Source organism: Palaemon carinicauda, chromosome 9 (assembly GCF_036898095.1).
Source record: "Palaemon carinicauda isolate YSFRI2023 chromosome 9, ASM3689809v2, whole genome shotgun sequence".
Classification (NCBI taxonomy): domain Eukaryota; kingdom Metazoa; phylum Arthropoda; class Malacostraca; order Decapoda; family Palaemonidae; genus Palaemon; species Palaemon carinicauda.
Genome location: NC_090733.1, coordinates 28,283,002 through 28,355,090, shown reverse-complemented (window position 1 = coordinate 28,355,090; position 72,089 = coordinate 28,283,002). Strand labels below are relative to the sequence as shown.

Genomic DNA, 72,089 nt, shown 5'->3' with positions numbered 1-72,089 from the left:
TAGTCTTGGATGCTGCCCATACCAGCCAATCGTCCATTTATGCTACTACTTGTACTCCTTCGGAGCGTAGTTGCTGGATGATTGTGTCCGCTAGCTTTGTGAATACCCTTGGGGCTATGTTTAGTCCAAAGGGTATGGCTGTGAAGACATCTTTTGTCTTCTGTAGCCTGAATCCTAGGTAAGAGGAGAGGGGGCGACAGACTGGTAGGTGCCAGTAAGCATCTGCCAGGTCTATTGAGACTGTGTATGCCCTTTTTTTGGTAGAAGGGTCCTTATGTGTTGCAATTTAAGCATCCGGAACTTGTTGTTCTCGAACTTGCTGAGTGGAGACAAGTCTAGAATGACTCTGGGTTTGTCCGAGTCTTTCTTGGGAACACAAAACAGCCTTCCCTGGAATTTGATGGACTTTGCTTTTCTTATTACCTTTTTGTTCAAGAGTTCTGAGGTATACTCTTCCAACAAGGGGGTGGAGTGTTGGACGAATTCTGGAAAAGGGGGTGGACTTTTGTTCAATTTCCAACCAAATCCATTCGTGATTAGGCTGTGGGCCCAAGGATCGAAGGTCCAACGATCCCGAAAATGGAAGAGTCTGCCTCCTACCTGGAACCTCTCATTGTTTAGAGGTTCCTGAGGACTATTTTCCGTGACCGCGTCCTCCTCTACCCTTGGGGGGTTTCCAGAGGATCCTCTTTTTGGGCCCTTACTTTTGTAGGGACGAAAGGTGGTCGTGTGCCTCACAAAACCTGGGTTAAAGACAAGTGACTGAGCCACCTGCTGCTGAGGGACCATCTAGAAGGTGGTTTGCAGCTGGGCTACCATTTGAGGCACTGTGGCCATGGTCACGGCCAGAAGTTGTGCAGGTCTACGTGGTCTCTTTGCCTGTCTGAGGAAGATTTCCTTTTTGAAGACGTGCCCCACTTTTGAAGAAGGTTCCTATTCTCCGTGGCGGCTTTGGCAATGACTTCTTGGACCAAATCTTGTGGGGAAAAGGTCTCTGCCCCAGATGCATGCTGAGATCAGGTTTCTGGGTTCGTGTTTTACCGTTGCTGTGGCAAACAAATGCTCTCTACAGGTCCTCCTTGACCTGACAAATGCATATAAGTCCTTCACATGGGTATCCATGTGGGACTTAGCTAAGACCATGTACATGTCTGGGTCATTAGTTAGGCCTGCACACATTTCCAGGCAGTTCTGATGATGCAAGGAAGCGGCAAGTCTTTCTTTCGTCTCCTGTTCCCTTCTCAACAGATGGTCTGGCAACTTTGGAAGGTTCTTATTAAACTGCTGGCCTGCTATCTCCGGATCCAACTTTAGACGGAGAAGGTTAAATGTACCTCTTTTCACTTCTCCTCGCAGGTGGGCATAGCTAGAGATAATGGTTTACATTCCTCTAGAACTGGGCAGGGTTTGCCCTCTTCGACTGCTTTCAGGACACAGTCAAGGGCTTTCACCGAAAAGGGGAAAGCTCTGGAGGAAGGAGCAATGAAGGTTGGGTGCTTCTTGCTCAATGCAGAGACTTTGGAGTTGGTATATCCAGCTCCTTTCAGGGTCTTGGTAGGGATGGCTTGTGACAATGACTTCCTTGGGTACCGTCTCCTCGCGGGATGCAGGTTCATCTCGCAGTCTCACGTAGCAGTCTGGGTACGCTGAAAAGCTGGGCCAGAATTGAAGATCTTCAAGGGGTTTGGCCCCCAACTTCTCTGAGATATAAAGCTCCCCATTCATCATGGGCATGTGCTCCGTATACCACCAGGGGTTGGTTTCGGAGCAGTGAGGGAGGTCAGATACTTTAAAGGGCTTAGCAGAGCCCCTGGAAGCGCCAGGCCGTTTCCTTTCTTGTACCTCCCTCTCTCTTCGTCTCTTTGAGATCTTGCTTCATCTCTTCTTGTTCCTTCCGGAACACTGCCAACATCTGCTGGACTGACTCTAAGAGCGCCTCGCTCCTGTCGACCTGTGTAGTCGGTTGGGAAGTCGGGGCTGAAGAGGTTGACGGCATAGGTTGATATGCCGTCACAGTGAACTGAGGGTCCTCAGTCACCGTCAAAACGGATCCTTCTTCCTCTGTTGGTGGTTGAACCACTTCTTCTCCAGGGCCTTCTTGCAGTAGGTCCTGTTCCGTGTCAGTGGACACCTCTGACATCCGTTCTTGATGGATGTCCATGCCTTCAAGCGCCTTATTGATGTCCACGTCCATTTTCATTTGAATGAAGGGAGGCTGGACCTGTTCCTGGGGCACTACCGCACTGGATTGCGCCTTAGGGAACAGAAGGCACCTAAGAGATTCGTTAGGTAGGTAAGGTCCCAGAGAGTTCTTTTGGAACCCTCTTACCCACCTACGAAGGGTTTCCCTTGCTGTATCCCTTGCCTCCGTGGTGGCAGGGATAACTTCTCCAAAGCCGTTGGTCAGCAAGGTCGAGCAGTTGGAGCAACCCTTCGGGTCCCAGTATCTCAGGGATCCAGATACGATGCAGCAGGGGGCATGAGACCTGCACATCGTATGCCAACAAAAGTCCTTACTCTTGTGGTTGCAGGACACAACTGCACACGTCACCATTGGCTCCTCCTGTAAAGGAAAAAAGGTGAAATAAGTATACAGTTGTTTATATCATTGATATAAATGCATACTTTTAATAGTAATACTTGCTATTATATTTAATAGCTTAGGATAGTAAGCTAGAAAGGAAATAGGAAAGAAGCATATCTGTGTTTCCTCTCCAGGCAATCGTTGAGACCTCCGTCAATATTAATATTTAAATTCCCTATAAGGGAGAATACATGGTGGAACGACTCCCATACGTAGAGCCGGAGTTAGTGAATATTTATACTAATTTCTCCACCTGTAGAATATTAATACTGAACAGTGTTTATAAGGGTTCCGATGATCAAAGGATTCATCAGGATGTTGAGGGATTACTTCAACCTCAACATGTTATGCAGTCCCAACAATAGACTGTGATAGGATACACAGAGTATGTTAGAAATACTTGTACTACTGTATTGTTGTATACTGTAGTTTTACCAGCTACTGTATTGTTGTATACTGTAGTTTTACCGGTATACTACCAGGGTTAGGCTAGTACCTGGTGGCACTAACTGATAGAGAGAGAGAAAGAATGGAAAGGAGGACCTCCTATTATTATGGGTTAGAACAATAATTGGAAGTGTAGGAGGACTACTGCCGCCTACTGTCTCCTTGCCAGAATGAGAGTTCTAATGGAAGGGGAGGAATGCATCTGATTCTAGCTTCCATCCATCCACAACTTTTGCCGCCGGCTGTACTGCCGGTTGCAAGGTTTGTGGATGGCAGGCCAAGAGAGGGCTGAAGAATTCTCATCAGTACATTTGGTTTTCCACCGGCAGCCGTCAGGGCCGGCTCAGTCTTTCCCCTCGGGGCAGTCACCTCCGGTGAAGGAAGGACATAAGGAGGAAGTGGCCGAGGCGGCAACCTAACCACCGCTGGTAGGGTCCCGGCCGGCAACGTAGTCAACCCGGCAAGCTGGGATGACCGTCAGAATACCGGCGAAAGAATGTTGTGATGGCTAGGCCGACACTAAAGGACAGAGGGGGGAGGGAAAAGGGTCTTATAGTTTACAGGGGAGAAAGGCGGCGGCAGGTATGCCGCCTACTTTCGGCTGTAAACTATGGAAGCAAGCCAGAGTTTACTACTCGCGGCAATGACGAAAGACAGAGGTTGCCGCTTGTAATGTCGGCGTTCAGGGAGGGAGAAAGGGTTTAGCCTCTTTTCTCTAAAAGAGAAAAATATCGAACCATATCCATAAAATCTAGGGGATATATATCCCCGTCCGAATTAATAGGGAACGATACGACGATTAGTGTCACCATGGTAACACTCATTCAAAAGCAGGTCACACTAAAAGTGATGACCCCTTCTCCCTTTAATTGACAGTACCAATCAATTAATTGTTCATCGCAGAATTAGACGACAGGTTTTAATACACTACCTGCCGCCACCACATAATGCTTCAGTTCATGGACCTGCTTAGCATAGTGTTTGTAGAACTCTCTGGATGATTTCCATCCAGTATATGAGTGAAGCCGCTCAAAGTCCATATACTGAAAAAAGTTTAGCGATGAAGCAATTTTTCTCGAATCATGACCTGCGGGAGTACTGTCAGGATCTGCTCTGCGAATAAAGTAGGTGAGCTTCGCCCTCAGTTGTTTTAGGGATAAGTTTGATCCAGAGGTTTCTCCTTTAAAGAGCTGTCCTCCCCTGAAGTCTGAAGTTCTATGAAGATAGACCTTTAGACACTCTACAGGACATAGAGAGACATCTTCCTTCAGAGGGCAGATTCTCCAGGGACCCCACCTTTTAGTGGGTAGCTCGTTCTTAGCGAGAAAGGTTGGATCAGGAAAGAGATTCCGTTCTCCCGCTTCTGTGAACTGAATGTGGCCCTCATCTCTAGATAGGGCCACTATTTCACTAACTCTAGCCCCGGAGGCTATAGCTAACAGAAAGATAACCTTTTGTGTTAGATCCTTAAGGGAACAATTTTCATTGTTCACAGATGAGGCATAATGTAGGACCTTGTCCATAGACCATGAGATGGGCTTTGGTGGTGGTGCAGGCCTAAGCCTTGCACATGCCTTCGGAATCTTATTAAAGATTTCATTCACCAGATCCACTTGAAAGGCATACAGAAGAGGTCCAGTCAAGGCTGACTTGCACGTAGTTATTGTGTTGGCCGCCAGGCCTTGATTATGAAGGTGGACAAAGAAGGACAGACAGAAGTTCATTGAAATTTCTTTCGGTCCTTTTGCTTTTACAAAAGCAACCCACTTTTTCCAAGAAGACTCATATTGTCTTCTCGTTGACTTAGACTTGTATTCTTCTAAGAATTCTATATTGCCTTCTGAGATCCGAAATCTTTTCCTAACCGCTAGGGCAAGAAAATCATGAAATGAAGGGTTCGGGTTCTCTGTGATAAATCGAAGGCAATTAACTTCTGAACCTTCTGAGATACACCTGGATTCAGAACTAGGGCCAGCCTCAGCTTCAGTTCCTTCACTAAAGGGAACAGATTGCTCTTGGGCTACTTGGGAGCCAACAGAGCCACTCCTCCCTGGAAGAATCTCAGCATATTGAGGACCTTCAGCAGGAGATCGGCTGTGATCTCCACTAGAGGATCCTTGTATGGGGCTACATATCGAGGTAGTATCTTGAAGATGCTCATGATGAAGAGGTCGATCTGCAGCTAGGGGACTTGTTCCCATCTGGGGAAGAATAGGTCTGCATCTGTGGACCACTCTAACTCTATCGGCTTGAGCCTGAGTAGAGCATCCACTGTCACATTGTGCTGCTGATAGGTGTCATCCCTTTAGGTAAGGGATGGTTAACGTCACCTAGACTGTATGAGACGTTCTCTAGCATTATCGATTCCGACGTCTCATTATCGCTTCGGTGACCCAGATCAGCCTTAGGAGGTCTGATCTGGGTGGAGAGAGTTTCCCCACTCATGACAAGACCAACATGGTCTTGGGACTTTTGGCCTTTTACCCCTGTTAGAGGAGCAATTAAGGAAGGACCAATATCGGTCTTTTTAGATCTCTTCGAGCGTTTGATGCGTATCTTCTCCAGACTCTTAACGCATCTTTCAGCTGTGCTCTTAGCACTGGGTCTGTCACTATTGCGAACTGGAGAGAGTTGAAAACTCCTTCCTATTAGCGTCTTGGAATCCTGACTGATTACCAAAGTCTCTTGACCGACCCTGCGATCTCCTTTTACATCCCCAAGTGAAAGGAGAGTTGGTGTGACCACAGGTTTCAATGGTTTTCCAACCATTGAAGCCTCTGAGCTGGAGAGAATCAAGACTTCTTGAAGCTTAGCTTGCATCCCCGATGTTCCGGGAACCGGATCACTTCCTTGGATGCTCATAGACCAGCCACTACAGGTGCTGCCCACCCCAGCCTTTCGTCCAGGTACATTGTTGCCTGAACCATATCTAGGCTTGGTTTTTGCGTGACTGTGTCTGTTAATCCCATGAAGATACTTAGGACTGTGTCTAGTCCGACAAGTATCTTTCCTAGGATCTACATTGTCCTCTGTAACTTGAATCCTAGGTAGGACGGGAGGGGGTGACTGACTGGAAGTTGCCAATAGACATCTTTCAGGTCTGACAAGACTGCGAACACCCCTTTTTGAAACAGGGTCCTTAAGTTCAGAAGGATTAACATTCTGAACTTGCTGTTTTATTTGAACTTGTTGAGTGGCAACAAGTCCAGAATGACTCTGAGTTTTCGTGAGTCCTTCTCGTGAACACCAAACAGCCTTCCCTGGAATTCGATGGACTATACTTTCCTTACCACCTGTATGCTCTAGAGCTCTAAGGTATACTCTTCCAGGAGGGTTTTGGAATGTAGGAAGAGTTGAGGAAATGATGGTGGAGGTATGTCTATCTCCCATCTTAGTCCCATCTTGATTAGGCCTTGGACCCAAGGATCGAAGGTCCAGCGATCCTGAAGGAACCTCCCTCCTACCAGAAGCGTCTCTTTGCTTCGACTGATCAGTAGGTTTACATATTCGACCACTTGCCCGTGGCACCAGGGTCACTGCAACTGTGGTAGGTTGTTGAACAGCCCGAAGGATATTTCCAGACTTTTCCGTCTTCCTTTTAGGTTGGGGACCCACAACCGTGGATGACTTTCTCTTTGAAAAGATGCCCCACTTTTGGAGAAGTCCTATGTTCTCCGTGGTGGCTTTCTTAATCACCTTTCTAACTACCTCGTTTGGAAAGAGGTCTTTACCCCAGATGTTGGAAGATATCAGCTTCCTGGTTTCGTGTTTCACTGTTGCGGCAGCAAACACAAACTCCCTACAGGCTCTCCTAGCCTTCATAAAGGCATAAAGATCTTTTACTAAGGTGGCCATATGCATTTTGGCCAAGACCATGAGCATGTCTGGGGTACTTTGGTGGGTTGAACACAACTCTATGTAGTTTTGTAGGGATAGGGAGGCTGCAAGTCTCTCCTTTATCTCTTGTTCATTATACAAAAGAAACTCGGATAGTTTAGGGAGATTCTCGCTAAACTGTCGACTGGCGACATCCGCATCTAGTCTTCCTACTGAAAAAGTTCAGTGGACTTCCTTCCAATCCTTCTCCTGTCTGGGAAAGGCTAGTGACAGAGGCTTGCACTCCTCGAGTGCAGGACATGGTCTACCTGCCTCCACTGCCTTGGCAACAGATTTAAATGCCTTCCACATAAAGGGGAATGAAATTGAAGCAGGAGCAAGAAAGGAAGGGTGTCTGTTACCTAGTGTGAATACTTTCGACACCAAGTAACCTGCCTTTTTCAGGCTCCTTGACAAGATAGCCTGTGTCTTATCATGGTTGAGAATCATGACCTCCTTCAATTCCGTTTCTTTTCTTGATGTTGGTTCATGTCTCAATCGAATGAAACAATTAGGGAAAGCATCAAAGCTTGGCCAAAACTGGATTTTGTCCAAAGGAACAGCACCCATCTTCTCCGAGATGTAGAGTTTGCCGTTTAAAATCGGCATCAGCTCCGCAAACCTCCAGGGATTGGTTTTGGAGCATGTCGGAAGGTCTTGGTCTCTGGGTCGTTTGTATAACCCTTGGGGAGCGACAAGTGGAGCTTCCAGAGCTCTATCTTGCATTTCGCTTCCTCCTTTTCATCTTATTTGCAAAAGTTTTCTATTAGATCTTTCACTTGGGCCCATAATTGGTCCATTCCATCTAATAGAGGGGTAGGAAACAATTCCGACACGACATTATCCCCCTCTTCCTGTGGGGGCTTCCTGCCCTCCATCCCAAAGGGTATCTGGCCGCCGGGAGGTGTGAATCGTGCCTGGGGCACCACTATTTCCTTACTTGCTTTCGGGAATAGTAGGTTACGCACCTTATCATAAGGTAGGTATGGTCCCGGAGAGATTTTCTGGAAGCCTTTCACCCAGTTGCGTAGTTTGTTACAAGCTGCATCCCTAGACTCTATCGACTTGGGATTCTCGAAACCCTCGGACATTAAGGTCCGACGACCTACATTGCAAACTTGAGGGTTCCAATAATGCATGGATTCGGAAATAATATTGCAGGGGGCATGAAACCTGCATGTATTATGACCGTAAAAACACTTACTCTTGATATTGCAGAAGACTGCAACACATGTCATCTGGGGTTCCTCCTGTAAAGAAAGGAAAGCAGAATGAGTATACAATTTATTATCTCACTGATAAGCAATACGTAAAAGTCATCTTTTAACTAAAATAGCTTAGGATAGTAAGCTAGAAAGGGATAGTAGGAGACACATACTTGTGTATCCCTTGCAAGCAAATGCTGTTACCTCCCCTCAGTATTAACTATAAGGAGATTCCTCTATCAAGGGAACTCCAACAAAAGGGTTCTAACCCCTAGGGGTAGAGAAGTGTACAAATCACTACCCCTTTATATTCTTAACACTGTGGGGTAAGGATGACTGATTTCTAATCAGAGTATTGAAGGAATTCTATTCTTTCAATATAGGAACGGTCCCAGCAGAAGCCCTCACAAGGGTATCCAAGAAATGAAATAGGATACACATACATGTGTTTCCTGCCCAGCCAATTGCTGTGACCTCCCTTAAAATTAAAACCATGGGTCATTCTATTTTGGAAAGCCCATCGGAAGATTTCTATTCTGTAAGGATAGGTAAGAGTAACTTAATTCTAGCTTCCAGACAGTTTAAGATTGAGGATCGCTATCACTGATCATTCATTAGTGTATAGAAAGAACTTCCTTTCTTTATATTATATGGTCTCAACAATAGGCTGCGCATGACAACACAGAGTATGTTGGAAAAATTAGGCTACTGTATAATATATACTGTAGTTTTCTGTTTGCAGTATGATCTACATTCAAATATACTGGCTACTGTATAGTCATATAATGTAGTTCTAGCCGTCATGTTGCCGGCAAGGCTAACACCAGGGTACAGTTCAGTCGACATATTGTCAGCTGTGGTAGTGGCCGGCAGCTCGCCGGGGGCCGGCAAATCGCCGGCTGTCGGCACACTAGGCCAGCCGGCGAACTAGATATATATACGGCGGTCAGCAGCTGGCAAGCTGCCGGCCTACTAGGTGTTAGAAACTAACTACTGTATAATCATACTATAGTTTTCTGTTTGCAGTATATACTATATGGCAAATTACTGGCTACTGTATAATTATATATAATGTAGTTCAGCCAGTGGGCTGCCGTTGTGGCAAGCATCTGATGGCACGGTCCAGCCGGCATGACACCGACTGGACTAAGAAATATAAAAGACATATATTCGTGTATCCTACCCAGCCCGTTTGTTGTGACCTCCCTTACAATATTAAATCACAGAGTTTCATGATCAGGGAAACTCAAGGATAAGGGTTCTACGCTTTTAGGGATAGAAGTGTAATACCACCAGCCCTTTAAAATATTTAATATTATAGGGTAAAAGGAAAAACTGATTTCTAATCAGAATATTGAAGAAATTCTATTCTTTCAATATAGGATTGGTCTCAGCAAACATCCGGGCAAGGATACCCAAAATATATTGGAAAATAACTACTAGTATAATATATACAATAGTTTTTCTATCTGCAGTATATCCTATACTGCAAATATACCGACTACCTGTATAAACATATACTGTAATTCAGCCGGCATAGCTAGTCTCTGCTGGCACAGCCAGCATTCTAGCTGAAGAGAGAGACAGCATGGAGTGAAGGCTGCCTTATTACTGTGTATGTATACAGTAATTAAGGATATAAAAGTCTAATTTACTGCCTTTCTCCAAAAAGGTTCAAATGGAAGGGGAGAATGTAATATTCAGGCTTCCATCCAGCCACAGTACTATCGCCGGCAGAGTCCAGCCGGCACCTAGCCGGCAGTCTAGTTCCCGGCAGCACTAGTAGATGGCGTGCTGCCGGCTGAATCAGCACCTATCAGTGCCGGCCTGGAGTAATACCTCGACAACAGAACTTGTGGCCAGCAGTCCAAGGGAGGACTGAAGAACCTTAGTGACAGAAGGGACTTCCTACCCACAGCCATCATGGCTGCCGCCAGCCGTCATGGCTGCCGCCAGCCGCCAGCCGCCAGCCGTCATGGCTGCCGCCAGCCGCCAGCCGCCAGCCGTCATGGCTGCCGCCAGCCACCAGCCGTCATGGCTGCCGACAGATGACATGGCTACCAGCAGCTTGCATAGCCGCCGACAGTTTGTATATCACACGGTTGCCGGCAGCCAACATGGCCGACGGCAGTTGTCATGGCTGCCAGCAGCTACCATAGCCACAGGCAGCCGGACAACAGCTGCAGAGAAGGAGTCTGGCCGGGCCCCACAACCCACCGGCAACAGTGAGGTTGCAGGACGACGGCTCAAAGAAAGACAGTGGCTCAGCCATCATAAAAGATCAGAGGGGGAGGGAAAAGGGTCCTGTATGAGGTGTGGAAGGAGCCGGCAAGGTTGCCGGTCCTACACACCCTTAAGAAACTCTGTTTCAGTATCGGCACCATCCTAGGCGGCAGGAGAATCTTTTATTCTCCAACCTAGGGTCTGCCAATACAGTTAAGGGGATGGCAGCAGTGCCGCCTCCTCTCAACAAGGGAGAAACAGAGTTCCAGTGCTGGCGCTATCCTGGGCCTCAGAAGTGTAACTACTCTTCAGCCTAGGGTCTGCGAGCACAGGACTAGTCTACTAGGCCACAGGGAGAAGGTGGTGGCATTATACAACCACTTCAGGTGCGGCCTAGGGAGGGCTAGCCTCCTATGTCGGCAGCCTAGCCGGCAGGGGAATGACTATTCACCCTGCTGGCCGACTGTCGGCACAAGACTAAAAACTCTGAGGTTCTGACCGAATCCCAAAACCTGCCATCTGCGGTTAAGGGACAAGACAGAAAACCCTAGACTAGTCATGCCTGAATGAAAACTCGAGGCACGACCCATAGGGTTGTAGCCTAAGGCTACACTCAGAGGGAAGAGAGATTACCCTTAAATCTATACTAGAGATGAGTATCGGTTATATAAAAATTCTAGGAGATATCAATCTCTGATGAATTGATAACCAATACACGAGGGTAACCGGGAAATGTCGAAAGTATACTAAGTTGCCTAGGTTAGGTTACCTAGGCAAGACGAGATCTCGGTTACCTAAATCACCGAAACTCTGACATATACGATCGAGATAGAAAAAGGAAAATTATGCATATAAATATCTTTACAAGTATAAATTGCCTAAATAGCTTCCATAATTAAATCATTAATGCTATTTAAACCGGGAATGTCGTTCTACTAACTAAATAACACATGCCTAACGAACGACAGCGCCCATGGCACCTCCGGTAACAGGCCTAGCTCCCAATCACAATAAATTACTCTAATTTCACTGTGAGACTGGAGCTAAATTACACACATTGTAAAGATTCAATACTCAACTTCCCAGAGGCGAAAGAAGCTGGAGATTACATAATAATCCTTGAAAATCGATCGAAAATGTCAGATCAACTGGGAACACCATCGTGCAAAATCGCTACAGAATTAGGAATGTCCGCCATCTTAGATATGGCGCTGTTGCGATACTCAATAGTAGTATGGGAACTAGGGTAACCTTGATACGGCTCCCCTTCTAATTCTGCCACTTTCCCCCTCGAAGCGTAAACGCTATTCGGGGTGCAGATTGCTATGTGGCGTGTCAAGAATACGTCCCTTGATATTATGCGATATCCTTGAGAGAAATTTAAGGATATTTGTGCCAGGAGTTAGAATTCTGGAGACCTAAAGGTAAATTCTTTGGGAATATCACTGTAGTCAAATATCCCTTAGGAAGCTACTCTTAGGAACCTTCCATCAGGACGAAATGGCTTGAGCCCAAAAATACAAGATATATAAGCAAATGATTGAACTTAATACTGCCATAAATGATCTAAGCAAGGGAAAGTTAGAGAGGTAACATTTCTCCCCAAAAAGTAAGACGAAAACTTGCAATAGCTAAATGCAACAAAAAGATTTGTTTAAAAATTCTTTCAAAAATAATAGCAACAACTTTATTAATTCTAGAGATGTAGACTGAACACTAAGACAATGAAGACCCCAGAAAACATGTCAAAATTCGAAAAATGGAAGCAAAAGAAATTTAAATGAGTCATGAAGTTAATAAAACCACCTACCTTTTACTTATGAGTAATCCTAGCAACAGATGAATAACCAGTGACCACCAATTAAAAATCAATTGGTCACTCAGCCAGACACAGAACATTAACACCCGAACCTAAGGAAAAAGTAGACTAAAGTATACTTGCATGTCAATGGGGTCCTAGTAATTTTCAAAAGTAATTAACAACCAATTGAAAAAACACAGCATTTAAAATCAACAGACATGCAATAACCTACACTCGCATAAGGCAAGCCATTAGTAGCAACAGCATTAAAAAGGACTAATAAAATTAACCTGAATTTGTGCTTCATGAAACACACACATCATTCATAGTTTCAACAGTAATGATCTTTGCTACTATACTGTACCTTACATGTACAATTTAGACAAACATCCTGAAAGCATTAATACATATAGATTAACAGACATTATGCAGATAAGCCATGCAGTAATTCCTTCAATTTTTATGCAGAACTAATTACAAATGCTTTGACTACAAATACACAGAAACATAAAACTAAAGAACAATTTGTATGGTACCAATCATGGCAATCATTTTAATATTGGTAAATAATTTACCTTTAATTTCATGTCTGTTTTATGCTGCCTTCACTTGAAGAATCAAATACTTTTAGGCTACTTGAACATTCTCAAGTATTTTTATTATTATTCCCGACACCCGAAGTTGTGTAAGTCACTATACTTCTGTGGCATTTAATCTTTCTCTTCAACCATAGATTCCTTTTTTTTTTCTTTATATTTTTCCTGTCTTTTTTCGCGTTCTTATCTGTCTGTTAAATTTTTTAACATACTTCTAATTTTCCTATTAGTTAGTTTAGGGGTCCAATTAATCAACATTGCAATAATATCAATACATGTAATCAAGCCTTAAATATAATGTCACAAACACAAGTTGCATGCTTGACACCTTTGGCATTGTTCACACAGGGATGTTGCCACAGCATGGTAGCAAATTCAATTATTGTTAATGCAATTGTTCAAATGTAATGTCGGCACTACGTGTGAACAATAATAACTGACTTTGTGACAGCAGGTATCAAACAGGGAAGTGTAATCCACCGTTTGAACAAGGCCTAAGAGTGAATAAGGTTAGGAGATTTTAGGCTAACAAGCCAAGAACCTAAGGATAAATAGCACAATACAATTGATATAAACCTCCATGATAAGGTAAGTTCCAGCATCTTATTCAGTATGGATAGTATTAGATTTATGGAATTTGCGCTATACGACCCAGCACCAGGGCCTGTGAAGGCATTCAGTGCCTAAGTGCAACTACATGGGAAAACCATGCAGTTACACTGAAGTAAACATTAAGTGGTTGGACAGCAAGTTGGAAGAGAGGAAGCAGGGACAGATTCAAAGCAAGTACAGCTATAGGGCTAAAGATTCTGAGGAATGTCTACAGTGCACAAGGCAACATTGACAGTACTAACACCCTAGAAGTTTTATTCAGTAGGTAACCTCATCTAAAACACCAAGCAGGAGGCACAGGAGGCCCATTACATGATCAATGCATTAAATGCCATCAGAGGTACCACTTCACATCCCCTCCCTTATAACTATGGATGGATAACTTTCATATGATTTATCATTAGTCAGATTCAGACACTGTTTACCCTCTGGCAGAGATAAAAGCTAACATAATCACCAAATAAGTAGTCTCAACTTGTCTAATGAGTTCACACAAGCTATTAAAACTGCTACAGGTAACATTATCATATATCTGGATGTGGAAGTTCTTATTTGTCAAAACGACAATGAACGAATTCTATGTAATCATTAAACATTCCTTTAAGTGCATCTTAGAGATATGCACCATAAAGACCTCTTCATCACAGTAAAGGGTTATTCATAACTCATATTAGATCATTAATTGGTTCAAAGATTCACAACTTAAATCTACCCTTTAAATAGTTAAACCTTTCAAATTTACTGCTAATGGAATTAAACATTTTAATTGTAGTGAGAAAAAAAAAAATTCATAGAATTTCTTTGAAAAAATAAAGCAATTTAAAAATTTTGAAACGAACAGTTGATATGAGATATTAATGTCCTCTCACAAAAACAACATAACCATGAGCTCTCCTCTGAAATTCTCATTTATCAACTTTTAAACAAGTATGGTAGAAAAGATTTTCTCCCGTATCCTTTGCTGGCATCTTTATAGCATATTCATACAGACAGGCATTCCAAGAAATAAGTGCTACCGGTAAAAGCCAAATAAATACCATTTGGACTAAATAGTATAGACTCAATACGCAAGTTCAGAGAATTACTAATTGTTGTTCTTCTTGACATGCACTGTGCAGATGTCAATTCATATACATCAGGATATCATGCCACACCTGATGCAATTAAGAGCTTTGTATCTGAAAATTATATCAGTCAGTGCCAAGGATAATGGCTGCCTATGCAGCTCAAGTGCTCCCTCAGCTTCACTTAAGAGACATACTGTACCTACTCCCACACCAATAAACAAAAAGCTCCATTGGAATTGACTAGACCTCTCCAAAGAAAAAAAAAATACATACATATAATACCAAGGACACCCATAACCTGCAGCCAAATCCAATATAGTTATTGCAGCTGCAACTTCCAACTGTCCTGTACATGATAGATTGTGGGAAAATGTAGTCTAACTGCTATTGTGGGAAAATAATGTCTTCCGGCTACTGTAGTGGCCTACTTTCTCGTCTGGCAACTGAAGCGGACAAGATATCAGTAAGCATTTCTATTTAATATGAACCATTATTATGGTAACCATAACCCCATAAAAAAGCAATATGAATATGGAGAAAGGTAGAAAAATGTTATTTTGATAATAAAATAAATTTTTGAATATACTTACCCGGTGATTATATAGCTGCAACTCTGTTGCCCGACAGACAACTCTACGGTAAAAACTCGCCAGCGATCGCTACACAGGTTGCGGGTGTGCCCAACAGCGCCATCTGTCGTCCAGATACCCAGTACTCAATGTAAACAAAGACTAAATTTTCTCCTCGTCCCACTGCGTCTCTATTGGGGAGGAAGGGAGGGTCATTTAATTTATAATCACCGGGTAAGTATATTCAAAAATTTATTTTATTATCAAAATAACATTTTTCAATATTTAACTTAGCCGGTGATTATATAGCTGATTCACACCCAGGGGGGTGGGTAGAGACCAGCAATATATGTTTACACTTTTATGAGCTAAGAGTTTTTATTTCATTTTAGAAGTTATCCAAATAACAAAAACAAAATAAATAGGTACCTGGTAAGGAAGTCGACTTGAACAATTACTCTGCCTTTTAAGTACGTCTTCCTTACGGAGCCTCGCGATCCTCTTAGGATGCTGATCGACCCCTAGGATCTGAAGTATCAAGGGTTGCAACCCATACAACAGGACCTCATCAAAACCTCTAATCTAGGCGCTCTCAAGAAATGACTTTGACCACCCGCCAAATCAACCAGGATGCGAAAGGCTTCTTAGCCTTCCGGACAACCCATAAAAAAACAACATTTCAAGAGACAGATTAAAAGGATAAGGAATTAGGGAATTGTAGTGGTTGAGCCCTCACCCACTACTGCACTCGCTGCTACGAATGGTCCCAGTGTGTAGCAGTTCTTGTAAAGAGACTGGACATCTTTCAAGTAAAATGACGCGAACACTGACTTGCTTCTCCAATAGGTTGCGTCCATTATACTTTGCAGAGATATATTTTGCTTAAAGGCCACGGAAGTTGTTACAGCTCTAACTTCGTGCGTCTTCACCTTAAGCAAAGTTCGGTCTTCCTCACTCAGATGTGAATGAGCTTCTCGTATTAACAATCTGATAAAGTCTGACCAAGCATTCTTTGACATAGGCAAGGATGGTTTCTTAACTGAACACCATAAAGCTTCAGATTGGCCTTGTAAAGGTTTAGTACGCTTTAAATAGAACTTAAGAGCTCTAACAGGGCATAAGACTCTTTCTAGTTCATTGCCTACGATCTCCGATAAGCTGGGGATATCGAAAGATTTAGGCCAAGGCCGAGAAGGCAGCTCATTTTTGGCTAGAAAACCAAGTTGCAGCGAACAAGTGGCTTTTTCTGACGAAAATCCGATGTTCTTGCTGAAGGCATGAATCTCACTGACTCTTTTAGCCGAGGCTAAGCATACCAGGAAAAGAGTCTTAAGAGTGAGATCTTTCAGGGAGGCTGATTGTAACGGCTCCAACCTGTCTGACATGAAGAATCTTAGGACCACGTCTAAATTCCATCCAGGGGTAGCCAAACGACGCTCCTTGGTGGTCTCAAAAGACTTAAGGAGGTCTTGCAGATCTTTATGTTTGGAAAGATCTAAGCCTCTATGCCGGAAGACCGATGCCAACATGCTTCTGTAGCCCTTGATAGTGGGAGCTGAAAGGGATCGTCCTTTTCTCAGGTATAAGAGAAAAACAGCTATTTGAGCTACAGAGGTACTGGTCGAGGATACAGAAACTGACTTGCACCAATCTCGGAAGACTTCCCACTTCGATTGGTAGACTCTAATGGAAGACGCTCTCCTTGCTCTAGCAATCGCACTGGCTGCTTCCTTCGAAAAGCCTCTAGCTCTCGAGAGTCTTTCGATAGTCTGAAGGCAGTCAGACGAAGAGCGTGGAGGCTTTGGAATACCTTCTTTACGTGTGGCTGACGTAGAAGGTCTACCCTTAGAGGAAGACTACTGGGAACAAGTATCTCGGTGAACCATTCTCTCGCGGGCCAGAGGGAAGCAACTAACGTCAACCTTGTCCCTTCGTGAGAGGCGAACTTCTGCAGTACCTTGTTGACAATCTTGAATGGTGGGAATGCGTAGAGATCCAGATGTGACCAATCTAGGAGGAAAGCATCTATATGTATTGCTGCTGGGTCCGGGACTGGAGAGCAATAGATTGGAAGCCTCTTGGTCAGCGAGGTTGCAAAGAGATCTATGGATGGTTTTACCCCAAGTGGCCCAAAGTCTCTTGCACACATCCTTGTGGAGGGTCCATTCGGTTGGAATTACTTGCCCTTTCCGACTGAGACAATCTGCTATGACGTTCAAGTCGCCTTGGATGAACCTCGTTACTAGGGAGATGTCTTGACCTTTTGACCAGATGAGCAGGTCCCTGCGATCTCGTACAACGTCAGTGAGTGGGTACCTCCTTGTTTGGAGATGTATGCAAAGGCCGTGGTGATGTCCGAGTTAACTTCCACCACTTTGCCTCGAAGGAGAGACTTGAAGCTTTTCAAGGCCAGATGTACTGCCAACAGCTCCTTGCAGTTGATATGCATGCTCCTCTGACTCGAGTTCCACAGTCCTCAGCATTCCCGACCGTCTAGTGTCGCGCCCCAGCCCACGTCCGATGCGTCCGAGAAGAGAACGTGGTTGGGAGTCTGAACAGCCAGGGGAAGACCCTCTCTTAGGTTGATATTGTCCTTCCACCAAGTCAGACAAGACTTTATCTTTTCGGAAACCGGGATCGAGACCGCTTCTAGCGTCTTGTCCTTTTTCCAGTGAAAAGCTAGATGGTATTGAAGAGGACGGAGGTGTAGTCTTCCTAGTGACACAAAATGTTCCACGGATGACAGCGTCCCTACCAGACTCATCCACAGCCTGACTGAGCAGCGTTCCTTCTTCAGCATCTTCTGGATGGATAGCAGGGCTTGATCTATTCTGGGGGCTGATCGTCTTGTTGTTCAGCAACGTCCTCATCAGAGGGTTCCTCATCCGAAAACTGATGAGGAAACGGCAACGGAGTGGGCAACGTCTGGCTCGCTGAGTCCGGTCGCACTGGTGCATGCGTGACGGAGCCGGACACAACATCATGGAACTGCTGCACAGTCTGTGAACTGTCAACAACCATGGGTGCGCGAGGAAGCACAGCGTCAACCCGAGACTGTCTAGACCGTCTGGGTTGTGCAGTCAACACCCTACCGGGTTGCTGAGGTTGACGCACTGCGTCAAAACAAGTCACCTCTGCTGGTTGTTGAACGTCCTGAACGTCAACAACCACCTCCGAGCGTCGCTTAACGTCAACGTGCGGCTGGCAACCCACACTGGGTCGCATCGGTGGAGGAACCACCTCAACTGGCAGACGCGAGTAGGTTACCTCAGCGTCAACAGGGCGCACAACCGACCGGTTGGAAGGTTGTTGGCCAGAAGGTTCGGTAGCAACCTTCTCCGCATTAAAGTCCTCTATCAAGGACGCAAGCTTGGACTGCATGTATTGCAGCAAAGCCCATTTAGGGTCTACGGGAGCAGGTGCGGCAACAGACGGGGTTAGTGACTGAGGAGGTACCGCTTACCATCCCTGAAAGCCTTGTTATGCATGACATAATTGTACAGCAAAACTTCAAAGGCTCGAAAACAGCTGTGAGGTTGACCTGTAAAAAACTTGGAGCGTCTCCTGGCCAGGCGCCAGGGAGAGGCTACGAGAATTGAGAAGTCTATCTGGACAGAGGCATGAACTCCCAAGCCGAGAACTTCTCTCGTGTCATATCAGACTCTCGCTCTATAAACCAGTTTAAAAGAAGGGAAAGCAAAGGCTGTATCCCCCAAACTCCTCCTGGTGAAAAACCAGTCGCCTAGCAAACGTAAAGCTCTCTACGAGAGCGAGAGAGCACTAGCTTAAAAACAACGGCTTCGAAGTAGCTAGGCCTAGTGTAAGCTCTGACGTTTAGGCGAACGAGGAGCAGCAGATACAAAAAGATCCGGACAAAGATCCTTAAAAAAATCATCATGATTTAATTAAAGTCCATAGGGGGCTAAGCAGCTTTAGGCTCCTCTCCATCTGACAGAGTCCTCAAGGGAATATCAGTAGGAGGGGGAACAGCAACTTCCTCATCCACAGGAACCTTGTCCGATAAAAGCTGAGTCTCAAGCAAGGGAGAGACCTACCGTGGTGGCAATGCTTTACAAGCAGAGTCCACACTCACTGGTGCATTAGTAGCGGACCAGAACGCAACGTCATGTAACTGCTTGACAGTCTGTGAACTGTCAACCACAACAGGTGCGTGAGGACGCACAGCGTCCACTCGAGACTACTTTGACTGCCTAGACTGAGCAATCAAAACAACTCTAGAATGCGGAGGTTGACGCACAACGTCAAAACAAGTCAACTCCGATTGTTAGTGAACGTCTTGAACGTCAACAGGAGCATCAGCAAGTGGCCTAACGTCCAAATGCGGCTGAAAAACCACACGAGACCGCATCGAGTGTGGTTCTCAACAACCTGACTGACGTGACTAAGCTACGCCAACGTCAACAGTAAGCACAAAGGAACGTTAGGTTGGCTGAAAGCCAGGATATCGATGAGATAAACGGCTAGACTCAACGGACTAATCGGCAGAATAGTCTTCCATAAGGGAGGCAAGCATATACTGCATGTCTTGCCATACAACCCATTAAGGATCAACGGAAATGGTTGTGGTAAGAGACGAGGGTAACGTCTGTGACCGCAACACTTTGCCAACAAAAAAAGACTCTCGGAGTCTGTGTTACGCTTTTGTTAGGCGGCGAGCAGTTATCCGATGACTGCATAGGGTCAGAGCTGTCCTAATGGTTGTAATCAGGACGCTGGACCTGTCCTGAAAGGACTGACTTTCGCTTAAGGGCTTCGAAACCTTGTGACAGGTTTCTTATGCGAAAAGCCTTCGGATGACGAGGAGAAACAACGTCTCTCTCGTCTTATGGTAGGGGAGATCTTGGTAAGATACACCCGATACCATAGAGGGAAAACGTCTGTTCGTTGATCAAGGCCTCTCGAACCCATAAGTCGTTTGACATTACTTCTCCCCTGGGCTTGGGAGCATGCAAGAGGTCCCGGACTAGGTGAACGACAGGCACGAACAGACGAACCCTCGGACGCAACACTGTAACACTTTGCGCATATCACTTTATCACTTCGATTTTCTGTTTTGCACTTATTTCACTGAAATCGAAACTTTTACTGATTTCTACCTGAAACACGCAATTCTACCCTTCATTAAAAGGTAGTAATTGCGAAATCAGTCGTATAATGCAAGCTCATTAATACCAGCAAAAAACAGAAAACATATTTTAAGATAAAAAAATCAGTGGCTGGGAAAGAGACTAAACACTAGTTCATATAACTACGTTTTCAATCTCTCACCGCACATAGCCTGGGGACGAGAATAAAAAACTAAAAACGTTTTATCCTTCCTCCCCGTACAGCGACTAGGGACGAGAGTAACTCGAGAACAACGTTACCCGCTTGAACGGAACGTTTTATCTCCTCTCTCTCCCTCCGTCTCTATCTCTCTCTCTCTTTCTCTCTTGATTTCGCACCTAAGAGAAGAGCCCAATTATATTTCGTCAAAAAAAACCTGTTATTTGACTAAAGGAAAAAACTGAAAGGTTTTTCAAATAAAAAGTTCCTTTAAAATAGAATTTAAAACATTTAAGCTAAGAAAGAATGAACAAAACGTCAGAATCGATTTACTCTTTCTGCAAAGTGAAACCGTGATACACTCTCTCTCTATCGTAACGATAGAGCGCATGTTGAACGTCCTGAACGTCAACAACTGCGTAGCATAAATAAACTAAACGTTAGTTCATCTTTGAAAACAGTACGAAGACTATCAAAGAAATTCTTTCATAAAATATTACATTTAAAAAGTTTTAAATCCTTAGCTCTTTAAAAGCTAATTACGATATAAAGGGCTCAACGTTGATTAACTTCGGTTCCAAGTTAGGACCGCCTAATCTCAGGAAAGGTCGCATATAAACAAAACATTAAAATTTATTTTTATATGTTTATAATAAATGGAAAGTTAATCGAAGAGGCCTAATAAAGGCGGAGAGATATAAAATATATAGATCTATAACGTGATAAGATAATTACTAAAAGCCTAAACACACTTCCGTCTAAGGGAAGGGTCGGCCATTTAAAAGTGAAAGAAAGTCCATACTCTCTTTGTCACCATAATTAAATCTATCCAAAACGAGTTCAAGATTTAAGATGAAGATAAAACACCTGCATAGCGAAAGCTCAAAACTAGAATATAGTACTTCACCAAATAGATGTGAAAAACTCCAGTTTAGCAACAGCGAGTAAGTATGTCTTGTCGATAGCTCGACAGAGAGAAAATTGAGTCTTTGTTTACATTGAGTACTGGGTATCTGGACGACAGATGGCGCTGTTGGGCACACCCGCAATCTGTGTAGCGATCGCTGGCGAGTTTTTACCGTAGAGTTGTCTGTCGGGCAACAGAGTTGCAGCTATATAATCACCGGCTAAGTTAAATATTGAAAAAAGTTTATTTCACACTTGATCCAGTAATAGTAATCATGATAATGAAAATCACCATTCTATGAGCAGGTAGGACACAATAATTCTAAAAAAACATCATAGTCTGAAGAATTAATACCATTTAGAGTTAAAAGTTATATAATCAAACATTACATTTCAGCTATTCAGTTAACTTACTTTACAAATTTTCTCTAAAGCTACATTTTGTATATAAAAGTAAAAACTCAATATTTCAGACATTTCCTTCAATATAAAACAATATACAATTCCATGGCAACCAAGGTATGACAGATGTATTTAACAGCAAGTTTAGAATTACAGTATAAGGGGCATTGTGTTACAAGTTGTATACGAGACTGAAGATTAAGTGCGATGTCCCTTCAATGGACAACTACATTACCTTCACTCTTTTTATCATCCATGCCATTAAATCTTGACTCTGTAGTTACAAGACTTCCTGATATTGAGTTTGGGTACTACAGCCTTGTGAGTGCCTTCTCATTTGCTTAGACCAAAATGTCCTGATTTGTCAACCTTTCATGCCTAGATGACTAAATGTCTACTGCTTTTATAATTCATAAATCTTTTACCTTTCATTATTATGTATGTTTAAACATGCGCAAGAAAACATGCAACAAAATTAAAGAAAATAAGCAATATACAGTATGGCAATAAAAAATTAGCCATAATTAATGAATGTTTCATGCTGGTTGTAATTTTGAATTCTTTTACTTATCACTTGCTCTTAGGCAAGTACTGTATCGCATTCGTCATCTGCTCTTCTTGTCATATCCCTCATACCTCAATCAAATTTCAATTTAGCAAGATTGTGATGAAGCAATGCATATTCATATCAGTTTATTTCTATACTGTACATATACTCGTAAACATCCTTTTCTAGTCCCTTTTTTCTCTTCTCTATTCTCTCATATAAATGGGTATTTTGAGGAAGCTTACCATACAAGTACGTACTGTAGTTGATTAGCTTGTGCATAAAAAATAATGCTTTACAAATAATAATAATAATGATAACAATAATATTAATAGTAATAAAATCAGTAACATTAGAAAAAGAAAACTTGGACCACTTTACACCTTTCTTCAATAACTAATGGATGGACAGATGAATGGCATTAAGGCCAAAGCAAAGGTATACACAATGAAGCTCAATTAATTTCTTAATAAAAGAATAAAAGAAAGTGGGTGAGATGGATAGTGCAAAACGTAAATTTAAGATTAAAATACAATACATGCATCGAGAATGTTGATGGTCAAAACTAATAAAAAGACGAAAGCTGAAAAAAATCTAAATCTTATATAAAAATTAATCATTTTAATAAACAAAATGGAGATATAAGTACCATATTTGTACCCAAAACCATTAACCAAATACTTACCATAAAAGTAATACTCTCTAATGAAAAACACCTTTGGCAGCGCACCATTAGGGTTCTCATTCTGCACAGCTGCAATATATATCACAAGTTTTTACATTCAAGTGCAATACTTGCTTGCACAATGAGTTTGTCAATCATTCAAGTATGTCATATCCAAAATCTTCTGAAAATCATCTTTGCTCTATGAACCTTTTAGTTTTCCAAGTTTAAACCATCACATATGTACAGTTAGAAAAAAGTAAATAAGGGTGGGGGAAAAATTTCATGGTAATCAACATAAAAAAAAAAGGCACATCAAATCTCTCTCTTGGACCATGTCCTTAAAATCCCTTCTATCAATGCAAAAACAATTACTGCATACAATGGTTATTTCTGTCCTGAAAAACCCAGTACAAGTGTCGCTCTTTCTCTAACAGTGTTATCAGATATACTGGTTCTAGAATGGCGACTAATGCTGTATTAAAGCATTCAGCTTTCAAACTCACACTATATAGGATGTATTTGAACATGATTGAGTTTGGTTTTTGTTTTACAAACATGTATCCTTTAACCTGACAGGGCTAAAATTAAGTTCTTTAAGACAAGAGTAAGTGTTACAAATGACATTAGGATTATAACATATTACAGTACCTTTAATGTTTTTATTAAAAACCTGACAATAATTCTCCAATTAACAGATACTGAAATACAATGGTCAATGCTCTACAGTGAAACCTGGCTGATGCAAAAAGCTTGAGCCAACTTATACAGTATGGTATGATACAATTTCCTGACAATGATTATCGAAAACAGCAAATGGACAATAAATAACCATAAAAAGTTCACTTCATTTAACCTAACAGAAAATCAAAAACATGAATATGTACTGTATAACACTCTGCAAGCTAAAAGGTGGCTGCGTTCACCCACGTCATTTCCTTAATATTAATCTTCATAACAATTCATCCAAACAAAATTTACAATACAAAAAATTTTTCACTCACTGGAAGGTTGGCTTGAATGAATCTATGATTAATATTCAGACATGTGAAAGAAAGGTTCATGGTGCATGACAAAAGGCATTATTCACACTAGCACATTACTGGTAATAGAGTTCCAGGTTCATCCCGTCGTGGATCTCATAATCTCCGATTGTGATATGATCTTTGAAAATCGTGTACCATTTTTTCAGCACTATCTTATCCCATCGCGTCCCTGTTTGGGCTGCAATTAACTTCTTTAGGTCACCAATGGTGTCATCTGGATTGCATTTGACACGCACCTTCTTGCCGAGGCGATCGTTGCACGTCACTTCCAACATTATGTAGGTAAAGAAAGGGGAGGAGAAGGCGGTGGTGGCGGAGAAGGTGGTGGTGGTGGTGAAGGCGGAGGTGTTGGAGGTGGTGTTGGTGGAGGCGTCGGAGGTGGAGTTGGTGGTGGAGTAGGTGGCGGCGTCGGCGGTGGTGAAGGATTGCTGAAATATCAAGGATTCTTTTTTAATACAGGAAATATCAGTAAACAATTAAAAAAGAAAACATCAAATAGTGTACTGGCACAGAATAAAAACCACACACCTTATCAAAAGAAAAATGTTTAAACTCTTAAATAATTTTCATATTTCAATGTAGATATATTCAACTACCTGTACTTCAATTTAAGTAATTTTGCTGTTTGAGAATGAACTCCCCAAAGCTATACGCTTTTAACACTAAGTAATTCTATCTTTCTTGACTACTATGACTAAGAATGAGCTAAAAAAGCCTTATCAAAGGTACCCAATTGGTACATATACCACTCTTAACCATTATAATTCCAGTCCTCATCAACATTTCTTTGGTTGAGCATGTTCATGCTTTTATTTTCAATCAATATGTTGCCAAATGCCAGGAAAACTACAGTTCGAGTTATAAAGACAATTTCATTATTCCAAACAGAGAGAATCAAGGAATAGGACACCTGGATTGGACTTGATTTATAATTGTAAACTGAACCTCTGAAAACACTGTCAGACATAACAGTATATCAGCTATGTTACATTACAGTAAAGTATGATTGTACCTAAAAGTATGATTCTTAGTAGGTCTAGGGCACTGGATCCCCACAAAGAAATTTTTACAGATTTTCTTTTTTTTTTTCTACTATATTCAACTCAACATAATTCTTAAAGTCATTCTTGATAAATTTTCTTTTCTGTCATTATTAGCTTTCTTTCCATGGTTGACTTTCAGCATCTGATTAAAATATTAAATTGTTGAAAAAAGCTCACTGTGCATGCTGTACCATAAAAATTTTACATAATTCTTATAACTTCCATTAAAATCTTTGTAAAGTACAGTATGTCATTCCCTATGTACTCCTAGATACTGTTTACAGTTTTTATTCCTGCTATAACCAAATTGTGGCATGATCTGTCTAATTGTAGCCGATGTAGTAACATCCCTGACTGGTGAACACCAGACTGGGGTTTGAGTCGGGCTCAAACTTGTTAGTTTCTTTGGCCACTGCAACCTCACCCTTCTTGTGAGCTAAGGATGAGGGGTTTGAAGGAGCCTATAGGTTTATCTGCTGAGTCTTCAGCAGCCATTGCCTGGCCCTCCTTGGACCTAGCTTGGGTGGAGAGGGGGCTTAGGCACTGACCATATGTATATATGGTCAGTATCTAGGGCATTATCCTGCTTGATAGGGCAATGTCAGTATCCCTTGCCTCTGCCATTCATGAGCAGCCTTTAAACCTTTAAACTTCAGAAGTCCAAATTACGGTAAATGATGCATTTCATATGAGCCTCGCTTCATTATCTACTGTACCGTATTTGCTATTCATCATATCTTACTTTGTAATCTTTTCTTAATGGTGAATTCGTTACCCATTCATTTCTCTTTCCATACTTGCCTGCTTTCCTTTTGCTCGAGGTATTCTGCTTTTCCAATTTATATTGTAGATTGACTAATAATAATAATAATAATAATAATAATAATAATAATAATATAAAATAATATTAATATCGTTGATCATAAAATATAATAAATAAAAGTCATAATAAAGATCATAATATATAACTACTATTAGAACCAACTGTGGCTGCGGGGGCATAAAAACAATTAGAATAGCGCCAACGTTATCCCTGCGTGTCGTAAGAGGCGACTAAAAGGGACGGGACGAGGGGGCTGGGAACCCCCCTCCTGTATCTACATCCTGTGAGACATCGACAAAGAGATGGAGCTGGGGGGAGAGTGACTGCTCCCCGCACTCTAGTTTTGGGGTGTTTGAATGTGCGTGGATGTAGTACGATAGAGAGTAAAAGATGTGAAATTGAAAGTATGTTTAGAAATAGAAGGATGGATGTATTGGCCTTGTGTGAGACGAAGATAAAAGGACAGGGTGAAGTGATGTTTGGTGAAATGTCTGGTAGAGTGTCTGGGATTGAAAGGGGAAGAGCGAGAGAGGGTGTGGCTTTATTGCAGAGTGAATGGATGACAGGTAAAGTAGTGGAATGGAAGGAGATATCATTTAGGTTAATGTGGGTAAGGGTTAGATTGGGTAGGGAATGTTGGGCGTTTGTCAGTGCGTATGGGCCAGGTAGTGAGAAAAGTGAAGAAGAGCGGAATGAGTTCTGGAATGAATTAACTAGGTGTGTAGAAGGACTGGGTAGAAGGAATTATGTAGTTGTCATGCTAGAGTGGGTGCTGGAGAGGTAGAAGGTGTCATTGGGAAGTATGGCGTACCAGGTGAAAATGAGAGTGGTGAGAGATGGTGATAAGTAATAGCTTTTTCAAAAAAAAAGATAAAAATAAGTATACATGGGTAAGAGTGGCAAATGGAAGAGTAGTAGAAAGGGCATTAATGGATTATGTGTTGATAAATAAAAGAATGTTTGGAAGATTGAAAGACCTGCACATGTTTAGGGGTATGGCTAACGGTATGTCTGATAATTTTTTGGTGGAAGGAAAATTAGTTGTTGCAAAAGAGTGGGGGAATAGAGTAGGTGGATGTAAAAGGGAGCTAGTGAGGGTTGAAGAGCTAATAAAACCGGGGGTAAAAAGTAAATATCAGGAAAGATTGAAAATGACATATGACGAAGTGACAGTAAGAGAAACATGATATTTTAATTATAAAATAAATTTTTGAATATACTTACCCGGTGAATATATAATAGCTGCAACTCTGTTGCTCGACAGACAAAAAACAGTAAAAACTCGCCAGTGATCGCTATACAGGTTGCGGGTGTGCCCACCAGCGCCAACTGTCGGCCAGATACCACTCTCTCGATGTAAACAAAGACTCAATTTCTTCTCATCCCACTGCGTCTCTATTGGGGAGGAAGGGAGGGTTGTTTAATTTATATATTCACCGGGTAAGTATATTCAAAAATTTATTTTATAATTAAAATATCATTTTTAAATATTTAACTTAGCCGGTGAATATATAATAGCTGATTCACACCCAGGGTGGTGGGTAGAGACCAGTTAAATATGTTTACATCGTACAAGCTAAGAGTTTTTTATTTCATTTTGACAGTTATCAATATAACAAAACCAAAATAAATAGGTACCTGGTAAGGAAGTCGACTTAGACGATTACTCTGCCTTGTAAGTACGTCTTCCTTACGGAGCCCCGCGATCCTCTTAGGATGCTGACAGACCCCCAGGAGCTGAAGTATCAAGGGCTGCAACCCATACAACAGGACCTCATCAAATCCCTAATCTGGGCGCTCTCAAGAAATGACTTTGACCACCCGCCAAATCAACCAGGATGCGAAAGGCTTCTTAGCCTTCCGGACAACCCATAAAAACATTAAAACATTTCAAGAGACAGATTGAAAGGATATGGAATTAGGGAATTGTAGTGGTTGAGCCCTCACCCACTACTGCACTCGCTGCTACGAATGGTCCCAGTGTGTAGCAGTTCTCGTAAAGAGACTGGACATCTTTTAAGTAACATGATGCGAACACTGACTTGCTTCTCCAATAGGTTGCGTCCATGATACTTTGCAGAGATCTATTTTGCTTAAAGGCCACGGAAGTTGCTACAGCTCTAACCTCGTGCGTCTTAACCTTAAGCAAAGATCGGTCTTCCTCACTCAAGTGTGAATGAGCTTCTCGTATTAACAATCTGATAAAACATGACAAAGCATTCTTTGACATAGGCAAGGATGGTTTCTTAACCGAACACCATAACGCTTCAGATTGGCCTCGTAAAGGTTTAGTACGAGCTAAGTAGAACTTAAGAGCTCTAACAGGGCATAAGACTCTTTCTAGTTCATTGCCTACGATCTCCGATAAGCTGGGAATATCGAAAGATTTAGGCCAAGGACGAGAAGGCAGCTCATTTTTGGCTAGAAAACCAAGTTGCAGAGAACAAGTGGCTTTTTCTGACGAAAATCCGATGTTCTTGCTGAAGGCATGAATCTCACTGACTCTTTTAGCTGAGGCTAAGCATACCAGGAAAAGAGTCTTAAGAGTGAGATCTTTCAGGGAGGCTGACTGTAAAGGCTCAAACCTGTCTGACATGAGGAATCTTAGGACCACGTCTAAATTCCACCCAGGAGTAGCCAAACGACGCTCCTTAGTGGTCTCGAAAGACTTAAGGAGGTCTTGCAGATCTTTATTGTTGGAAAGATCTAAGCCTCTATGCCAGAAGACCGATGCCAACATGCTTCTGTAGCCCTTGATAGTGGGAGCTGAAAGGGATCGTCCTTTTCTCAGGTATAAGAGAAAAACAGCTATTTGGGCTACAGAGGTACTGGTCGAGGATACAGAAACTGACTTGCACCAGTCTCGGAAGACTTCCCACTTCGATTGGTAGACTCTAATGGTAGAAGCTCTCCTTGCTCTAGCAATCGCACTGGCTGCCTCCTTCGAAAAGCCTCTAGCTCTCGAGAGTCTTTCGATAGTCTGAAGGCAGTCAGACGAAGAGCGTGGAGGCTTTGGTGTACCTTCTTTACGTGTGGCTGACGTAGAAGGTCTACTCTTAGAGGAAGACTTCTGGGAACGTCTACTAACCATCGAAGTACCTCGGTGAACCATTCTCTCGCGGGCCAGAGGGGAGCAACTAACGTCAACCTTGTCCCTTCGTGAGAGGCGAACTTCTGCAGTACCTTGTTGACAATCTTGAATGGTGGGAATGCGTAAAGATCCAGATGTGACCAATCTAGGAGGAAGGCATCTATATGTATTGCTGCTGGGTCCGGGACTGGAGAGCAATAGATTGGAAGCCTCTTGGTCAGCGAGGTTGCAAAGAGATCTATGGTGGGTTGACCCCAAGTCTCTTGCACACATCCTTGTGGGGGGTCCATTCGATTGGAATTACTTGACCTTTCCGACTGAGACAATCTGCTAGGACGTTCAAGTCGCCCTGGATGAACCTCGTTACTAGGGAGATGCCTCGATCTTTTGACCAGATGAGCAGGTCCCTTGCGACCTCGTACAAAGTCAGTGAGTGGGTACCTCCCTGTTTGTAAATGTACGCCAAGGCCGTGGTGTTGTCCGAGTTTACCTCCACCACCTTGCCTCGAAGGAGATTCTCGAAGCTTATCAAGGCCAGATGAACCGCCAAAAGCTCCTTGCTGTTGATATGCATGCTCCTCTGACTCGAGTTCCACAGACCTGAGCATTCCCGACCGTCCAGCGTCGAGCCCCAGCCCAAGTCCGATGCGTCCGAGAAGAGAAAGTGGTTGGGTATCTGAACTGCCAGGGGAAGACCCTCTCGTAGGCTGATATTGTCCTTCCACCAAGTCAGACAAGACTTTATTTTTTCGGAAATCGGGATCGAGACCGCCTCTAGCGTCTTGTCCTTTTTCCAGTGAAAAGCCAGATGGAATTGAAGAGGACGGAGGTGTAGCCTTCCTAGCGAGACAAATTGCTCCAGGGATGACAGCGTCCCTACCAGACTCATCCACAGCCTGACTGAGCAGCGTTCTTTCTTCAGCATCTTCTGGATGGAGAGCAGGGCTTGATCTATTCTGGGGGCCGACGGAAAAGCCCGAAAAACTTGACTGTGAATCTCCATCCCTAAATACAGAATAGTTTGGGATGGGACCAGCTGTGACTTTTCCAAATTGACTAGGAGTCCCAATTCCTTGGCCAGATCTAGAGTCCAATTGAGATCCTTCAGACAGCGATGACTGGAAGAGGCTCTGAGAAGCCAGTCGTCCAAGTACAGGGAGGCTCTGATCTCCGATAGCTCGAAACTGGTACCCCACATTCCTGTAAACAAACCTCAGAAACGGTTGGGAATCCGGGTGTATAGGAATGTGGAAGTATGCCTCCTGAAGGTCGAGAGAGACCATCCAGTCGCCTTCCATAAATGCTGTCAAGACAGCCTGGTAGACTTCATCGTGAAGTTTGTCTTGACAATGAACACATTGAGCGCACTTGCCTCTTACGTACTCTTGCAGTGAACATGGCTGCCAAATCATGGAGCCATCCCTGAGGGACTTGTCCCTGCAGAGAACGTGGCTGTCAGATCATTGGAGCCATCCCTGAAAGCCTTGTTTATGCATGACATAATTGTACAGCAAAACTTCAAAGGCTCGAAAACAGCTGTGAAGTTGACCTGTAAAATCTTGGAGCGTCTCCTGGCCAGGCGCCAGGGAGAGTCTACGAGATTTGAGAAGTCTATATGGGCAGAGGCAGGAACTTCCAAGCCGAGAACTTCTCTCGTGTCATATCAGACTCTCGCTCTATAAGCCAGTTTAAAAGAAGGGAAAGCAAAGGCTGTATCCCCCAAACTCCTCCTGGTGATAAACCAGTCGCCTAGCAAACGTAAAGCTCTCTAGGAGAGCGAGAGAGCACTAGCTTATAAAACAACAGCTTCGAAGTAGCTAGGCCTAGTGTAAGCTCTGACATTTAGGCGAACGAGGAGCAGCAGTTACAAAAAGATCTGGACAAAGATCCTTAAAAATCAGCATGATTTATTTAAAGTCCATAGAGGGCTAAGCAGCTTTAGGCTCCTCTCCGTCTGACAGAGTCCTCAAGGGAATATCAGTAGGAGGGGGAACAGCAACTTCCTCATCTAAAGGAACCTTGTCCGATAATAGCTGAGTCTCAAGCAAGGGAGAGACCTACCGTGGTGGCAATGCTTTACAAGCAGAGTCCACACGCACTGGTGCATTAGTAGCGGACCAGGACGCAACGTCATGTAACTGCTTGACAGTCTGTGAACTGTCAACAACAACAGGTGCGAGAGACCAGGACGCAACGTCATGTAACTGCTTGACAGTCTGTGAACTGTCAACAACAACAGGTGCGTGAGGACGCACAGCGTCCACTCAAGACTGCTTTGACCGCCTAGACTGAGCAGTCAAAACAACTCTAGAATGCGGAGGTTGACGCACAGCGTCAAAACAAGTCAACTCCGATTGTTAGCGAACGTCCTGAACGTCAACAGGAGCATCAGCAAGTGGCCTAACGTCCAAAAGTGGCTGAAAATCCACACGAGACCGCATCGAGTGTGGTTCTAAACAACCTGACTGACGTGACTTAGCTACGCCAACGTCAACAGGACGCACAAAGGAACGTTAGGTTGGCTGAAAGCCAGGATCTCGATGAGATAAACGGCTAGGCTCAACGGACTAATCGGCAGAATAGTCTTCCATAAGGGAGGCAAGCTTATTCTGCATGTCTTGCCGTACAACCCATTTAGGATCAACGGAAATGGTTGCGGTAAGAGACGAGGGTAACGTCTGTGACCGCAACACTTTGCCAACAAAAAGACTCTCGGAGTCTGTGTTACGCTTTTGTTAGGCGGCGAGCAGTTATCCGATGACTGCATAGGGTCAGAGCTGTCCTAATGGCTGCAACCAGGACGCTGGACCTGTCCTGAAAGGACTGACTTTCGCTTAAGGGCCTCGAAACCTTGTTTCAGGTTTCTTATGCGAAAAGCCTTCGGATGACGAGGAGAAAATTGTCTCTCTCGCCTTATGGTAGGGGAGATCTTGGTAAGATACACCCGATACCATAGAGGGAAACATCTGTTCGCTGATCAAGGCCTCTCGAACCCATAAGTCGTACGACATTACTTCTCCCCTGGGCTTGGGAGCTTGCAAGAGGTCCCGGACTAGGTGAACGACAGGCACGAACAGACGAACCCTCGAACGCAACACTGTAACACTTTGCGCAATATCACTTTATCACTACGATTTTCTGTTTTGCACTTATTTCACTGAAATCGAAACTTTCACTGATTTCTACCTGAAGCACGCAATTCTACCCTCATCAAAAGGTAGTAACTGCGAAATCAGTCGTATAATGCAAGCACATTAATACCAGCAAAAAAAACAGTAAACATCTTTTAAGATAAAAAATTCAGTGGTTGGGGAAGAGAATAAACACTAGTTCATTCAAAACTACGTTTTCAATCTCTCACCGTACATTGCCTGGGGACGAGAATAAAACTAAAAACGTTTTATCCTTTCTCCCCGTACAGAGACTAGGGACGAGAGTAACTCGAGAACAACGTTACCCGCTTGAACGGAACGTTTTATCTCCTCTCTCTCCCTCCGTCTCTATCTCTCTCTCTCTCTCTCTCTCTCTTGATTTCGCACCTAAGAGAAGAGCCCAATTACGTTTCGTCAAAAAAACATGTTATTTGACCAAAGGAAAAAACTGAAAGGTTTTTCAATTAAAAAGTTCCTTTAAAATAGAATTTAAAACATTTAAGCTTTGAAAGAAGAATGAACAAAACGTCAGAATCGATTTACTCTTTCTGCAAAGTGAAACCGTGATACTCTCTCTCTCTATCGTAACGATAGAGCGCAAACTGCGTAGCATAAATAAACTAAACGTTAGTTCATCTTTGAAAACAGTACGAAGACTATTCAAAGAAAATCTTTCATAAAATATTTATTAAAAATATTCATTTAAAAAGTTTTAAATCAGTAGCTCTTTAAAAGCTATTTACGATTGAAAGGGCTCAACGTTGTTTAACTTCGGTTTCCAAGTTAGGACCGCCTACTCTCAGGAAAGGTCGCATATAAACAAAACATTAAAATTTATTTTTTATGTTTATTATAAATGGAAAGTTAATCGAAGAGGCCTAATAAAGGCGGTGAGATATAAAATATATAGAGGAAAATCTATAATTAATTTATAACGTGATAAGATAATTACTAAAAGCCTAAACACACTTCCGTCTAAGGGAAGGGTCGGCCATTTAAAAGTCAAAGAAAGTCCATACTCTCTTTGTCACCAAAAATTAAATCTATCCAAAACGAGTTCAAGATTTAAGATGAAGATAAAACACCTGCACTGCGAAAGCTCAAACCAAAATGAAGTACTTCACCAAATATGTTGAGAAAACTCCAGGTTCTACAGCGAGTAAAAGTATGTCTTGTCGACACGTCGACAGAGAAGAAATTGAGTCTTTGTTTACATCGAGAGAGTGGTATCTGGCCGACAGTTGGCGCTGGTGGGCACACCCGCAACCTGTATAGCGATCGCTGGCGAGTTTTTACTGTTTTTTGTCTGTCGAGCAACAGAGTTGCAGCTATTATATATTCACCGGCTAAGTTAAATATTTAAAATGGCAATTTAGAGGAGGAGTGGAAGTTAGTAAAAGAAAATTTTGTTGGGATTGCAAGTGATGTGTGTGGCAAGAAGGTTGTTGGAGGCAGCATGAGGAAGGGCAGTGAATGGTGGAATGAAGGAGTGAAGGTATAAGTGGAAGAGAAAAAGAGGGCTTTTGAAGAATGGCTGCAGAGTAATAGTATAGAGAAGTATGAAAAATATAAAGAGAAAAATGTGGAAGTAAAGCGCAAGGTACGTGAGGCAAAGAGGGCAGCTGACCTGAGGTGGGGTCAGGGATTGGGTTATTCATATGAAGAGAATAAGAAGTAGTTTTGGAAAGAAGTGAAGAGAGTAAGGAAGGCTGGCTCAAGAATTGAAGAGACAGTGAAAGATGGAAATGGGAGGTTGTTAAAAGGAGAGGAGGCAAGGAAAAGATGGGCGGAATATTTTGAAAGTTTACTGAATGTTGAGGATAATAGGGAGGCAGATATAATTGCTGTTGCAGGTGTTGAGGTGCCAGTGATGGGAGATGAGAATGAGAGAGAGATTACAATAGATGAAGTGAGGAGAGCACTAGATGAAACGAGAGTAGGAAAAGCGTCTGGTATGGATGGGGTGAGAGCTGAGATGTTGAAGGAAGGGGGTGTGACTGTACTTGAATGGTTGGTGAGATTGTTTAATATGTGTTTTGTGTTGTCAATGGTACCAGTAGATTGGGTTTGTGCATGTATTATACCACTATATAAGGGTAAGGGAGATGTGCATGAGTGTTGTAATTCAAGAGGTATTAGTTTGTTAAGCGTAGTTGGAAAAGTGTATGGTAGAGTAATGATTAATAGGATTAAGGATAAAACAGAGAATGCAATCTTAGAAGTACAGGGTGGTTTTAGAAGAGGTAGGGGTTGTATAAATCAGATTTTTACAGTAAGGCAGATATGCGAGAAATATCTAGCAAAAGGTAAGGAGGTGTATGTAGCGTTTCTGGATCTGGAGAAAGCGTATGATAGAGTTGATAGGGAAGCAATGTGGAATGTGATGAGGTTATATGGAGTTGGTGGAAGGTTGTTGCAAGCAGTGAAAAGTTTCTACAAAGGTAGTAAAGCATGTGTTAGGATAGGAAATGAAGTGAGTGATTGGTTTCCGGTGAGAGTGGGGCTGAGACAGGGATGTGTGATGTCGCCGTGGTTGTTTAACTTGTATGTTGATGGAGTAGTGAGAGAGGCGAATGCTCGAGTGCTTGGACGAGGATTAAAACAGGTAGACGAAAAAAACCATGAATGGGAGGTAAATCAGTTGTTGTTTGCGGATGATACTGTACTGGTTGCAGACACAGAAGAGAAGCTTGGCCGACTAGTGACAGAATTTGGAAGTGTGTGTGAGAGAAGGAAGTTGAGAATTAATGTGGGTAAGAGTAAGGTTATGAGATGTGCGAGAAGGGAAGGTGGTGCAAGGTTGAATGTCATGTTGAATGGAGAGTTACTTGAGGAGGTGGATCAGTTTAAGTACTTGGGGTCTGTTGTTGCAGCAAATGGTGGAGTGGAAGCAGATCTACGTCAGAGAGTGAATGAAGGTTGCAAAGTGTTGGGGGCAGTTAAGGGAGTAGTAAAAAATAAAGGGTTGGGCATGAATGTAAAGAGAGTTCTATATGAGAAAGTGATTGTACCAACTGTGATGTATGGATCGGAGTTGTGGGGAATGAAAGTGATGGAGAGACAGAAATTGAATGTGTTTGAGATGAAGTGTCTAAGGAGTATGGCTGGTGTATCTCGAGTAGATAGGGTTAAGAACGAAGTGGTGAGAGTGAGAACGGGTGTAAGAAATGAGTTAGCAGCTAGAGTGGATATGAATATGTTGAGGTGGTCTGGCCATGTTGAGAGAATGGAGAATGGCTGTCTGCTAAAGAAGGTGATGAATGCAAGAGTTGATGGGAGAAGTACAAGAGGAAGGCCAAGGTTTGGGTGGATGGATGGAGTGAAGGAAGCTCTGGGTGATAGGAGGATAGATGTGAGAGAGGCAAGAGAGCGTGCTAGAAATAGGAATGAATGGCGAGCGATTGTGACGCAGTTCCGGTAGGCCCTGCTGCTTCCTCCGGTGCCTTAGATGACCGCGGAGGTAGCAGCAGTAGGGGATTCAGCATTATGAAGCTTCATCTGTGGTGGATAATGTGGGAGGGTAGGCTGTGGCACCCTAGCAGTACCAGCTGAACTCGGTTGAGTCCCTTGTTAGGCTGGGAGGAATGTAGAGAGTGGAGGTCCCCTTTTTTTATTTGTTTCATTTGTTGATGTCAGCTACCCCGCAAAATTGGGGGAAGTGCCTTGATGTATGTACAGTATGTATGTATGTATTAGAACCAACTGGGTAAATTAGCAGAAAGTGTAGGAACTTCTCAAAGAAGTGTCACGATGATGAATAATATGGTGTTGCCTGTATACCTCTATATCAGTGGTTCCCAAACTGGGGGGCGTGCCCCACTAGGGGGGCGTGAAGTCATCTGCTCGAAATTTCTTGTTTAATAGAATAATAAAATCATTAAAAGAACAAATATCTGTCATTTATACATGCATCCATCTCACTAAATTTGACCAGAAATTGTGCCTTAGTCTCATAAGTATTTCCAAATATTATATGCCATGTTTTCAAATTATCTATTCTTAAAATTGCAACTCAATTTTGCCAATTTGCTAATGTTCAAACTTTTTTTCGCTCACTTTGAACCAAATGTTTCGTTTTTAGTTACTGGAATGTACTATTATTTGTTTGAGTGGCTTTTATTATTAAAATGTAATACAAAAAAAAATCTGTTTCCCGTAAAATGCTAAGAAATAAATGTAAGAATCATTTCATATAAAAAAAAGAGAGGAGTGGGGGCGTACCGGTCTACTGGAAGCAAAAAGGGGGCGTCAGGTAAGATAGTTTGGGAACCACTGCTCTATATAGTACATAGCAATTATGCCTTACAGTTTGGGATGTCCAACATAGTGAACACTTTTCCCACCAAACTACAATGTACAGAATTACCATATTATTTTCTTACAGGGTAAGTATTCTTTTCGGCATAATTACAGCCAACAATATTTTTCACATCAATGCATTTAGAATTTTTCTTATTCCACAAATGGCTTAATTAAGTGTTTCAAAGAAATCTTTAACATAACATATATGAAGAAATATAGTTATGTACCAGAATTTATTAATAACTGATTTCTTCATATTTTCTATTTCAGCTTCATTATAATCATCATCTCCTCCCACGTCTATTGACATAAAGGGCCTCGGTTAGATTTCGCCAGTCGTGTCTATCTTAGCTTTTAAATCAATACTTCTCCATCCATCATCTCCTACTTCACACTTCATAGTCCTCAGCCATGTAGGCCTGAGTCTCCCAATTCTCCTAGTACCTTGAGCCCCGTTGAAAAGTTTGGTCAACTAATCTCTCTTGGGGAGTGCAAAGAGCATGCCCAAATCATCTCCATCTACCTCTATCATCATCTCATCCACATATGGCACTCGGGTAGTCTCTCTTAGTTTCATTTCTAATATGGTCCTGTCATTTAACTCCCAATATTCTTCTGAGGGCTTTGTTCTCAAATCTATAAAATCTGTTGGGTATTGTTTTATTGTCATACCACAACTCTTGTTCATACAGTAACATCAATCTCACTAAACTGATACATAGCCTGCTTTTTATATGTAATTTCAGACAATTTGATCTCCAAATTTTACTTAACCAAGCCATTGTCTGATTTGCTTTTATCAATATTTCATTAAACTCAAATTCTAAAGATCCTGTATTAGCGATCATAGTTCCTAAATATTTAAATGATTCCATCTCATTAATCCTTTTTCCTTCCAATGATATTTCATCTTCCATTGTATATTCCGTTCTCATCATCTCTGTCTTTCTTCTATCCATCTTGAGCCCAACCTCCTGTGATATTTCATTCATTCTGATAAGCAAGCTTTGCAAGTCCTATGGCGTTCTGCTAATAAAGACAGCGTCATCAGCATACTCTAGGTCAGTTAATTTCCTGCTTGTTCATCTCTCAGCTTTTCATCAATCTTTCTCTCTAGACTCTTTAGAATGACCATACTATATATTTCCCTGACAACTGATGTGTGTGAAGCCTCTGTAATTATTGCAATAAGTCAGATTTCCTTGTTTTGCCATTTTCACCAAGACTCCTAGCTCCCATTCATCAGGTTTAGCCTCTTCATGCTACATTCTACAAAATAATCTTGTAAGTATATTGGGAGTCACTTCACTTTTGCCCAATATCATCTCAGGAGTTATTCCATCGTATCCACGGGCTTTCCATCTCTTTAGTTTTTAAGGATAGCTTCGACTTCAAACACACTTAATTTATTCATGAGCACATCAAGGTCTTCCTCGGCTTCAGGTACTGTATAATAATCAAATTATTCCCTTCATATGTCCTATTCATGACTTCACTAAAGTGCCATCCAACATTGCCTTTCTTTATCTTCTGTTGTTATAACAGATCCATCTCTCTTTTTGATGGCTATGTACTTCTTTGCCCCCATAGAGATTTCATTAATAATTCTACGAGCAATTCTTACACTATAGACACTTCCTGAATTCATAGCTTTGTCAGCCTCATCTGCTTTTCTGTCTAAATATTCTCTCCTGTCATTCCTGGCTTATCTCTTGACTTCCATATCAATACTGAAATACTAAGTATGCTCTACCTTTTAATTTTCATTACTTACTCAAAAACTTTAAAAAACCTATTTCTGTCTTTGTCTCTTTTTATTTTAATCTATTGAAAAAAATCCCAAACAATTATGACCTTGACAGTGATAAATACTATCATGCAGTTTGACAAATTAGTTAACTTCAGATAGTAAAAATAGTGCTTCTTTTCAACATATTTTATCCTACATTAAAAGAGGACAAGCTATTCTAAAATGTAACTGAGGTCTGGTTCAAAAGCAATCACATTACACCAGCTAATACTCCTTCACAATAATAATTTGTCAATGTACAAACTTCAGCGTAAAAAATAATATCCCGATTTATGAAAATTATACAGTACTGTATCTATACGTTAGTCGATTAGATTTCATTGACAATATTGTATTGGGTCTTACAACAGTATTATACATAATTTAAGTTCCATTTAAAGTACTGCACAGGTAAGAGAAGAGTGCAAGCAACTGTGCAATCATTTGACTTTTACTCGCTAGAATTTGGGCAATATGGTCGGGATCAGGGGCCAAAGAGGCCATTCAGTGCTGAGGGGGTGGGGTTCCACATTGTCGCTATATGAAATAACATCTATGAGATTGGTTGATAAGAGAGAAGAAAGGATGCCTAAGTACTGTCTATTGTATAAGCTAATCCAAAGAATAAGACCCAAAATATAAAGGAATAGGCTTAATGCCTTGGATAAGTTTAAATAAATTCAATATCCTCTCTACCAATAGGTCACAAGCTTATAGGAAAAAAAAGCTTGCTTGATTTGTAAGCAAGGCTATTAAGCCTAAGCTAGTTGAGAGTGGCTTAATACAATTGATAAATTGGACTAGACTAAATCCCAACCCCAAATTTGCACAATCCTAAACACAAAAGACAAATACTGTAGTATCTACTCCAAAGAAAATTTTCAATAATTAAAAGAAAAGTTTTGAAACATAAGAATGCAGACTTACACTGTGCAGCATTTCTCGAACGGTGAGTTCACATTGATAAATGATCTAAGTCAACAATATTTTGGAGAACTGGCACTCTGTACTTGCTAGACAAACAATAAATACATAATTGATGAGGCAATCTAAACAAACTTTACCTAGAAAGGAGGTTTGTCCCCTATCACTATCTAGTTAGAGGCTTCTTCCTCAAATCCCGATAAGATTAATATGAGTGTACCTGCCTCCTATTCATAAATTCAACTTAGAAGCCTAATAGAAATAGCGTAACCTTCCCTAAGATAGTTATAATTGATAGGGTCATATACTACTATGAAAGTTCTAGATTTACATAGATAGGGGACCTCTATACATTTTTTACAAGTGAGATTCTAGATTATTCATTATCCCCATGTACAGTATGTATAAATAAAAAATAATAAACCCAAATCTATTCTTGAAGGTAAAATCTCTTTCATTAGGATTTCTTAACAAAAATTTAGTGGCATAGGACACAAAAATACGTTGCCAGAAGATCCAGCATTGGCACAAACCAAATAATGAATAAAACAAAGATATGCAAATCTATTTTCAAGTGTTATAAGTCTAAAATGCTGACGGTAAATAATACATTTCTCGCGAGTACAAATATTAAAAATCAATTCGGCTATTAGTAAGAATGTACCGTTACAATAATCCACTGTCTTGTGATTCCAATGAGTTCAATGATAAATTATTATAGGTATCACTAAGTTTCAGTAAACAAAATAACATATTATACAATAAAGACTAAATGCAGTTTGAAATAAATGAGAAATGTGAATCAGATGCTATATTTTATCAGGTAATTTATTTCTATTACTCAATAAATTTACTTTGATCACTTACTTGACATAAAATTTACCCCAAGACAGTTCAACCAACGGCATTAAGGCCCTTGGGAATTCACTCCTACTTTCCATGTCATTAGCTTTTAGTAACTCTTATATTGGGGTTGCTGAATCCTATAAGCCTTTTAACACAAATCAGAGTTGAAAATATCCCTTAAAAATAGGGTTGGATTAAAACCTTCCCTGGAAATGGTAGAGCCAAATCATCCCTTGAAAAAGAGGTTTATCTTGTGCCTTTTCAGGAAAAAGGTAGAGTTAAAAACATCCTTTGAAAAAGAGGTCCAGCTGATACCTTCTCTGGGAAAAGGTAGTTAAAAACATCCCTTGTAAAAGAGGGCCAGCTGGTACTTTCGCTAGGAAAAGGGAGAGTTAAAAACAACCCTTGAAAAAGAGGTCCAGCTGGTATCTTCTCAGGTAAAAGGTAGCTAAAAACCTCCCTTGGAAAAGAGATCCAGCAAGTACCGTCTTTGGGAAAAGGATGAGTTAAAACATCTCATGAAAAAGAAGTCTGGTGACTACCTTCTCTGGGAAAAGGTAGAGGTAAAAACATCCCTTGGAAAAAAAAAGAGGTCCAGCTGGTACCTTCTCTGGGATATGATAGAGTTATAAATATCCCTTGACAAAGGGTGTCCTGTTAGTGCATTCTCTAAGAAAAAAAAACATTCTAAATTTCCCTTGAATTGGGATTGTGTTGAAACATTCAAAGGAAAATGGACAAGTTGAAAACATCCGTTGAAAAGGAGCATGTTTGAAACCTTCCCCAAAAAGGGTAAAGTTGAAACCATCCCTTGAAAAAATAAACAGGTTAAAACCTTCACTGAGAATAGGTAGCATTGCAAATTTCCCTTAACAAGGGATTGAATTAGTTACCAACCCAGAAAAAAAGGTACAATTAAAACATTTTCTAGAAAATGAGGATAGCTTGAAAACTTTTATATGAAAAAGGAAGAGTTGAAAATAACCCTTGAAAAAAAAAATCCTTCTCTAGGAAAATATCATCTTCATTGTTTTCATACATTACTTCCCACCAGTAGTCTCAGCCTTCTAATGCCATAAGTAACTTACTCATTTAGTCCTTTCTCAAGCATCTCACAATTAACTGACACAATCCTAGTCAACATTAATAAACAGAACTGAGAATTGGTTGGCAAAAGTTATGCATTAAGATATAAAAGTTACATTTATCATCCCTAAGTACAGTAATTAGTATAAGGATTACAAATCAATAAATTAGCAGACAAGATCTCTATGTTACCCAACTTTTCATCATGTGATTTAAATAAATTTTTAATTCCTAGGGGAAATGATTATTTTTATCCCTTGTATATATGCCTTTGACTTATGCTGGAAATCATAGTAGGCAACATGCTTTTAAATGGAGAATAACTAAAATGAGTGATTAACATGACAAATTTGGAAATAATTTGCATTTTTTGTAACCATACAAAACTAAAGCTCTTCACTATGGAGATACATTTTGGTGACAGCTGAAACTAGCCGTAATACTTTAAGCAAGGTGATACAGTACTCTCCTCTGCGGGTTAGAGGGACTAGGGGTAGCGGTAGGTAGACCCACCACGCACCTCACATGTGCAGTAGCCAACACATGACTCTTTGCAATTGCAGGCAGAAGACTTTTTTGGGGTAGGTAACAGTAGGCCAGATGTGTAAAGAGTTTCAGGTTTGTAAGGTTAGGAAAAATACAAATTATTTCCAAATTTGTCATTTGTTCCAGCACCAAATATAAACCTTCCAGCTCTTCACTATGGACACTCACACTTGGGTGGGTGGAAGTCCAAGACCAACAGGCTGATCCCTGACCCGGGGTGTGACTCTTATGCTTCGTATGAGCTGTGGAAGAGCACTGTGAACACTAAGCAATGGGACTTGTCACGGTGTAGCCTGACCTGGAGTCGTGCTTACTTACTAAGACGTTACCCGAGTCTCACCTCGCTATGAGGAGGGGGACGTAACAATATAGATGCATATATTGTATTAGGATACACAAGGGTTGATGATACCCACCTACAGTCAAAAAAGGCCAGCTTGCAGAATTCCTCAGCTCACTCAAGCCCCAAAAGACGGGAGGATGAAAGACGAAAAAGCCAGTCATACGCACATTCATACTAGCCTTACAACCAGGCAACATCTGCCCTCAACTGACTGTTACCTGTCTTACGAGGAGCCGAGGCATTATTGATCATGTTTTGTGCACCCACCATAGGATCTATGGAGAACGTGTCAAGGCTCCTGTGGGTTACATCTTGCAGGTAATGGGTAGCGAAAGCAGACTGACATTTCCACACACCCAGCTGTAAGACATTTAAGTTCTTTTTGAACGGCTGGGATGTGCTAATACTCCTGACGTCATGAGCTCTAGGTCTACAGTCAAGAGGGGACGAGTCTACTTTGAGGGCTCGTTCGATGACTTTCCTGATCCAGGAAGATATTGAATTTTTTGTAATCCTCCTCTTGACTCTACCTGTGCTGACAAATAGCCTATTGATCTGTCGTTGGGCTCGTGCGGATCATTTAAGGTATTTCCTCAGCGCCCTTACAAGGCATAGTAAGAGTTGATCTTAGTTATTTGTTATAGTACGGAGACTTTCAGTCCGGAAGGATCCGAATCTAGGATCCGCTAAAGCCGGATTTTGAGTCTTGGCAATAACCTCAGGGATGAAGTAGTGTCACTTGCCCCCATTCCCTTGAATGGGCGACGTCACAGAACATACCGTGTAGCTCGCCAACTCTCTTCGCAGAGACGAGGCTAAGAAGAAAACCGTCTTTAGAGTCAGGTCAGGTTATGAAACCCAACTAAGAGGTTCATAAAGTACTACTGTAGTACAGTAATACCATGAGATACGAGCTTAGTGCATTCCGGGACCCAAGCTCGTATGTCAATTCGCTGGTATATCGGATCAATTTTTCCCATATAAAATAACTAAACAAAAATTATTCCGTTCCCACCCTCTGAAAAAAATGCCTAAAAACAGTATATTACAGTGGAAAAACATGATTTTAATTGTTCTAATTCACAACCTACACTCACAAAATAACGAATACCTACGCACTGGTTATGATCTGCAATAAAATGTGACATTATTATGGAGTTCTTACCTTCGAGACAGACAGTAGCGGCTAACAGCAGTGTGTGCGGAGGAGGAGGAGGGAGAGAGACTTGACGGCAACACGTTCGGTACGCTACGCTTTTGTAACACTACATAACATAACTTAAACTTTAAATTTAAGTTGAATGAAACTAGTTAACTGTACACACATTTAAAAATAAATGTTAATCTTACGTTACACTAAACTTAATTCTAATTTGGTTTTCATTTTCATTTTTTTACTTTTCTTCTTCCAACTTGGCTCTTTTTGCCTCGCTTTTTGACTCGCTTTCACCTTCACATTTTGCAAGCTTTTTTTAAAGGGAACCTACATAGGGATGTTTGCTTTTGTCTCTCCTTCAAAATGCTATGAAAATGACGTACACAAGTGTCGTCACAAAAGGCTTTACCCTCCTGCTCCAACACTATTTTCTCAATAGCGGTTAGTATGCCATATAGTTTGGCAGTAAATATGGAAGCTGTCAGAGGAAGTGCATCTCTACTGTTAAAAGCATTACTATATATTCCAAATTCAACGCCAGCATCGGATTTGGAGCCATCAGTATACAGTAAATAAAAGTCAATTCCCTATGTTCTGCAACATGTTCCATAAAAAGGGACCTGGCTTCTAAGTCAGTCATATTCTTTTTAACTCCAATAAAATATTTACAAAAAGATACCTCTGGTAATTTATATGGAGGCATTGATGATACCTTACATGTAAGCACCTTACTTCTAATTATATCACGACTGTGTATCAATTATTTCACCCAAAAACTATAAGGTTGAGGAGATTTTGGGTGCAATTCAAAGTACGTTGCATGCTTTACAAGGCTTGAAGTCTGACAGGCTAAGGAATTAGAAAGGCTTTGTAACCTAAACCAATACCGAATAATAGGAGACTTTTGGTAAAGGTCTAACGGTAATTCTCCAGCAACAACAAGGAGGCTTGGAACAGCCAAAGTTCTAAATGCTCCTGTTGCCAATCTGATACCAGTAAGGTGTATAGAATCTAAAATCTTTAATTGGCTTGGGATGGCAGAGGAGTATATTTCACACTCATTACTAATTTTTGGAAAAATTAAGGCCTTGTATAACTTTAAAATAGTTCTGCGATCTGCCCCCCATAATGTAAGGGACAAAACTTTTAAAAGCCTCAAAGCATCAAGACATTTTAATTTTAATGCTTTTAAGAGAGAAACCCATGTCAACCTACAATCAAATATCAAGTCTAAAATCCCAGCTTCACTTACAAATGGGATCCGTTGACCTTTGATGTACATATCAGGGTCTGGATGTACTCCCCGAATATGACAGAAATGGACAACAGTAGTTTTGCATGTCGAAAACTTAAACCCATTCATATCAGCCCACTGAATAATTTTGTCAATTGCGAGTTGTAGTTTTCTCTCAATCATTGCCATTCTAGCTCCAGCAAATGATATGGAGAGATCATCTACAAATAGTGTTGAGAGAATATCTTAGGGAATGACAAAAGATATCCCATTAATGGCTGGTACAAATAGGATTACACTTAGCACACTACCCTGGGGAACTCTTTCTTCCCGACATTTCCTCTCTGATAAGGTTTCCCCACTCTCACTTGAAAAAAAAATCTAAGTGAAATAAATGATTCAATGAACAATGGTAGCTCTCCTCGTAACCCCAAATTATGAATGGTGAATGGTTTCAAGTATACCATATCTCCATGCAGTATCACATACCTATTCAAGGTAAAAAACAAACTGTTACATGGTGCTGTTTGGAAGCAAAAGCTTCACAAATAGGACTCAAGTCATATCAACACATCAGTCGTTGAGTGCATTTTTCTAAATCCACACTGGATGGGTGATAAAATACCCTTCTTTTCCAGGTACCTCATCAATCTTGCATTGACCATCTTCTCCATGATCTTACATAAGCAAGATGTCAATGCAATTGGTCGGTAGTTTATAGCTAAAAACATCCTTACCGGGTTTTAAAAAGGCTAAAATAATGGCTCGTTCCCAAACACTTGGATAACTATGCTCATACCATATTCTGTTAATGCTTAAAATAAATAACTTGGTATTAATAGGTACATGTTTAATCATTGCATATGGAATTCCATCGGGTCCAGGGGCTGTATCATTACAAGTAGCAAGAGCAGAATCAAATTTTCTTTCAGTAAAAGGAGAATTGTATGATTCTCCCCTTCCTGTTGCAAAATTTAAAATTTCTGCTCCTATACTGATGACCAGGAGCTGCTTCACACTTACATGATATATTTGAGAAATGATCACCCAGGGCATTGCTAACCTGAGTTGCTCCAGTCACATCTAATCATTCACCTTCAACACTGATGGTGGGTTGGGGGTGAATTTGCCTGCTATCTTTTTTACTTTCCTCTACACAGAAGATTGGGGTGTTCTACTGTTAATGAAGAAAACGAAAGACACCCAAGACTGGCGGCTAGCTTCTTTAATGGCACGACGGAACTGTACTCTACGTTTCTTATATATAATTGAATTCTTCTAAGTACGGCTTATGAGCAAATAGAGTTAAAAGGCCTTCTTGTGGCTCTGTGCAGGGCAGTTAGTTCTGAAGACCACTAGGGGACTGGTTGTCCTTTGAATAACCGTGTCCTCCAATCCAAAACAAGAAGGCAGTTGGAGCCTGCAATTGAAAGGTCAATGCATGGCCGGGTACCTGTCTGAACATGAAAGTGCGGGGGCTCTCCTGTATTAAGGAGTCCGACACCGTCATTTTCCACAATTGATGATATAATATTGATCCTGGTGTTTGCTAAAACATCGCCTCCTAAAGAATGTCTACCATTCAAATCTCCAAGTAAAAGAAAAGGTTAAGGGAGTTGTTGAATCACCTCTACTAAATTATAAAACAAAATGTTATCATTTGGAAGTAAGTACACAAAGCATATTGTATATTTTCTTCCTATATCAATCTGTATGACCTCTTCCTGCAGAGGTGCATGATTAGACAAAGATATTTGGGGAACATCTCAACGAACATATATGAGACTTCCACCATGGCTCCCTATTCGGTGATCATATTGTGTCCTACAGCTAATATATTCGCAAGGACAAGGAGTATTAATATCAAGCTTGCTCTCCCGTAGACTTAAAATTATGGGGGAATGCTTGTAAATTACGAGCTTAGGTTCTCCATATTTAGCCCTTAAACCCTGACAATTCCATTGCAAAATAGAGGAAAAAACAATGGTTTATTTTCTGGAAGACATCTTGAATGAGGTCTTCCCATTGACAGTTTTTGATTTAACAATATTTTCTGTAGGCTTCTTAAGCGAGGGTCTTGATAAGTTAGGTTTTACATTTGCCTTTTCAATGTTCTTTTTACCTAGTTCTTGAGGGGGATGGAGGACCTTAACTTGAATTTTTGATTGAGGTAAGTAGTTTTCTTGTTGATCTGAAATGTCAACAGACAGAACATCATATCTATTTCATATCATAACTTTGGTGATTTTATTGGAAGGGGGTGAGAGAGATAGAAGTCTCTTTCTTTTCCTATTATGAGGTGGTGAATTATCAGGTTTTGGTGCTTTCCCCACAACAGGTGCACCTGATAACTTGGTTTTATGTGAAACCTCCATCAAATCAGGCAAAGATATAGCCTGAGAGGTTAGTATTATCCTTTGTAATGGGGGACAAAGGTTTAATAGAGGTGGGCAAACCATTAGGAGGTGATATTCTTGCCCTATGATGCAGCATTTATTAGAAGATGGCAAAGTTCCTTTTTTGGGGAATACTGGCAGCAATAGGTGGGTTGGATGTCTCTTGCCTCACTTTTCCTCCAGATTTCAATGCCTCTACATAGCTTGTTGATTTGCTCAATAGCCTCTTGGCTTGGCCCACACTTGTATGTTCAATACTGGATTTATTGAGGGCAGCCTCGTCTAGTTCATATTGTTGGTAGCTACTATCAGAAGGTTTATGATTCAAATTGCAGTTTAAACAATTGGCCTCTAGTATACATTCGCTATGGTAAATATTGGACCCCGTGTTACACATTTTTTCATTCTTGCAAACTTTCAAAGGATGCCCATATTTAAACCAGTTAAAACATTGCCGTGGCTTCTGCTTAGTGGTTCAAACTTTAATCCATTAATTTTCTATGTAAATGTAGAAAGGCACATCAGCATCCTGAAAGTAAGGATAATCATGGATGTTTCAGGGACTTTATGCCCTTTCCACATAGTTAAAGGACAATGGCCAGTATCTTTCCTTCTGTCAACTCATACAGTCTCTATTGAAAGCTACTCCCCTTCCATAACTGAAGTTTAGATGGGGTTTCACATCCAACTTTATGTCATCATTCTCTGTCATTAAATTGCATAGTAAAACATATTGTGTTTATGATTTGACATTCGTGAGGAAACTGTTCTTTCCCAAACGTGATATATCTCCTGGTGTGATGGTACCTACTTTCTTTTGAAGAAATTTGCGTATCTTAAAATAATTTCCTGTACCCCCTCTTGACTGAGCAGTATGCCACTTTGGTGATTTTGGCTTTCTCTGGGAGGGTACAACCACCTCCATATCTATCAATCCAATCTGCAGGTTTGTATATAGCCTTAGGTACCTCATCACAAAGAGCACCCTTAATATTTAAATTATTGATTTTGATATTCATAATGTCACTAAATGCATTGAAGGCTTCACCATGATTATCAAATGATATCCATAAATCCCATTTGTCATTTTCAAGTCACATTTGAATTTGTTTGATACGACCATAATATTGAAATGATTTATAAAGCACATCATAATTAGTTTCTAATGGGAATTTAAGTGTCATGAAGGATTTCCAGTTTGCCTATGTTACACAAATTACTTGGTTTTTGAGCATCCGTAGAATTATCCTTTTCAGTTTCCAGGTCATCAACAGAGGGTTTGGTTTCTAGAGAAGTTTCGTCGGGTTATCCACCTCTTATCAGAAGATGTCAGTCCTCCTATCCCATGTGGCCAAACATGAGAAGAGGTTTCAGCAGGGACAGTCCTCTATTAGAAACGGGCTGTCTTTCTTTTTGTTGGCATACACTGGTCAGTGGGGGTAGTTACCCCTCCCACCAACCACGCCAATGCCTGGCACCACCCATTACCCGCAAATATGAGAGACTTAAAACCAGATAACTGGAGCCCGACTCTTAACAGACAAAGTCTGCAGCCAAGAGGGTGATGGCATCTAAATTTGTACAGGTTGAGATGGCATGCCATCCATCCCACCCTGCACCAAGTCCAAAGAAGCAGCCAAACTATAATCAAACAAGCAAAAGTCGTCAACAAGTTCATGCCAAGAGAAGAGATGGGAGAGTAAAAGAAATAACCAAAGGGGAGAGAGAAAGTGCAGACTAATTTAGTTGGATCAATAATTGGATTAAAATCTTAGGCTAGTTGCTCTTTTAAAAAGTTTTGAAACCGAGTATAGTGGAGGAGATCAGACAACGTCCGTTCTCTTCTGAGCTGAAATGCAAAGTGGCTTGTGTTGGCTACTGCATGTAGGAGCAGGGTGGTGGGTCTACCTCCTGCTAACCTATCCCCCACTAACCAGAGGAAAGGAGTATCACCTCGCTTAAAGTTTTACGCCAAAATGTATCTCCATAGTAAAGAGCTGAAAGGTTTTTATTTAGTGCCGAAAAAAATAAGTTTTAAATGAAATACAATCAGAACATAAGAGACCCAGTAATAATAACAGAGAGAGAGAGAGCGAGAGAGAGAGAGAGAGAGAGAGAGAGAGAGAGAGAGAGAGAGAGAGAGAAGGAGTATCACCTCGCTTAAAGTTTTACGCCAAAATGTATCTCCATAGTAAAGAGCTGAAAGGTTTTTATTTAGTGCCGAAAAAAATAAGTTTTAAATGAAATACAATCAGAACATATGAGAGAGAGAGAGAGAGAGAGAGAGAGAGAGAGAGAGAGAGAGAGAGAGAGGAGAGAGAGAGAGAGAGAGAGAGAGAGAGAGAGCCTTACCTTATTTATTTTTTTTTTTTTTTGTTTGGGTTCCCCCAGGTCCCTCAGTGTGAGGCACCTCGTATATCCACCAGAGAGTTGCTAATACATCTTCCGGTGTATTTTGCATCTTCCAGTCTTGGATGGTCTGGGATGCATCTTAGGTATTTATCGAGCTGATTTTTAAACGCATCTACGCTCACTCCTGATATGTTTCTTAGATGAGCTGGCAGCACATTAAATAGTCGCTGCATTATCGATGCTGGTGCGTAGTGGATTAATGTCCTATGCGCCTTTCTCAGTTTACCTGGAATGCTTTTTGGCACTACTGTATTAATCTACCTCTGCTTGCTCTTTCTGATACTTTAAGCTCCATGATGTTTTCAGCAATTCCTTCTATTTGCCTCCATGCTTGTATTATCATGTAGTGTTCTCTTCTCCTTTCTAGACTGTATAGTTTTAAAAATTGCAGTCTTTCCCAGTAATCAAGGTCCTTAACTTCTTCTATTCTAGCAGTATAGGACCTTTGTACACTCTCTATTTGCGCAATATCCTTTTGGTAGTGTGGGTACCATATCACATTGCAGTACTCGAGTGTACTTCGCACATAAGTTTTGTAAAGCATAATCATGTGTTCAGCTTTCTTGTTTTAAAGTGTCTGAATAACATTCCCATTTTTGCTTTACATTTAGCCAACAATGTTTGCTATTTAGTCGTTGCATAACATATTCCTATTTAAAATTACACCAAGGTCTTTAATTGCTTCCTTGTTTGTGATTGTCTCATTATTAGGTCCCTTGTATGCATACACCATTCCTTCTCTGTTTCCATAATTTATTGATTCGAATTTATCGGAGTTAAATACCATCCTATTTATCTCCGCCCATTCATATATTTTGTTTAGATCTCTTTGTAGTGAGTTCCTATCTTCATCACAAGTAATTTCTCTACTTATTCTTGTGTCATCTGCGAAACTTCTCACTACGGAGTTTTCAACATCACAGTCTATGTCTGAGATCATAATAACAAATAGCAGTGCAGCTAATACCGTACCTTGGGGCACACCAGATATTACCTGGGCTTCATCTGATTTCTCGTCATTTGCAACCACTATCTGTTTTCTGTTTTGCAGGAATTCTTTTACCCATTTTCCTATCTTTCCCACAATATTATGCTTTCTCATTTTTTTCTCCAATATGTTATGGTCCTACCTTGTCAAAGGCTTTTGCAAAATCTAGATAGATCACATCTGTGTCTTTTTCATTTATCATATTATTGTATATGTTTTCATAGTGAGCTATCAGTTGGGTCTGTGTACTTTTTCCAGGTACGAAACCGTGTTGACCCATATTAAACAAATTATTTTTGACCAAATGGTTCATTATTTTCTTTTTTATTACCCTCTCATACACTTTCATAATATGTGATGTTAGACTAACAGGTCTATAATTGCTTGCCTCTAGTCTTGATCCACTTTTGAAGATAGGGGTTATATAAGCTAATTTATGTTTAACATATATCTCGCTCATATCTATACTCTGTCTTAGCAGTATTGCAAGTGGCTTCGCGATAGTGTTTGCAGTTTTTTTAACAAAATCGCTGGAACTCCATCTGGTCCGGCTGCCGATCCATTTTTAATTTAGTTTATAGCCGTAACAATATCTGCTTCACTAATATCTATATCCGTTAGATATTCAACATTTTCTTCTCTCATTTCTGTTTCATTATTCTCATTTGCAATTCTTGGCGTGAACTCACTCTTATATTTTTCTGCTAATATGTTGCATATTTCCTTTTTTTTTCATTCGTTAGCCGTCCTTCAATTCTTAGAGGGCCTATTTCTATTCTCCTTTTATTCATCTTTTTTGCATAGGAGTAAAGTTACTTTGGGGTTTCTTTTTTATATTTTGAAGTGTCCTTTCTTCTAAGTCCCTTTTTTCATTTTCTTTCGACTGTATAATCTTTTGTTCTGCATTTTCTATCTTACATTTTATTTCCCTCATTTTCCACACATTTTTTTCTTTTGCAAGATTTTTCTTCCACTTTTTAATTTTCTGAAATAAGATCCTTCTGTCTCTTGGTATTTACGTCTTTTGTTTATTGTTTTTTTTCGGTACATATTTTTCAACAATTTTCTCCAGTATTTTGTACAGTATATCCGTATTTACCTGTATATTATCACTTATAAATACATTTTTCCATTCTTTATTCAGTTCTTCATTTATTTCTGACCATTTTATATTCTTACTGTAAAAGTTATATTTTCCATATCCTTCCCAAAGTTTTGTGCTTTTTATAATTCTGTGATCACTTGCTTTGGAATGAACTATCAATTCTATGACATTGTGGTCTGAAATTCCCGTGTTATACACTATTATTTCTTTAACATAATCACCTCATTCACAAATACTAGATCTAGGACATTTTCCTTTCTTGTTGGAATGTGGTTTATTTGTTGCATATTATGTTCTAATAGCATATCTTGAAGCTTTTCAAATTGCCTCTTATCTTCTGCGCTACTATTACTATCTTTTTTATATGTATACATACAACCACTTTCTTCTATCCGTTCTTTCCAATCCACGAAAGGAAAGTTAAAATCTCCGGATAGGAGTATATTCCAGTCTTTATGGTTTCTACATATATCATCTATTTTTTCTATTATTATGTCAAACTCCTTAGTGTTTGGGGGTCTGTAAACTACAATATTCATTAGTTTTTCAAATTCAAATTCTACCGCAATCAATTCACATTCTGTGTTGCTGTATTTTTCACATACTTTTCCTTGATTCATGTCTCTTCCATATATTGCGGTTCCCCCTTGATTCCTATTTTTTCTGTCTGATCTATAAGTTTGGAAACCCTTTATCTGGTCATCACTGCCAGTCTCTTGGGAATACCATGTTTCACTTATATTTAATATATCTATTTTTTCAATTTGGGTTAGTTCTTCTAAGAACTCTATTTTCCTTTTAGAGTTACTCGTGACTAAACCCTGTGCATTCATTACTATTATGGTTTGTGTTTTCATCCCCATTATTTAATATTGGTAATAATATGGATTCTCCCATGCTTCCTTCCTGTTCTGATATGATGTTCTTTTCTTCATTTCCCGGAATTCTGCCATTAAAAAATCCAACTTTTCTATGATATTTGCTCTTTTCGCCTTCATATTTATTTGTGTGTGTATACCTGCAACTGTCCCCATATCTGCACCAACCCCTGGCATTATAGATGCATTCTTTGTAGTTGGGCTCTAAATGTGTAGGTTTGGGTTGAAAGGCCTCATATCTTGGGGCTCTTGGTTCAAAGCGCGGTATATACACGGCTGCTTTTTTGTTTCTTTTTTGTTTCTTTTTTGCTTTCATTTTCTTTCAGTTTGCTGAGTTTTCTTACATTCATTCATGGTTGCAGGATGCATATATCGACATTTTTTTGTTGTAAATGCATCCTTTTCCTTCTTTTAGGTTTTTGCATATTTTTGGATGGAGATCTCTGCATTCGTCTCCATATCCGTCTAAATACGCACATTTACCATATATTTCATAATTATGGCATATCTTTGGATGCTTGTAGTAGCATCTTTCGCCAAATCTGCAATTCCCTCTTTTCAGCATATTGCAGACTATATCCTTCTTTTCTATTTTTTCTTGTTCTTGCTCTTCCCTAAAATTATGTAGGTCCGGGTAGAGTCTCTTGGGTCTATTATTTGTTTCCATCTGGTAATTTATTTCTTCATAAGTATGTTGTTGGATGGCATCATAGGTTATATCAATGATTTTCTTCTGCATCCTTACACATATCCTGTTCATTGTTCTCTTCTTCTTCTTTTTCTTCTTCTTCTTCTTCTGTTTCTTCTTCTTCCTCTTCTTTATCTTCAACTATTTGCAGATTTAGTCTCGACTTAATTATATTTTCTATCCAGACTAAGCATGTTGAGCAGAATACCTTTGTGTCTTTATTTTTTATTTTTTGCTGTATTTCAGCACATGTGGGATGTGTTTGGGACATGACAGGCATCACATTTTCTAATCAATTGTTGAGGATTATTAATGGAATACATATCTTACATGTATTACACCATTTTGGCATTCTTTTTCCAATTGCATCAATCAGCTTATTCACCATATTGGACTTCTTATTGTGCTTTGATGGAATGTGTTGATTGATGTAGACTTTCTTTATAAGTCTCTTTAACACTTGGATTTTCCTTTGGAATTTCTTCTATTATTTTGCTAATGTTTTCCGCAGATTTGCTCCAGTTTATTGGATCATATTGTTTCAATATGTCTGCGAATATTTTTCCGTCACATTGGTTGACGTTACTAGTGACCTCTGTTATCAGACGGTCGAGCTCCTGTTTCGCCAACTCATGGAATTTATTTTTGCTGAGTCCAGCGATGTCTCTCCAAGCCTTGCCCGTGTTGTACATAGCCATCTTGATTAGATTTTTAGTAATTCACAAGATAACTATTCCTTATGCCGACGTTTTATCCCACTTCTCCGACCTCAAACTAATCACTGACTATTCACGAAAACTTGTAGCTATATTGCACTCGATAGCCTTTTGTTATCCGCGTTAAATCATGATATTTATAGGGTCGCAAAAGTGTACTCACTGGCACACACACACAGAGAGAGAGAGAGAGAGAGAGAGAGAGAGAGAGAGAGAGAGAGAGAGAGAGAGAGAGAGAGAGAGAGAGAGAGAGAGAGAGAGAGAGAGAGAGAGGGAGAGAGAGAGAGAGGAGGAGAGAGAGAGAGAGAGAGAGAGAGAGGAGAGAGAGAGAGAGAGAGAGAGAGAGAGAGAGGAGAGGAGAGAGAGTGAGAGAGAGAGAGAGAGAGAGAGAGAGAGAGAGAGAGAGAGAGAGAGGAGAGAGAGAGAGAGAGAGAGAGGAGGGGGGGGGGGGTTAAAATCTAAACTCATCTAATATAAATCTTTCTACACAGCCTCATGCCCTGAACTTGTGCTTCTTAAGATGTATTGTCCCTACCAGAAAAAAAAGGGGGACAGTTCATCTTCTTTGAACTTCCCCACAATCTTCTAAAAGAAATAATAGAATCTTGTCTGATAATGATACATTCTAACTTGACCTCTGCTAAAGTATTATGTCTAACCCTGACCGGGGAACTTTTTATGGCTACACTATGCACACACAAACCCTCCCTGTAGCCTATAGGTATTGTAAACTAGAGTATGTTAACAAACCCAGAAAATGTTTGTCTGACATGATGTCCTAAACTGTGAAACTAAAACTCTTTCTGCCCCAAAACTAACTGTTTTGCAATAAAAAAAAAATTTGCCTGTTTTCCAAGTAGTTCATAAGAATACCAGTATGTTTCATAATATGGGTTTCGATTTGAAGACTGCAGACAATAACTTTAAAAAAGACCTTATGAAAAAATTGCCTAAAATAGACCAAATTTGAAAAATAATTTCAATTCTGCCCTAATATAAAAAACCAGCCTTTTATGTAAGGGTGTTCCAAGCGCCTGATGGAAAACAGTATTGAAGCTTTGTACGGAGGTGGTAGTTGATTTGTGACTGATAGGTTTGTAACAAGGAACTTCTTGCTCACCTCTCAGTATGACTTATCTCTCGGGCCACAGGGTGATGAGATGACATTATGAAAAAGGACTGGTTTTGAATAATATGGAAATAAACAAATCATCATGTGTTCCTAGAAAAATACCAATCATCTATTATTCAACAGGATTACTTCTGAGGTGGAAGGGTCGTCTCACAAATGACTTCCACTGCTTCTAGAACTGTGGACTAAGGGCATTAATCTCAATTGCTACAATGGACCAGATTTCACTTAATGGTACATTAAGCAAGTTGTTATATACACGAGTGTCAAGGGTGAGTGAAACACGAACATTAATAATGATAACAATGATGATGATGATAATAAGAAGTTTCCTGTGTAAAATTTACCTTAATTCCTGGTACCGCTGCTATGCGACACTTGGCACCAATTATTCTGGACTAGTACATCAAAGTTTGGAGCAAATGATTGAGTTGGAGAAATCTTCAATATTGAATTCAGATGTGTCGCACTAAGTTGAGAATAATAGCGATGCTAGTTAATGTTCATTAGGGCAAAGGCTGTTTACAAACATAGTATGTACAGTACTTCCAAATATGGAAATAATCTTCAAGGCAAAACACTTGATCCTAGGATAATTTGATTGAATATTTGATGAAATTTGCCAATATCAGCATTACAAAACCCAAACAGATCTTTGCCTATCAAAATCATAAGATAAACCTGAAAGGAATGAAGTATATGCAGGTGAAACATGATGAAAAACAGAAAACTTTTCCAAGACAAGAAATTATAACAACAGTATTAATATATTGTGAAAAAAAAATAAAGAAAAAAAAATAATAAGAAAACTATTTTATTAAAAATTTAATTTTGATTTGTCATAAAGACAGATGGACGATCAGACATTTTCAATTTACCGAATATAAGATAGAAATATAGAAATACTTAAGACATGCCATACATTTTAAATGTTGATTAACCCTGTGATTTTCAACAAAAAAAACATGTTATTATCAATTTCAATAACAGAAGCACATCATTTACATAAAAGAAATAAATACACGAGTGTCATAGCAGAATGACATATGCCTAAGAATAGGGAAATGATGGTCCGTCAGAATGGATCGGGGACAAATAAATCGATCCCTCAAAACCCTGCATAAAATGTACTAAAATCACTTCACCCCTAATTAAGTTCTTACCAATACAGTAACACCATTCACAGCTACTGTCAGATAACTTTTATTTAATAGGGAAAAAACACTCAATAAGGTAAAGGTTTGCCTCTGATACCAACTATATCATATAATGAACAAAAAGTTATTCAAGGCTCAACTGGAGCAATCTGCAAATTGCAGTCTACATTCTAGAGAGGAAAGAAAGTCGCCTAGATATGTCAGATTACAAGTGATTGAAATAACAAATTTGGAAATAATTTGTATTTTTCCTAACTTACAAACCTAGAGCTATTTATACGGTATTACTTTCGGCAACGCTGAAAACTAGCCAAGACAATTTTAGTGAGGGATAACTAACCCCATCCGCTAGTTAGCGGAAGGGGGGTGGAGTAGACCAGCTACCCCGCTCAATCACACCTGTCAGCTGAGTAACCAATTTTGCTTTCTGGCAGGACTTCTAAGGGGACAGAGTGGCGGGCCAATTTGTATAAATAGCTCCAGGTTTTTGCGTTAGGAAAAATACAAATTATTTCCAAATTTGTTATTTGTTCCGACACAGATACAAACCTTTCGCTATTTATAAGGCGACATCTCAGGAGGGAGGAAGTCCTATCAACTGCCCTTGGCTATGACCCAGGGTTCTCTCTAATTGATCTTTGATCTAATTACTAGGAACCCTACCCTCGCTAAAATCAAAGTGGTTACAAAGTAACAAACTGATAGCGGCCTGCAGAAGCTTGTGTGAGAGACTGGTGGCTTGTCTTTACGTAGGAACTCAAAGATAAGCACAAGTTCTAAGACATACCCAATACCTTCCCTCAAGAGGTGTTGGTGATGTAACAAAGTATTTATTAATACTCAGGATGCACAAGGAAAATGAATCTTACCTGCAGAGGGGTGAGGTCAGCTATGCTGCGGTCTTGCAGAGCAGTTTCCCCAGGGGGAGAGAAGGTGAAAGGAAGAAGGGAGCCAGGCATTCTTCTCATTCACCCCAGACTAACCCGGGTAACCTCAGCCCTCAGCACTCTGCTACTTGTCCACCAAGGAGCTTGAGGCATTAGATCACTTGTTGTGCGGCAAAAGGTTTCCATGTTCCTGTGGGTTATGTCTTTTAGGTAGTGGGCGGTGAAGGTCGTCTGACACTTCCACACACCCGCTTGCATTACCTGTGCCACAGAAAAGTTCTTCTTGAACGCCAGGGACGTTGCAATACCGTAACGTTATGAGCTCTGGGTCGATTGGACAGAGGAGGGTCTGGATTGTGAGCGTATTCAATCACTTTCCTTATCCAAGAGGAAATAGTATTCCTTGTGACCCTCCTCTTGACCTTTCCCGTGCTAACAAAAAGCGCTTGCAGGGGCGAGCTGCTGTTGTTCTTTTTAAGTAAAACATCAGACTCCTTACTGGACATAATAACAGTTGATCTGGATCTTCGGTTACAGAACGAAGACTCTCTATCCAGAATGGGCCGAACCTGGAGTCCAGCACACCCAGATTTTGAGTCTTAACTACGAACTCGGGGACGTAGTTGAGGATTACTTCCCCCAATCTCCTAGAGTGGGAGACATCAGCAGATAGACCATGAAGTTCGCTGACTCTCTTGGCCAAAACCAGAGCGAGCAGGAACACCGTCTTCCATGTGAGGTGGCGATCGGAGGCCTGGTGTAATGGTTCATACGGAAGGCCCTTCAGAAACCTGAGGACCCGAACCACGTTCCAAGGGGGAGGTCTTAGCTTTGCCTGGGGACAAGTAAGCTTGTAACTGCGTATGAGTAAAGAAAGTTCCAACAAGAAGGAAATATAAACTCATTTCAGTCCAAGGGCGAGACTCAAGGCTGAGCGGTAGCCTTCGACTGCCGAGACCGAGACAAACATTTCTTCCTGAAGGTATACAAGAAACTCCGCTATAGTTGAAACAGAGGCATAGAAAATTGACCACTTCGCCTGGTAAACTGCCTCTGTGGGTCTCCTGATGTGTCCAGCCATTCTTTTCCCAACCGGTTGCAAAAAGCCTCTCTTTGTGAGAAGGTGCTGGACAGTCTCCAGGCATGAAGCCGAAGCAAAGCTACAGCTTTGTAGAAGATGTTGGCATGTGGTTGTTTGAGGAGGTCATGTTGTGGGGGGAGCTCCCTCGGGATCTCCGTGAGGAAATGCAGGTCTAGGAACCATTCTGCGTGATGCCATAGCAGAGCTATCAGTCATTGGCAAGTTGTTGCTTGCTCGTACCTGGTTGAGTACTTTTCTCATCAGACAGAACAGGGGGAAACGTGCAAGCATCCAGGTTTATCCACCATTGTTGAAAAGCATCTTGCCAAAGAGCTTAGGGATCCGGGACTAGGGAGTCGGTGTGAACAGATCCACAGTCGGGGAACCCCACAAAGTCAGGACTTTGTTGGGTATCAGAGGATTCAAAGACTACTCGGTGCCAACTATCGGAGTCGCTCTGCTCAGCTTGTCCGCAAGCAGAATGCAGCGAGCTGATAAGTCACAGAGTTGTCTTCTGCCCATCTGAGTATCTCTACTGCAAGATGGCACAGCTGCTGTGAAAAGGTACCGCCCTGTTTGTCCAGATAAGCCACTACTGTGGTGTTGTCGCTCATCAACACCACGGAGTGCCCCGCCAGGACCTGGTGGAACTCTTTGAGGGCCAGAAAGGCTGCCCTCATCTCTAGGACATTTAGGTGCTGGTACCTTTCTGATTCGGACCATTGGCCAGAGATGTAATGGTGCAGCATGTGAGCCCCCACCCTTCTTTTGATGCATCTGAAAAAAGCATCAATTCCGGGAGAGAGACGAGAAGATCAACCCCTTTGCAGAGGTTCGGCTTCGCTAGCCACCATCTGAGATCCGACTGTTCCTCTAGCCCTATGCAGACTTGTTGATCCCGGGGATCGGTGTACTGGTTCCGCTGGGATTTCAGTCGCCACTGGAGGGATCTCCTCCTGAGGTGACCGTTCGGGACCAGTAAGGTCAGGGAGGAGAGGTGACCAAGAAGACAAAGCCAATACTGCGCCGGGAGCTCTTCCCGACAAACGAAGACATGTCCTATCTCCCTCAGTCTCTGAATTCTCTTGTCTGATGGGAACGCTTTGTGCCTTAGGGTGTCTATGCCCATGCCAAGGTAAACCAGTTCTTGAGAGGGAAGCAGATGAGACTTCTCGAGGTTTACCACGATCCCCAGATCATGGCAAAACTTAATAAGCTCGTCTCGGTTGCGGAGAAGGGCCGCCTCCGAGTCTGCCAGAATCAGCCAGTCGTCCAAGTATCTTAGGAAACGGATGCCGACTCTGTGGGCCCAAGATCATACTAGAGCGAACACTCTCGTGAAGACCTGGGGTGCTGTGGAAAGACTGAAACACAGTACCCTGAAATGGTAATGCTTCTGGTTGAACATGAATCTTAGATACTTCCTGGAAGACGGATGAATTGGGATCTGGAATTATGCGTCCTTCAGATCTAAAGTGCACATGAGGTCCTGCAGTCTTATCGCTTGTCTGACAGTAACGGCCGTCTCCATCCTGAACGGGGTCTGCTCGACAAACCTGTTCAGAGCTGAGAGGTCGGTGACTGATCTCCAGTCTCCAGACGCCTTTCTCGCAAGAAAGTCGACTGTAAAAGCCTGGGGACCCGTCGAGGACCTCCTGGAGAGCGCCCTTCTCCAACATGGTCTGGACTTCTGCCCTGAGGGCACACTCCCGTGCGGATCCTTTCGCACAGGAGTTCGATGGAATTGGCACTCGAGTCAGTGGAGGGAGATAGAGCGTGAACGGGACACGATACCCTGAACGAATCACCTCGACCATCCTGGGTTCTGGGTTCGGCCCCGTGGTGAAGCACCTCTGCCAGCGGCTTTGCAGGCATCCCCCCACAGGTGGACAAATGCGAGGACTGCCTGCCCTAGTGGGACCGGCTTCAGCCGGATCCCCTCTCTCCCTTTCCTCCACAAAAGGACTTCTTACTGCGAAAGGCTTGCTTCGCACCCTTTTGACCCTGCTGTTTTGGGTCTCTAGCCCTTTTCGAAGGCTCAACGTTACCCTCATTACGAGAGCCCGAAGGTTCAGCGTAACAAACCCGAAGGTTTCGAGGAGCGTGAGCCCAAAAGATCAGCACGACGGAGCACCGAAGGACTCCTACTGTCATGAGAACCCGCAGGATCAACATGACGAGAGCCAGAAGGCTCACGATCACACCAGCCCAAAGGGTGATCGTCACGAGACCCCGAAGGGTCAACGTGAGGAGAACCAGCAGGTTTAAAAAGATGTCTCCTCACAGTCGAGGAGGAGAACATTGGGATGGAGAGGAGTTACAAACCCTTCCACTCTACGAACCTCTGGAGAGGAACGTTCAGCAGACTCCACCCGAGGGGGAGACTGGTCAATATCTAAGGATAAATCCTCCGCAGGGGAGGAGAGTTCCCCCGAAGGAGAACGTCGCTTAAGGCAAGGCTCTCGCTCCACCCCTGGAGAAGAACCATAAGCGTAAGGAGATCGCTGATGATCAGAGGCCATCTTCTCTCGCGAACGAGATATTTTCCCCCAAAGGTGAAACCTGCCTTGGAGAAAGCCCTGCCACCGCCCCTGGTGGATTAGCTAACTCCTCGGCGTCGGAAACAGCCTCTAGGCCTGACCGACGGGCAGCAGCGCCTGCCCCCACACTAGGAGGAAGGAGATGATCGCCTTCTCTCTGCTCCCCTTTGAAGGAGCTCAAAGAGAGCTTCCTTCAAGGGGGGGCCATCGACGCTCAGCGATGGCCAAAAGGACACAAGGTCTGAAAAGGAACAGGCGCTCCCTGGGGGAAGGGAAGGAGCCGACACCTTTGCCCATTCCACAGGGTTGACCTGGAGTCACAAGCCTTGCGCTGCTACTAACCCATCCGGAAGGGCCCGGCAGAGAAGCAGCTTCGGACAGAGATTTGGGAGTAGAGGAAGCAGAAGCCCGCGATTTCTTCGATTTCGAGGAAGACCCCGAAGGCAAAGATTCGCGCTTAGACTTTTTCTTCCTTTTACGCCCGAACCTCTCCCAATGGGAGGCAGGCCACTCCCAACACTCAAGAACAGGTGTTATCCCAAGAACACTGGCGTCCCCGGCAAGCCAGGCACAGGGGGTGAGGGTCCATCTGTATGGACAACATGAAGGTACCGCAGCTGCGGCCCTCGCGACCAGGACATGTCCACATAGCGGGACAATAAACACACACACACTGTACATAAAAGAAAAAGGAAAAACAAATAAAGTCAAGGCAGTTTAGTGAGTTAACATGAGAGAGACAGTAATGTACTGCACTCAAAAGTAAAAGTGGTTACTCAGCCGACAGGTGTGAGTGAGCGGGGTAGCCAGTCTACCCCACCCCCCTTCCGCTAACTAGCGGATGGGGGTAGTTATCCCTCACTAAAATTGTCTTGGCTAGATTTCAGTGTTGCTGAAAGTAATACCCTATAAATAGCAAAAGGTATGTATCTGTGTCGTAACAAATCATAGTTCTAAACAAACCCCAACTTTATTAATAAGAGGACAGGAAGAACATATCATCAAAGACAGATGTAAGGTTGTGTGGTTCTCCTGCAATTGCTAATACAGTATTCCAATAGCTACCGTAATTATATACAATTTAATATTTTTACAGAAATAATGACAGGTTACAGACAGATATCCTGACACTCCCCTTACTGTCACCAATGAATTAGAAAGTTACAAAGCCTAACTGATAATTTTCTAGCTTGCGCCTAAAATGATCATTCATGAAAATCTTTGGTTTGTATTACAGTAGGAATAAGAATTTCACATGCTCTCCTTAAATAATTGGCTCACTTCACTTCAATACATGGTGAAGGCAAAATGATAAAACCTGATGATGAGAACTACTGTTTCATTAGGATTACGATTCAGTAAGATTTAAAATTAATTCTCAATCCATCCAATATCAACCACTAGAAATAAAAAATTCTCTAATCAATTTGTATTTTTCCTAACCATACAAACCTGATTCCAGTGAAGCTTGAATGGCTGTTATCTTTTTAACAATGTAAACACAGCTGGCTGTCGGGTGGTGGGTAGGCCCTGCCAGCTCAATATTTAGAGCTACCTTCACTTTGACCTTTGACCTAAGAATTGGGAGTTTGCTTGAGGTGGGCATTGGAATTTAAAGGTCTCAGGTTTTATGGTTAGGTAAAATAAGAATGGATTAAAAATGTGTGATTTGTTCCCATACATATTACAAACCTTCCAACTTTAATAGGAGACTCATCTTTCGGAGGGCTGAAATCCCTATAACCAAACTGACGAGTTTACTGACCTGGAAAATATTAACTTTGATCCTGTATAGGAATGAAAGCCATGATTCCTGAAAACCTCCTAGCTACCTCATTACAAAGATGTCACAGGAGCTGGTGGACGGTCTTACAAGAATGTACAGTATCACTTTGCAAATAGGAGTGTCTGAATTTATAGGAATTAAAGGAGAAATGGGTGTGCAAACATTCTATCCATCCTATCCCCTCAAACAGGATGAGGGAGATATTCAAGACAAACCAAATTGTAAAAAAAAAAAGATACTTTATCGAGTAGCTTACCTGCAACGATCGTCCGGTTCAGCTCCATAACAGTCCAACTGCTGAACCTGAAGGGAGATGAAGAAGAAAGGAAAAACAACCAGACAGTTTCACCTTTTATTCTTAGACTTACGTCGCAACCACTATCAAAGACGTGATGCTTCTTGTCCCGTCAGAGAGCTAGGCTCAGTACACAACCAATTGAGCAGCTAGCACAGGTCACAAGGCGAAAGCATCTAGGGACTTTTGGGTACAGTACTGCATACAGTACTATACTCATACAGGTAGCGTTCAGTGAAGGTTGTCTGGAGCTACCAGACTCTTGCCTTCAACACTTGTGCCACGGACAGATTCTCCTTGAAGGTGAGTGTGGAGCCAATTCATCTAACCTCATGAGTTTGCTCTTAAATGGGAGTGCCTGAGGGCTCCCCAAAACCAGAGTACATACGTTTGATAGCCTCATAAAGCCAGAAAAAGCATGTTCTTGGAGATCGGGTTCTTTTCTATATCAGTGCTGAGGAGCAACCTCTCACAGTCTGGTCTGAATCGCTGGGTACTCTTGAGGTAGCGCCATAGTTCCCTCACAAGACAGAGAAGTAGGTCATCCCGATCGCTAGTTGCATTTTGGAGGGAGGAAATGAAGAAAGACTCAAACCAGTAGTTGTGGACAGAGGGGTTTTGAGTCGTCCTAGGTGTCTCCTGTTCCTTATCCTTGTCACGCCGATGCAGAAGGTCCTGCTGGGAGGCGTGGTCACTAGAGGTAAGCTTGTCTAGTCCCAAAGACACGTCTCTTGACTAAAACCAGCCTTTGCGTGTTGGAAATCCTTAAGATTGGACTTACAGTGAAAGGAATAACAGGTGACATAGCTTCAGAGGAATCACAATCTTTCAAAGATGAAGGGCCAGGACTATTCTCCCTTGTCTTTCTCTCATGGTCAGACTTCTGTGTAAAAGACCTACTGTATTGTGGTGGGTCTTCCCACATGAAGTCTTCGCTACTGGAGACCGATCGCTAAAAGATCCATCTGATGCATTGCCTTTGCAGATGAGTCTGCCTAGCCTGTGGAGATTGTGAATTTGATGAGCTAATGCCCATGTGTTCACAAGGTGGTCATCTAGGTGTTGAGGCAACCAAGCTTTGGAAGTTGATCTGCGCGTCGGTCACAATGTATGCTGGAGATCATGCATATAGAAACGATCATGTGAGCTGAAGATCTAGTGTGCACAGAAGATCATGTCCTCTCACATGATTGTGGACTGGCGGAGCATAATTTATGATCTTGCTCGGGGCGATGATCAAGTGCGTGAAGAACACGAACCAAGAATCACACTACAACGTAATCGAGTGTGTCGTGATGCACGATTAGACAATAGTTTCTATGTAGGCAATCATGCCTTAGGAGGTGATTGTGCCTCAGAAAGCAACCATGCCTTAAAAGACGATTGTGCCTCAAGAGTCGATCATGGTCATACGTGTGGAGAACACGTTGAGGACATCAAGTCAAAGATGACGATTGTGCACTTTCAGAAGACTTCCCCCATCCACGCAATCATGCTCGTGGTCGTGTGGAGATCATTCCTTATTACAAGACTTTGCAGCTCATGTAGAAGAGGGAGCTTCAGGGAAGGAGTTCATCTCTTGTAGGAAACAAGAGAATGATTGTCATGTACAGGAACATCAGGAGAGGTCTCCAGGCCAGTTTTGGAAGATCTGGCTGTCTGGAAGTTCGTGAGAATGGACAAAGTCAGTGAAGAATCCACAGAAAATCTCTGGCAGGCAAGGGACAAGCGCATAGCCAATGCAGAAGAAGGTCCTGCTGGGAGGCGTGGTCACTAGAGGTAAGCTTGTCTAGTTCCCAAGACACGTCTCTTGACTAAAACCAGTCTCTGCGTGTTAGACAATCCTTAAGGTTGGACTTACATTGTCACTTTCAGTGACGGGAAGGAACAAGTGACATAGCTTCAGAGGAATCACAATCTTTCAAAGATGAAGGGCCAGGACTATTCTCCCTTGTCTTTCTCTCACGGTTAGACTTCTGTGTAGAAGACCTACTCTATTGTGGTGGGTCTTCCCACATGAAGTCTTCGCTACTGGAGACCGATCACTAAAATATCCATCTAATGCATTGCCTTTGCAGATGAGTCTGCCTAGCCTGTGGAGATTGTGAATTTGATGAGCTAATGCCCATGTGTTCACAAGGTGGTCATCTAGGTATTGAGGCAACCGAGCTTCTAGGTGTTGAGGCAACCGAGCTTTGGAAGTTGATCTGCGTGTCGGTCACAATGTGTGCTGGATATCATGCATATAGAAACGATCATGCGAGCTGAAGATCTAGTGTGCACAGGAGATCATGTCCTCTCACATGATTGTGGACTGGCGGAGCATAATGAAGTGATCTTGCTCGGGGCGATGATCAAATGCGTGAAGAATACGAACCAAGAGTCACACTACAAGGTAATTGAGTGTGTCGTGATGCACGATTAGACAATAGTTTCTATGTAGGCAATCATGCCTTAGGAGGTGATTATGCCTCAGAAAGCAACCATGCCTTAATTGTGCCTCAAGAGTCGATCATGGTTATACGTGTGGAGAACACGTTGAGGACATCAAGTCAAAGATGACGATTGTGCACTTTCAGAAGACTTCTACCATCCACGCAATCATGCTCGTGGTCGTGTGGAGATCATTCCTTATTACAAGACTTTGCAGCTCATGTAGAAGAGGGAGCTTCAGGGAAGGAGTTCATCTCTTGTAGGAAACAAGAGAATGCTTGTCATGTACAGGAACATCAGGAGAGGTCTTCAGGCCAGTTTTGGAAGATCTGGCTGTCTGGAAGTTCGTGAGAATGGACAAAGTCAGTGAAGAATCCACAGAAAATCTCTGGACAGGCGAGGGACGAGAGCATAGCTCTACATCATGATCAACAATGCTTGTGCCAACTCTAGGGCAAGAATTGGCACTTTAAACAAGGGGCTTTGCTCTACAACTTCGTACCTCAACATCGCCTCCTCTGGGGAGACTTTTAGTACAGCACTGTTCCTCTCATCAAGCCATGCATAAGTACAAGGAAGCATCTCAAGAGACTCCTCCTGATTGGTGGCACCTGTGCCTCAGTGAACTCCTCCTCTACAAGGCACCATGCAGCTTTTCCTCAGCAGGGGAAGGCACAGAATCAGATGAAGTAGGGGAAGGCAAGGGTCAATGCTTCTTCACCGACAAGAGCTCTCATGCAGCAGCAGGCAAGAACACTTACAAGGGCGCCAGATTATAGCTCTCCTCTACAGGCAGGGTGGATGAAGTAGCAGGACGAGAAGACTTCCAGGATCTAGTGACTGCTAAAACCTCAAGGAGCCTCTCGCATGACTGGGCACCATCAATACCCACGACAGGCCACAGCACACCAAGGTCCAGGACCTTACGAGGTTGTCAACAGCAATCACGACGGTAGGAGTGCTTCAACTGAATGGCTTCTACCAGGGAAGGCATTCCCCCTGATTGCCTTATCTGATGTAAAACATAAAAAAAAAGACTACGGGGTGGGAGGCGGGGCCGCTTCACTATGGGAAGCAGCACCGTCTCTCGAGAACACAGGGTGTCCTGGTGTTAATCAGCCTGCGCTACTATTCGGTCGCCCGGAGAAAACCAGCCAAACAGGACCTTTGGAAGAAGGTAGGGGGTGGGAGAAGCTTTCGATTTCTTCGACTTCGAGGAAGACCCCTAAGGCAACGAATCCCTCTTGGCCTTCTTCTTTAGTCGGCATCCAAACCTTTCCCCCTGGGAGGCAGCAGACCACTCCTGGCACTAATGACAGGTGTTATCACTATCACACAGTTGCTCTCTACAAGCGGGACATAACTGATGAGGATCTCTATCCACAGAGAATATAAAAATCCCACAGAAGAGGCACTCAGGTTCTGGGTAGGTCTGCATACTGATGGCAAGAAGACGCACACACATACTGTAAAGAAAAAGCAAAAATAAAGGTTAGTAATGGGAAGTCAATAATTGGTGAGGAGAAGAGAGGTAACAACCGATCTCCACCCAAACCAAAAGCAAAGTGAGGCTCACTGCCCAGGTGTGTGAGTGAGAGGGATAGTTACTAACCCCACCACCCCCGCTAACTAGCGGGCGGGTGGTTAACCCTCGCTAAAAATCTAATGGCTCATCTTTCAGCTTTGCCGAAAGTAATACCCCTATAAATAGCGTTGGTTTTTATGTAGTGACGGAACAAACAGTATCTGGCCACAAACAATAAAAATTTCTGGGTTCAGCTGATATCCCTTAAAAGCAGAAAAGCACTCATTTTGAATTTTTATACTGCAACCATGGCTGTTTCATCATTATTACTATTCTGTGAATTCACTTGGTTTCTTTCATCATAGATTTTGATGCGTTTTAACATGTATGGTTACTATGAATCATTACAGCTCACTCTCTGAACACAGTGAAAAACAATATTTATGGGGTCATGTTTAGTTGGCAAAATCTAGAGGAAGCAAACTTCCTTTCTCTCACAGTCCAATAAGTTAAGAAGTGGATCTGATCAGACTGACTTTTTAGCAAATGTTGAGGAAGAGGGGATTTTCCACATATCCTACATAAAGTTAGGTTAGATTAGGTTATGGAATATTCTAATATACCTTACTTTCCTTCACAGCCACCCAGAGACCTTGGTTTCCTGCTGTGGTGGTAATCCTAAATTATCCTTAGATAATTATGGGGATTAAAGGGAAAACCAAAGGTTTGTGATAGAAACAAATAAAGAATTTGACAAAATCACAATACAGCAAAACCTATCAGAAACAAATACCTGTACATTATTTGAGCATCATAGAATTAAAAGGTAAATTTCCATTAGGAACCAGTAACCAACTTGGAGAAAATACTAAGTGTTATTGATGTATTCCTAAGGGTTGCTTTTAAATGATTTTGATGACAATAACTATCAGAGACCCATATTTTTCAAGTTATAACAAATACAGAGATGAGACCAACCTGAAGTTCCCCCAAGTAAGACTGTAGTCATAAATAAGAACTCTGTTCATTTGTGAAAACGTCTTTATTATGGAATAAAATAAAGAGCATTACTACCATGCTAGCAAAATATGCAAAGCATAATGTTCAATAAAATGTAAGCTTTGCAATTACAGCTTCATATTCCTCTACCCGAGACACATTTCCTTACCTACTGGAGGGCTTCGCCATCCCTGCAACCATCCCCCTCCATCCTCCATGTCCTTACCTTACCCAAAGGTAGGTCGTTTCCCTGTGTTGGCTTCCCTTGTGAAATATGGCTTTTCAGGAGTACTTAGTATTTCATTCTTGCTTATAACTGGAAAGTAATGGGTTTCCGACAGTTATCGACATCAAAATCGTTCAAAATACCTTTAAACACACCAGTAACACTTACTTTTACCAAAAGGGAAATGCCCATATATTTGGTATGATTTCAACAATGACTACCTTTCCAAACTAGAAACATGGAAAACTGTCCCAAAATGGAATAGGTAGCATATCTTTAGAAGTGAAGGTAGGTGATTGGCCAAGAAAAATCACATAACAGTGAATATGGCTCTGAATGCTCAAAAGGTGATTGCAAATGGCGACCAAGCTCCAATGGTATATAAAACACAAAATTAATAGGCAAAGACAATGGAAATATAGATTTTCCATCAAATTAAGTATCTAGGATATTATAAGTGGGGGAGTATATATGATGACAGTCATGCACCATAACTCCCTTATTTTCAGCCCTATCAGTAAAACTACAGCTGTCTAAGGGGGGTTGCAGAGGGGCGTTAGCCTTACCGTTAGGTAAGTAGGTGAGGACATAGCTTGAAGGTTAGGTTAGGTGGGGAAGCTTAGGTTAGGTGGTGTTATATGCATGTGGAAGGTCCCGTCCATCATTAAACAAAGGCTCAAATTAGTTTCCGAGCATAAGGTATAGGGTGAAAAAATAAAGTGGTTGAAGAACTCTATTCGGTTATGCGAGTTCCAATATCCTAATTAATGCTGTCATCTTATGCACTAATAGCGAATAGAAGAATCAATAGCTACAAGTACCTTACCACTAACTTGTCCCTGATACTGTATCTTACAAATAAAGCACAGAGGTTATCACCATCCCTACAGTACCTTCGAGCCAACTAGCATAATAAAGCTATAATTTATTCCCTTGGGAGAAATAAATTTGTCATCCACAAGGTCCTAACCTATAATTATGAAAATATAACTGCCATTAACTACATAATGTTAAAACCTAACATCCACATACTAGCATCAGGCAATCTAGAATTAGGCCTAGTCTATAAGGTTTTGGAGCCAATAGGCCTACCTTGCAGAAAAGCCTATGCATATATGTAACTAGAATTTTAAGTGCTTTATAAGTACCATATCTCAATTGATATATGTGTTAAGTAATGTTAACACGGATCTAATTAACGAAGGCCCCCTACCCCTACCAAGAATAGCATAGGCTATGCTATGGAGTGATAGGTGCCGATCAACATTTACATATTTTGTCACTTGCTTCACCATGAATATTTATGATTTTTTTCCAGCTAATGCTACAGTTTCATACGAATATAATAACTCACCTGGAGTCAATGAGTGCGCCGTCGTTGCCGAAAATATCAGCGTTAGTGATGGTGAGAGTAATTCATCTGGCAACTTCTACTACTGATGTAAACAATTGTGCGTTCGAGTATACATTAATTGGTAGAAATACAATTCCTGCAAAAAAAAAGTATGATTATTTGAATATATTTCTTATTTTTCCAACATAAAATACCCTGAATTATATTGAAGGTAATAACATATTTAGTCATATTCTCGAAGTGTCAATTTTTTGTACGCAGATCATTGGTTAAGCTAAATTCATTGTGAACTGCAATACATAATTTTTCATCATTTTTAAAATCACATTAGTGAGGGATTTCATACGCCATATTATGCATACGATAATATTTCAAAATTCTGCCGATGTCACCATATGCTACAATATTTCTGCGAAAGATTTTCGTTCCGGAAAGGTAATTCATTCATTATTCATAAACACAGTTTTCTGTTATTATAACTATCTATGAATGAACAATATCTCTAAGATTTTTGTATATAAATTAATTGAAAATGAAAATGTATACTTACCTTTTAATGTATCCTTGTGCAACCTTATCCACTAACCAAAGCACACATGCTCTAATAGCAAAACCCCGAGAGCAAGTAAGAACTAACGGGGAAGAAGGATTTGTTTAGATGATGCAATAAAAATTATTGGTGATAGTTTCTTGATTTGTGTAAGCCTAGAGTAGATATTAAATCTATGTCACCTAAAATAGCAAAAATAGATTACACACACGTGTATATATATAAATATATATATATATATATATATATATATATATATATATATATATATATATATATATATATATATATATATATATCGTCACAGGTATCTCCCCAGAAATAGATTTTTCCTTTGTCAAAATCCCTCATATATATATATATATATATATATATATATATATATATATATATATATATAGTATATATATATATATATATATATATATATATATATATATATATACAGTATATACAGTATATATATATATATATATATATATATATATATATATGTATGTATATATATATGTATGTATATATACAGTATATATATATATATATATATATATATATATATATATATATATATATATGTATATATATATATATATATATATATATGCTCTCTGAGTGGAAATACCTTGACATGGTCAAAGGGTTTGAGTAAAGCCATGATAAGCAAAAGATGTACTAGTTGCGGCCTCGGTCCACACTGGGTTGGTTTGCAGTGAGGAAGCAGACTAAAGCCCCCCGCCCCCCATCATCGCTAATCCGTAGTGGCCAGCGTGGAAATGGAATCTGGTCAAATCCCAGACATGAATAAGGACAAATCTGAGGATTTTCTCCTGCAGTGGACTAGAAACGACTGAATTTTGTATATATATATATATATATATATATATATATATATATATATATATATATATATATATATATATATATATATATATATGTGTGTGTGTGTGTGTGTGTGTGTGTGTGTGTGTGTGTGTGTGTCTAGATGATAGTGTGATTGAGTGGCAGACCACGGTTTGTAACGTCTTGATATGAGTTAACAGTACCAAAGATATGGGTGAGAGAAATAACTGCTTTACTGATTAAAGGTAAATGTAGTAAAGGCTACTGTAAGTTTATAGGATAATTACTTTATTTACTGTAACATAGAAGGTGCATGGTTTGATATTGATTGAGATGGTAGGACTACAGTAGACATAAGGAATGACATGGGAAGATCAGGGAGTGTTTAGACAAGGCTGAAAACGCATGAATAAGGTGTTTGTTAATAAAAATTTGTTTGAGAAGGTTAAAAGTAAATATTGAAAAATATATATGGCTCAATATTACACAGTATTCTAGAAGTTTTATTCCAGCTGTTACCAAGTTGTGGAATGATCTTCCTAATCGGGTAGTTGAATCAGTAGAACTTCAAAAGTTCAAAGTTGCAGCAAATGTTTGTATGTTGACCAGGCTGACATGAGTCTTTTTATAGTTTATATATGACATATCTGTTTTTGACGTTGTTAATAGTTTATATTGACATATCTGTTTTGACGTTGTTACTGTTTTTAGAATGATTTACTGTTGTTTTAAGAATGATTTACTGTTAATTTATTCTCATCATTTATTTATTTCCTTATTTCCTTTCCTCATCGGGCTATTTTTCCCTATTGGAGCCCTTGGGCTTATAGCATCTTGCTTTTCCAACAAGGGTTGTAGCTTGGCTAATAATAATAATAATAATAATAATAATAATAATAATAATAATAATAATAATAATAATAATAATAATAATAAATATAATAATACAAGGGTCTTCGAGAAAATCTTATGATATAATTGATAGAGGTAATGTGAAGAGTTTTGAAGATATATGATGGTCTTCCACTATCTTGGGTTAGAGTTCTCTAGCTTGAGGGTACACTCGAACACACTATTCTATTTTATTTTTTCCTCCTCTTGTTTTGTTCAACTTTTTATAGTTTATATTGGAGATATTTATTTAAATGCTATTACTCTTCTTAGAATATTCTATTTTTTCCTTGTTTCCTTTCCTCACCGGGCTATTTTACCCTATTGGAGCCTTTGGGCTTATAGCATCTTGCTTTTCCAACTAGGGTTGTAGCTTGGCAAGTAATAATAATAATGATAATAATAATAATAATAATGATAATAATAATAATACAGATACTAGATTATTGATAGCTATCAAGTGTTTTCATTATGGAAGGGAAATATACGCTTTGTTTCTAGTATGAAGGGCAGGAGAATGACTAGTTTGTGTAAAAGTGAGACAAAAGACCATCGTATTTCCAAGGATGTTCATTATCTTTTATGGAAGATGTTAGTAATGCAAGAGTTCGGAGACAGGGTAATGGATATAGGTGTAAAAATATTGAATATGAAAATAATTAGTGAATGAGAGAAGCTGGTTAAAAAAAGAAAAAAAAGTTTTGATGGTGTTAACTTTACAAGAGGAGAAATACAAGTAGTTGATTCATATAATTAACTGGGAGTGAATGTAATGAATTTCTTATGGAATCCAATGTGGGAATGTATGAAAACATTGTTGTACCACCACTCCATTATGTAAGTGAAGTGTAGATGTTGAATGTGTATACGATAATGAAGATTAAAGCACTTAAGATGAACTGTTTGGTGATGAATGTGAAAATTCCTGGAAGAATTAGCATAGTGAAAGTATGATTAAGTATATTTAAGTTGCTTTTGTCTTTTGAAAAGAATAGGCAACAGTAGATAAGTGAATTTTATAAGGTAGGAAGAAGGGCATGCAAA

General features: G+C 41.1%; 1 long non-coding RNA gene across 1 annotated transcript; it reads right to left on the bottom strand.

Annotated features, from left to right (window-relative positions):
- Nucleotides 1-24,110: 24,110 nt before the first annotated feature.
- Nucleotides 24,111-69,401, bottom strand: LOC137646964 (uncharacterized). The gene is made up of 3 exons (XR_011045506.1): nt 69,315-69,401; nt 68,765-68,900; nt 24,111-24,259 (listed from the first exon to the last, which is right to left on the bottom strand). It is a non-coding gene; the product is annotated as an uncharacterized lncRNA (long non-coding RNA).
- Nucleotides 69,402-72,089: the final 2,688 nt, after the last annotated feature.